This window comes from Cynara cardunculus, assembly GCF_001531365.2.
Source record: "Cynara cardunculus var. scolymus isolate 2C chromosome LG 12, CcrdV1, whole genome shotgun sequence".
Classification (NCBI taxonomy): domain Eukaryota; kingdom Viridiplantae; phylum Streptophyta; class Magnoliopsida; order Asterales; family Asteraceae; genus Cynara; species Cynara cardunculus.
This window is the reverse complement of record NC_037539.1, coordinates 1,175,342-1,239,535: the sequence shown is the minus strand read 5'-3', so window position 1 is coordinate 1,239,535 and position 64,194 is coordinate 1,175,342. Positions and strand designations below refer to the sequence as shown.

Here is a 64,194-nt window from a genome sequence, read left to right as displayed (position 1 = left end):
CGGTTCCAAGGCGGTTCCGGTTCCGCAGGCGGGTACCCGGTTCCGCTGCTCACCCCTACTTTTTACCATTGCATCCGCCCTTATACTCAAATACTTAAATGTTTAAAACTTTACATTTTAGGTACCAAAATAAAAGTTTTGAAAGTACATTACGTAAAATAGAAATTATTTGAGAGCTCAACAATTTATGAAATCCAGATCCATTCTAAACAACTAATTAATGTTATAATTAATGATTTTTAGGAAAATTTAATATTCAATAAGTATTTACTCCTCTTTTCTCTCTTGTAATACATGTGTACACATACTCACAGTTAAATATGTATATAAAGTGATCACATTATTAATATAACGAAAACAAACCTTAAAAAATTCGTACTAAAGTGTTCATAAATTATAGGTTTAAATTTGATTTTATAGTGTTCACAAACTATACAAGATCTCGTAGATTTATTGGCCATTTACCTAAATATTTAGCCGGTAAGCATCGGGTAAGATTGTAATACATCAAAACGTATCTTATACAACAATTTATCTGGTAAGAGTCTCCACCCTCATTTATCAGGTGAGACTCTTCATTTCTTATCATCGCTCTTACCGGGTAAGCTTCTTACCCCTTGTCATGTTCATCCGATAAAGAAATTTGTTTAACAAATACTTACCAGATAAGCGTTTAGTAAACGACTCTTTAGAATTTGTTCATAATTTTTAATTATATAATTAAGACAAACATGAATCCGACATGTAGATAAGCCCAAACACCCACATGGTGGCATGCATGTACATAAATATGCAAAACCATCAATCATACATACATACATACATATTATGGCGTGTGTATTTAAAATTTGCAAATACAAATGGCTTTACGTCACGTTCATCATGGTCTACGCCAATATTTTACAAATATCTTTTGTAAAATTGTTTATTCATGGGTAAATTGTATGAAATAGTAACGCATCTTAACTTGATTCATATTTTTGTAACGTACGTTCAAAACTTTCATTTTGATACCTAAGATGTAAAGTTTTAAACATTTTTAAGTACTTGGGTAACTGGTTGAAACATTAACCGGTTACCATGTTAATGTGTTGAGTGATGTGGTATCCGACTTAGTATTAAATTTGTTATTCAACCCAATTTCATCAGTATTAAAGTACGTTACTTTTATTTATTAGTTAGTTTTTTTGGTTTTTATGTGTAAGGTTTTGTGTTCAAGTCTTTTATCTCAAGTTTTTTAAGAAACATATTAAACTTGAAATTGAAAGATAAACTAAGAAAATGACACAAATCAGATTATTTAAAGGGTGTGTAATCAGTGGTTTATGTAGGTTGCAGCTTACTTTCTTTGAAAACTCGGGAATGCTTGTATCTTAAATGACGTAAATTCTCTCGGTGATTTTTTCAGTGACAACCAGTTTCAATCCCTCTACTGGATTGCTTACAAACTCAAAGATCAGTCTATTTTAAATATAGCATGGTCTGCATCTCCTCTTTTGCTGCTTATTTAGGTTCTATTGTTGTGTTTCTTGTTGTTCCTCTTTTTTGGATATCGTTTTTTCGGTTGTAGCTTGTTTCTTGGGTGATTTGATTTGTTTCCCTCTTTTGTATTTATTCATCGTAGATTTTCTTTGTAGGATTGTCGTAATTTTTGCTTTTTAAAATATATCGCCTTTCCAAAAAAGGGAAATTAATTATAATAGTTATTTTCAGACTTTTAATTCATCTCTTAACCATTTGTCTTCCAATGATTACAAAAACATCACTAGGCTGCAAGTGGCACCTCCTCAATTTGTGAAATTTCGCAAGTGCTGGGACCAAATCTGTAAGTTAGTCCTAACCTTGTGGAGGCGCCACGTGTTTATCTAATTTACTGATTTGGTCCTTCAGAAACCCTTTTTAACATTTTGATCCCTTTGCAAATTGAAAAGTGTCACTTACGGTTCTTTGGAATTTGGGATGAGAAATGACTAAGAGATGAATCCAGAGTCTGAGAATGGCTATTTCTATTAATTTCCCAGAAAAAAAACATTTTAATTCATGATGTCTTTTGCACTAATTCACGAAACAAATTCGAAAATTGCAAAAAACATAGTTCGAAATATGATTACATACCTACAGTGGTAAGTTAAACGTCTACACAATGTACCATTGAAATGATCGGGGATAACAATTTACAGTAAAAGGTATTAAAATATAACGAATTATGTTTAGGTGTTGATCATCAACACAAACTGCTAAACGTAACGGTAAAAAACCCATCATTAATCATACATATTCTCTGTATCGTAGAAGATAACAATCAAACGTAAGCTTTAAAATCCGTATTATTAATTATGGACTTTTATATTGAAGAAAAAACGATTGACAGATTTAGAAAAAAGGAAGGAGGAAAAAGAAGGTGGGATAGAAAAATTAAATTAAAAATATGAATCATCAAATAATACTGATTTAGAACGTTATCTGATAATTTTTCTTAAAAGTACAATTAATAACTCAACAATAAAACCCCAACCATATATAATTTTACTTCATTATTAGGTAAATTGGCATCAAAGAATAAAGATTTGAATGTTTGTTAAACTAATTATGAAAAAAATATCGTTACATTAAATAAAACCAAGACAGAATTTTGTTATATTATAATACTGATTTGTACTATCACACGTTAATTCTCTTAAAAACTACTGTCAAGTCAACATGATAAAGGGTATCAGTGTATACTAAATAAAGACCACTTCTGTAACAATAAAACTAAGAGTTGTGGGAGTAGAATTGTTTTGATCACTATAATTTTATAGAGAATATTACAAGATTTATATATACTACATTTGATCATAAAAATGACAAAATACCAATGAAAATCGCCTCCGATATCTCATCAAATCGTTGTTGATATGTCAAATTGTTGCGTCATAAGCTGCTTTCACTAGAAGACGGAATAAAGGCAAAATCGCACAATGGACAAAATGAGGGAGATTTCATATATATCAAATATAATATCTTATTTTGGCCCCTCAAATGGTATACATGTGAGACTCATCCGTACTTTGTAGTTAAAATCACCCCAAAATAGTCAAAATCGCCCTCTAGGGGGATTTGATTTCGGTGGTCATTTTGTGAAAAATATCTGAAAAGTGATCATTTTGTTAGCGTACAATGTATAAGATCGTCATTTTGGGTAATTTCCCTCACATAAGACTTTATTTGATTATTAGGTAAATTGGTATCATAATGGCAGATTTGAAACTCTGTTAGGATCATACAGAACAAAATTCATCTGTACATTAAATTGGAACTAAGACAAATTTGTTGCATTTTCCCAACAATATAAACAGATAAGTTTTTTCACATCTATGTAATAACTTTTATAATATTTAAGGAAGGTGGTTCCCGCTTGCATGAGTACTCTATTCAATCGACTAGGGGTTCCACGGACAACGACGTATTGGGTCTGAGGACGGGGAAACACCGTCTCTACCTGTCGAGGATGGGCTGGGTAGGGGGACAGTTTTCCCACCACAACTACGACGACTGATCTCGGTTATTTTGCATAATTTGTCAATTATGCCCAACCTCGGTCATGACCTCTCACTACTCTCGTAATTTTCTTTTTAAATTTTAAATAACACACAGAACCTGTTTTCTTAATCTAAAAAACACGAATGAAATAGTCCAAACTAGAATCCATGCTCAATCTATCATACTTAAGTTTGAGTAAACCGTACTTGACCATATAACTGGAAGTTTTAACCTAACTAAACGTGTCTGAATAATATCAACGTCTACGGGACTACTCAATTATTTTCAGATATGGATATGTGATTTGAGGAATACTGATTCGAAACATTCTAAACCATCTGTATACTCAAACACGTCAGTTGTCCGTTCATAATTCATTAATGATAATATCATACACTGGTAATAACTTATTCACTTATTTCATACAAAGAAATCTGTAATATACTGTCGAAATGAATTATGTAATATTAAAAATACTTGATTTAACATGATTCCGCCAACAGATGAATCAGAGATGAGCCCATATCCCAAATGAGAAGAGATTCTTTTCATGGGCGAACAATTGTAAGAGAATCGGGGATGACAAATACTCTCCCATCCCAGTATGTTCCTATCCCAAATATTAAATATATATCTTATTTAAATTATTAAAATAATAATTATATACCCTATGAATTCTTTTTAATCAACATATTGGATTTTTTTATATTTAGTTTTCATTATTTTTAAAACTTACTATATCTGTTTTTTGTTTGTTAATAATGATGTTGTGTATTTTAAGGATGTTTGGTTATAAGTATTATGCAGTAATAAATGAAAATGAAAGAAATTGTATGATTTTATATAATATAAGTGGGGAAATCATCCCAAACGAGCAGTATACTGTATACGGATGTATTTTTACAAAATGCCCAGTTTTCAAACATTTCTCTCAAGATGACTGGTATTTTCGCCAGAGTCTGACGATTTTAAAAAGAAGCTAGCGAATTTCTGTTATTTTTTATAAATATCAGATTTTGTCTCCTCTCTGTGATGCATATGAGACTCATCCTTACCATAAAATGAACTATTTTCGCCAGCTTCTTAAAATCGCCAAGACTCTGGCGAAAATATCGGTCATTTTGTGAGAAATGTTTGAAAGTGGTCATTTTATAAAAAATAAATTCGTATACTGGTCGATTTAAACGATTTCCCACTCATTCTCCTAGAAATCCAAATTTTTCATTACAAATTATACCGAAGGAATGAAAATCTATACCATTTTATGTCATTTACATTTTTATTCTCATTCTCATTCTCGTTCTCTAACCATTGAATAGAGGTGCTCAAAAACCCGACAAACTCGATCAACCTAACCTAACCCAATGCGAAATAACTTAACCTAAAGCAACCCGCTGTCTAATCGAGTTGTCAAATTCTCAAACCGTATGTATTGAGTTACTAGTATTTGAATTCAATCCGACCCGATTAACCCGATATCATTTTATTTCTTGGATTTAATATGATTGTTGAAAACTATTAATATATACATTAGACAATTACCCTATCACGTATATTTTTCATATACACATATTTTCAATCTATTCACATCTCTATATAACTCATTCATATATATGTTCAGTAACTGTGAATATATATATATATATATATATGTGTGTGTGTGTGTGTGTGTGTGTGTGTGTGTGTGTGAATTGAGAAAAATAACTGAACATGATATATGTAAGAATTAAGAAGTATGAATAAGTTGTATCAAATGGTTGATGATGAAAAAGAAATTATGAGTAGAGAAATAACATATTCAAGGTTAGAAAAATATTTTAATGTATTAAAATATCAATCCGACTAACCCAACCAATCCGTATGGTTTGGTTTGGTTGGGTTGCACTAAGATTTGGGTTGAGTTGGGTTAAAAATTTTCAAACCGCAAACATTAGATTGAGTTATTCAAATATTTTCAACCTGATCAACCCAACCCATAAACACCCCCTCGAAAGAGGTTCATAGTTTTAAAAATAATTTATTTAAAAGTTTTTATAAAATAAGAAAAAAAAATTATGGGAGAAAATATAAAATAATGAATGCTTAGTTTCTTGAGTCTTGACTGACAGCATTGACCAGTCAAAACTGACATTTGGTTTGGATCCAGCAAGGAGATCGATAAGTGTGAAAGATACGAGAGATTAAACCAAGGCAGACCAGCCGATGGAGTCAAACCCGTCTCATTTACCTCTCAATTACCTTACCACATAATTTATGGATTTGATCCTTCTGGTTTGGTTGTTTTTACAAAAATGGTCCTTGTCATTTTGTAATTAATTGATCACTCTTTCTAACGGTCATCCAGTTCTTTCGTTAATCTTGCATTTTTGTCCGTTTCCTTTTCTTTTTGTCGTTATTCGAAGGACCAATTTCGTAAAAACCACACAAACCATATGATTAAATCCGTAACTAAGTCTAAAAAAATAAAGAAAATATAATTTTTTTTTTATATTTTGATTTTGTTAAATTAATTAATTATTATATTTTAACATATTTTAGTTATTCTTTTAAGTTTAATTTTGATATATAATATGTTTTTTTTTAAAACAATATGTATTACATGTGCATACACACACACACACATATATATATATATATATATATATATATATACATAGTGAGACTTGGGATTATGTGAGAACAAAGTTTTTTCGTGAGACCTGTAAGACCAATTCTCAACCCTTGGATTAGATCTACAATCTGAAAATTCATAATCACAATATTGTTACCGTGCAGCTTTAGACCATTAGATCATTATCTTATAAAGTTGATCAATGAACATAAATATGTCTTACGGGTCTCACGAAAAACTTTTGGTCTCACATGAACCCAACCCTATATAGCGAGGTTCAACCTTTTAGGGGAAACTTACATCGATCAACCATTTGATTCATTGATTCAATTGTGTGATTAAATGGACATTTATTAACAATATTTTATAAATTAAAAAAACTTCATTTTAAAAAATTATTTAAGTTATATATATATATATATATATATATATAAAAGTTTTATCAACCAAAATTATTTACATTTTCTTTTTACTAACTTTTGTTTTTGATTGAAAACTTAAATTATTTAAATCAATTTACATTTTAAAACAAAAAATAATCAAATATATTAAACTATTAATCAATACATATATAACTATAATTATAAAAATTCAATATAATATTAATATTTAATAAATAGAGGTCAAATTTAGCCTCTAAATATAAAGGCCAAAGTTGATGAAATCCAATTTTTTAGTGTTATAATGATGGGTTCGAATAAAATAATACATCAATTTTAGTGTTTTTAATGTTTTCGATGTCCTACAAATTATATAATTAATAATAAAAAAATCTAAAAAGATAAATTGTATGGAAAAATAATGTACTTTAATTTGATTCTTATTTTGACTAACGTACTCTTAAAACTTTCATTTTAATACCTAGGATATAAAGTTTTAAACATTTATGTAACCGGGTAACCGGTTGAAGGATTAGCCGGTTACCATGCTGATGTGACGAATGATGTGATATCCAACTCAATATTATTTGCTAACATGAATATCTTAATCTAAAATTAGTTTTTATGTATTGTGGTTTATTAGAAGAAAGAGTTAATCTTCAACCGGTTACCCGGATACTAAAATGTTTAAAACTTTACATTTTAGGTACCAAAATGAAAGTTTTGAAAGTACGTTATTTAATATATGAATCAAGTTAAAGTACGTTATTTTTTCATGTAATTTGCTATTTCTAAAATTAAACAAGAGTCTCGTTCTTTCCCTCTTGAAAAGTATTAAATAACGTACTTTTTTGTTCGTTTAGTTAAATAAATTAAATTGAATCAAATGGAGGGCAATTTTGAAACAAGTTGTTTTTATTTTTGAAAGATAATCATCAACGGCTATTCCTTCTTTCCATCTTGAACTGCTATATCGAACTTTGTTTAATATGGTATTTGTTGAAAATTCATAGTGTTGTTTCATCTATTAACTTAAAAAAAAAATCACAGTTCACAGGAGAAACCAAAAAATACATAAGCTAAACAATGATTTTTGTAAAGTTCATAGGTAAAACAATGATTTTTGTTTAAAATTCATGACGATGAGTTGTGTACTGTTTCAAAAAATTTACCAAATTTTAATAGATGAAACCATAAAATGAATAAGATAATTAAATATATTTAAATAAAGTAAATGAAAATGGCCTGATTAACAAATTTGTGTTAATTACACGGTTAGCAAAAGAAGATACTTTTCTCTCTCTCTCTCTCTATATATATATATATATATACACATACACACACACTCTCACACGAGACGTTCTTTTGAGAATCAATAAAATTGTGATAACTTTGAAAACTTGTGCATCATCTGTTATTTTATATGATTTTTTTCTATCTAAAGTTAGAATTTAGAATATTAATTAACATATATTTGCTTTACATGTAATTGGTCCACAATGTGAGTATTTACTACGTGTTTGTTATGGATTTAATCATTTAAGAACTTCAAAATTTGAGGGATCTATGAGAACTCCAACCTTAAGTTTTTGTTTAACATGGTTTTTTCCTGTTTAAATATAAAATTTAATGTATCTATTAACATATGTTTATTTCACAATATGTTTGTTTTACATGTACGTGGTCTATAATGTGAACATTTTTTTACATGTTTGTGAAACAAAAAGTCCACATAAAAAATTTCACATTATGAACTGAATTAATATGAAACAAACACGTTGTAAAACAAATATATTTTAATCAATACATTAAATACTATATTTAGACCAATTTTTTTTACTTATATATAACAAAAATACGCACAAATATCTATAACACAAATACACACAGAAATAAGTAGCTCTGTACAGAGACATGTATAGAGTCTCATATATAAGTAGAGAAGTCAGATGAAGCGTCTCAGTAGACATTTTTCACACCAACACTGCTGCTTGAAATAGATATATTCAGTGGACTTCTCCGACAGCCACTCACCGGCCGCCTTTAAGCTCAATCGACCGGAAAATCGATCGTGTTTATAGCAAATATGTTCATGTCAGTATGAATATCGAATACCGGTCATCATGTCAGTCTCCTACTCTGACTGCTTTTCCGATTTACTCTGCGGCGAGGACTCCGGGATATTATCCGGCGGCGAGCAGCCTGAGTGCTCCTATGATTTTGAATATTGTGCCGATTTCGACGATTCAATCGCTGAGTTTATAGAACAGGAGAGAAAGTTCGTTCCAGGAATCGATTACGTCGAGAGATTTCAATCTCAAGTTCTCGATGCATCTGCTAGAGAAGAATCCGTTGCATGGATTCTCAAGGTAATATACTTATATATGTACATGTCCAAATACTCGATTCCGATCTTCATTTTCTGAAGCTCTTGATTAATCTCGTATTTAAGTGCTTGATTTGATTGATATTCAAGTTATCGGATTAGATATCAACAAAAAACACGAAATGTTTTGCCAGAGCATATGATTGAAAAGTTAGTTACAGCTCGAATCGGTTGTTATTGTCATGTAAAAGTCATGTTGAGCTGGATTTATTCCTTGAAAAACGCATCGAATTGCATCTGGAAAATCGTTGGCGCATTTTAACATCACGCGTCGGTGGCGCTACCGTGATCCGTCGAAACGGCGTTTGACTCTGATTTTTTCTTCAACGTCCGTTGCATCGGTGATGAATCTAAGATCGCCGCCGCCGTATATGGACTGTTCAATTAGTTCCGTATATTCTATTAAATCGATCAGACGGTGGTGAATTATTTTTACATTCGTCTTCTCTTTTGTGTTCTTTACAGGTTCAACGATTCTACGGTTTTCAGCCGTTGACGGCATACCTCTCCGTCAACTACCTGGATCGCTTCATCTATTGCCGTGGTTTTCCGGTGGTAAATTCCTCGACCGTTTTCCGTAGGCTCAAAATATTCAGAAACCGTTTCCTCTTTTTTCTTCTTTCTCAATAGTTATTCCTGCATTTCTATTGGATATAAAAATAATGAATAAATAATTCTGGAAAAGATTGTTATAACAAAAGTCTAAAAAGTAAACATTGACATGTTCCAATCCTAAAGAAAGTGATTTAGTTACCAGGGATTCTTGGATAATATTCTGTTTGAAATCTATTTATTTAACACCAAAAACGTGTTTTAACCATAATTAAGAGAAGAGATTAATATGAAGTGAACTAGTCTATTAATCAGTGGGACCGCATCCCTACCATCAAAATTTGGTCCTCTTTTTGTTTTTTCTTTCTTGTACTTTGAGCAAATTTACGACGTTATAAAGGAAATCTCTAGATTTTACTTTTTTTTAATGGCTAATTGATTTAGTTATTCTTTTATCCTGTAAAAATGGCTAATTGATTAATTATAAAATCATAAATATTTTTAGAAAATAAATTGTATCTTAACAAGCATTGGAAGATAGTCAACATTCATCTCTTTTTTAGATCCCAAATAATTTCCCAATGAACCTAATTAATGTTGTTGACTTTTCAAATTGAGTTAGTCAATCACATTTGGTACTTTTTATTCTTGACAACAGTTCCTCCTAATCAAAATTGCTACCTAGTTTCTCATTATACTACAAGACTTGATTAAAGAACTTTATCGAGTTATTAAAGTGTGAAAAATAAGAATAAAAGTAAATATCAATGCTTAGTTAAATATAATGTAATGAATAATTACTTAAAATCAGGAATATTTGTCCGTATCCTAATAAATTGAGATGATAGGCTATATATCTTTCTAACGTTATCATCCTTTTATCATACTTATTTTATTTATTTAATAGTCCTTATTTTAATACCATGTGGGATTTATAAAAACACAATACCTGTTTTATAATAAATACATAAATAAATTTTAAAACTATATATTCATTTGTCATTTTTAAGTTCATCCTTTTAGTTCATACATTAGTTTCATTTGTCACTTTCTAGTTCATACATTAGTTCCATTTTGGAATTGATTAAACTAACAAGCCAATAACACTTTCTAGGATTTGTCTTTTTATTTCATTAATTTTTTTTATCAAGTCATTACTTGATTTAAAATTAAGTTACTAGACCCCACATGATTTTAAGCATTTAGCTACTTTTACATTTATGATTATTTACCTAGGAACGTTTTTTAAATATAGAAAGAAATAAGTGGATGGGTTTAATAGTACAAACTTCTTTATCATGGAATAATCATAGAGTGATTTAGGGGGATCAACTGCTTCGTTGTCTAGTTGTACACCTGTATAACATTTATATTAAATTCTATTCCCCTGGAAAAGGGTTACATTAGGATGTGCCCCTTTGTCTCTTCTAGTCCCACCAGAAAACACTGATTATATTAACTTAATCACCAACAATATATTATTGTTATGAAAACTACATTATTTTTCTTTCATTTTCTAATTTCATTTATTAATTATTAATTAACAGGCAAATGGGTGGCCCTTACAACTCTTATCCGTGGCTTGCTTGTCTTTAGCAGCTAAAATGGAGGAACCCCTTGTTCCTTCCATTTTAGATCTTCAGGTAACTGTTAAATATTTATCTCGTCCTGTAAAACTGATACTTGACATATCCCTCCTCCCCGGCTGCTACCATGTAGCAGCATGTATAAGGGCCGAAAATTCGATCTTTTTTTTCATCGAAAGTCTCTAATTATTACGCATATATAGGTCGAAGGTGCAAAGTATATTTTCGAACCAAGAACAATCCGAAGAATGGAGTTTCTTGTTCTTAGCGTTTTGGATTGGAGGCTACGATCCGTTACACCGTTTAGCTTCATCGGATTCTTTGCCCACAAAATCGATTCAACCGGGACTTACACCGGATTCCTTATCTCAAGGGCAACCCAAATTATTTTATCAAATATTCAAGGTAATTATTAATAGCATATAATAATTATTAATGCTCCGCATGCATGTAGGTTTTTGATATTAAGAAATCAACCACCTGTCGTACTGTCTTATAAATAATATTAACATATATTATTCATGCATGCGATTCCAAATACCAAAAAAGTTGACCAAAAAGTTTGACTCTTGCAGAGGCTAGTTTACTTGAGTATTGGCCATCATGCATTGCTGCTGCAACCATACTTTGTGCAGCTAGCGATCTTTCTAACTTTTCACTTATCAATGCCGAACATGCCGAATCATGGTGTGATGGGCTTAGCAAAGTATGTCTCACTCTCCCTTTCCTCACCAACCATTTTTTTAACTGATATTATCTGGGTCAGTTTATACGTACCTTGACTGATCCCATAAAATTCTAAGGATAATTAACCGTCAGTCCTGAGGAGACTTAAAAGTAGTGACCTAATAGTATCTTCAATGCAGGTTCTTATAAAAACCCATATTTTGTACTTCTGCTTGCCACATTGTCAAATTAAAAACCTATATAAAACTTTACAATTGTAGTTTTTATAAAAACCCATTTTGTGGTTCCATGTATTTTTTCAATATCATTAATATTTATAAAAGTCAGTAAAGTATATAAGGAAAACTAATTCACATCAATTCCAAGGTAAGAACCAAAGTTTTGTACAAGAACTCAAAGAATATAAGGTTCTTATAAAAACTTTTTGCAATGGTGCTTTTTTTAAGAATCCACACTTTTTGCTTATAACAAATGTAGCTTATTACAAGAACTAATATTGTAGAAAGTTCTTGTAAAAACCTCACCCTCTTTGACTTCTTGTATAAGAAGCTTACGTTGGTGAGAAGTGACAATCAATAAGTTTTTTTATATATTTCAAATTAAATATTTGAGATTATTTTTAGATATATAATAATTATTGTGATGTTGAAAAAATACAAGAGAACCACAAAAAAGTTCTTATAAAAACTATCATTTGTGGATTTTAAAAAAAAATTTGATGTGAAAACAAAAAATTATAAAAAGTAGGTTTCTATAAATTAAAACCTCAAGCTGAGATGGTGAACATTTATTTTAAACCACTCTTTGAACTAATTGGACCAAATTCCAATTAATTGACAGGAAAAGATCACAAGCTGCTACAGACTGGTACAAGGAGTGAGTCCATCAGAAACGTCAACCAGCAAGTCCTTAAAGATACAACCGGTTCAGGTCCGAGTCATGACTCGTGCGAGTATTGGATCAGGTGACTCATCATCCTCATCCTCATCATCACCCTCATCGTATAAAAGGAGGAAATTAAATAACTGCTCGTGGGTAGATGATGACAAAAGAAGCTCTAATTAATAAAAGACACCAAAAAATAAATAAATAAATAAATAAATATGGGGTGAGAGTGAGAGTGGGGAAAAAAGGAAAAAGTGGTTCCAATTGCTCCAGGTTCAATTCCTCACTATATTTTCGAAAGAGGAATGGAGATATATAATTAATTAATTATTAAATTTATTTTAGTAGGTGGGCAATTGCCATAATTCATAAATATGGCCTTTGCTGGTTCCCTAGGGAAAGGGGAAGTTTGGTACATAGTATTTTGGTGTGAAGAAAATTTGTTTACTACAAAAGTGGGAGTCAGTCGTTGGTGTGTGAAAAAGAGAAGTGGGAACTGTGATTCAATTCAAAGGTGGCATTCATTGTTGAACAAATCAAAGATAGATGATGATGATGAGAAAGAGGGGGTGGAGCGTATGTGGGTCCCCTTCAACCCAAATATTAAAACAAAAAGAGCAACTCACTCACGGGAGACTTACGAGATATCAACTTAAAAATATCAGTGAGTTGTTGATATTGATACTGATACTGATTTTGAGTTTATATATGAAAGAAAGAAAGAAAGATCGTTCGATCGGATGTGGGATTTGAAGATCACAGAAGATGAGAAAGACTCCCATTTTCTTTTTTTACTGAGATTAATTTTTAATTTTTCATAAGAAAAAAAAAGAGAGATTTGATTTTTGGAGAGTGGTTTGAGAGACACATGCTTTGGTTTGTAAGTGTGTGTTCTCACACGTGTGCATGTGTGTTTTTTTGGCGGGAAATGTTCGGGCATCTTTCCAAATGTTTTCTTTTTTAGTCCCTATTATTTATTAACTTACATAACCAGGGACTTTTTTCTTCTTTGCGTTATTTTAGGAGTGTTGTGGTTCACGCGTGTGATGGTGACACGTGCATGTAATTTTAATTTTTTTAATTTTAAAGGGGTTAAAAACGTCCTTTTCTTAATGGCCTGAATTTGGCCTAACCATACCAAAGGTCTTTGGGGCCTTTTTTTCCAAGTTTTTTACTTTTCATTTTGTATTATTAAGCGTGTTTGTATTTGTCATTTGGAATATTCAGGAAATTATATATATATATATATATATATATATATATTTCATCATGTTCCCTCCATTAATTTCTGCCTATTCTCTTTCTATGTCACGTGATTGATAACAAAGTCATTTGTAGCCTTCCCATTTGTTTTACACTTCTTTATTTATTGTTGTGGAAGTTTGTGAATGTCATGCATCTATGTGTTTTCTAATATTATATTACTTATTACACACTTACTTTTTAAGGTTTGATATATAATCTGTAGATGATTACAAGGCAAAAATGTTTAAATTTATTGGTCAAAACACTTTCACAATCAATTACATTTCTACATCCCCATATCGGTTGAGCAGAAGAATAACAGTTGCTTTTATAAGAAATTTAATATTTTAAAATTGTGAATCCAGATTTAGATAAAACGAACAATATCTTGTATGATTGGTTGGAGATATTACAAATTGTATCAAAATCTAGAACTGGACTGGTGTATCAGTAATAAGGCTGGGCTCCCCGAAGCGCTGGATTGTAAAATCCCACATTGGTTGGGGAGGGGAACTAAAGTTGTCTTATAGGGTGTGTTTGAAACGTTGGACATGACAGAACAGAATATCATAGAGATTTTTGTCCCATGTTTGACATGACTTTTATACGGAATAGACAGCAACATAGTGTAACAAAATTATGTTTTACAAATAACCTTAAAATAAAATTTAATTTTTTTCTAAAACATCAAATAAGTCTCTTTTTTACATTTTATTTATTGTATTTTGTGTTTCTTAATATTTTATTTTACTGTTCTCAAAATATTATTTTTATACGGTTTTTATATTTTATTAATTTATGTAATTTATTATATATTAATAATAAAAAAATAATGTAGAAAATAGATAAAAATAAAAATTGGAAACTACATAAACTTTTTATTTGGTGTCATTTTAATTGTTTTGACGAAAACTTTCTAATTATATATTTTGTTATGAAAAACAATTATTCTATTATAATTTAAAAAATTACATAAATTAATTAAAATAAACAACATATTAGGGGTAAATTGGTCATTTACTCGTATAATTTTATCTTACCAAACATTGAACAGTTGTTCTATTCTATCATGTCCTATCTTGTCTGGACACCAAACACATCCATAAAAGACTTGATACTTCCATCTATCAGACGTGTTTAGAACAATGAGTCCATGTATAGATAAAATAAACAATATCTGTTACGGTTGGTCGATGATGTTATAGATAATTATCTTGATTAAGATAACATTCCTCATAATCCAACCAGTTTTATAAACTTAGAATGTTGTCTTTAAGTTAGAAGAATAAGTCATCTTACCTGACATCAAAAATGAATTCATTAAGATACAAATGACGGTTCGAAGAAGGCAATGAATGAGTGTGGGACTTAGATATGCTTGTATCGTTATGATTTGGTCCCATAAGAATTGGGGTTTTCTGTTGAACATGACTCATATGTGGACCTCCTCTTTCTTCGACACCTCATAAGATTTCATAAAACATCCTCCCCACCTCACCTCCCCAATCTTACATTATTTGCTATACAAGAAGACATGGATCAAAGGAGATCCAATCGTAGGGTACATACGTTATTGAACTTGTGATCTTTTGAGCTCGAATCGATGATGACGAGCAGTGATTTGAATATCGTAATTTGTTTCTTCTTTTGTCGATTTCATTTGCCTCTCGATGCACTTCATAACATGGTTGAAGTTTTATGTGAATTCTGGTTACACTGGATTTAAAATATTTATACGTAGTAAGGGTGTAAATGATGCTAGCCTCGTGTATTGATGTACTCGACTTGAACTTAATAGTCATTTCTCAAACTTGAACTCGACTCGAAACTTGGTAGTAGTTAAAAACTAAATTCAACTCGAACTCGATTGCAATTTTTAAACTCGAACTCGTTTAAAGCTTGAACCAAGCGCGAAGACGAACTCGAATCAAGTTTGAACCAAGCTCAGTCGTTAAAATTTATGAAATTTTAGGGTGTTTTATAAATAATAAAACTTAAAGATGTTCTTTTAAATTTTATAAAAATAGAGGGATGCACCTTAAACTTTATCATAAAAAAGACAAAGTTACAAATCTCATTCATTTCCATCTATTTCTATATTATCTCTCTTCTAGTGTAAGACAATTTCATCAACATTTTTATAGTTTTTTTTGTTTTTTTTAATTATGATTTTAATAAAAATAATTGATTGATTTCTAAAGTTTTACAAATTATATTATATTTTACAAATTATAAGAAAAAGTTGATTTTATTTTAAAACTAATTACATATATAAAAGTAACAGGAGGTCCTAGGTTCAAATCCAAGTAAGAATAAAAATCTCCTTGTGGCCATGGATGTTCAAATGCGGTGACTCCGTACTATTTGCAAAGCAGGTGGTCGTCCTGGGATTAGTCGGCTTGCATAGCGGGTTGGATATCCAGGAAATCAAAAAAAAATCGAGTATCTCACAAGCTTTTTGGATCAAGTATTGGGTAGCTCGACTCGGCTTGTTAATTTGTCGAGTCGAATTCGAGCTAAGCCAATTCAAATCAAATGTTAACCAAGTCGATCTTGAGTAACTCACGAGTTATCTCGTATTGTTTACACCCATAGTACATAGGTCACCATCTACATAAGTGAACTAAGGGCTTCTTTGTTGGCAGCTTAATTAGTTTAATGAGACTCACACCTAATTTATTAGGTATATATATGACTCCTTGGTACGGCTTAATCATATAGAAAATGGCTTATTCAATAAGTTTTCACGATCGAGTCAAGTTTTTATCCAAACTTCCCCCTCTCTATTAAAAAAAAACGTCCCTTCCACTTATATAAAAAAAAACTTCCAAATAATTTTTTTTTCAATCTATACAGACATATTAATCTTAATCGAAAACCAACCAGATATTATAACATCACAAGCTAATCGTACCAGATATTGTCCACTTTGTCCATAAACCTGGACTCACGTACGCATCTGGTAAATCAGGTATTCAGTCCCTTATAAGATAACATTTGTTCCCCTCTCCAACCAAAATGGGATATGGAGTAAAAACTTGTAACATATGTTTATTTATGCATGTCAATAGTTAATTATTCCTTTATCTAATACAGGAAACTATTGAGACCTTTGGGGAATAAGTTTGACACTTTAAATGCAAGATTTTGATGCCAATTTTAAAGTCCATTAAGCCACAAAAAGTTCCTGTCGATGTTGCACAGCTGGACCACAAAGCATAAATATTCAACTTCAAGTACCAAATTTAATCATCGTAAATTGTTAAAAAAAAAAAAGAAGTAAATTTATTAATGGTTATCGTTTAACTGATTGATAAACGATTGTAACGTGTAACGGAATTTTGACTTAAAAAAACTGGAGGTGGCATGATGGATGTGTTGGGAGGTTTGGATATTGGATCAAACTGAGTTCAAGTTAAAACAGGTAAATCTTAATATGGGATGAATTAGATTTATCTATTAATATATTTCTTTGTTGGAGATAAAGTTTCTACTTTTTCCCACCCCCCCCCCCCAAAACACACACACACACACATATATGTATATATATCTATATATATATATATATATAGAGGAGCGTTTAAATAAAAACCACCCAATTTGTACAAACCGTGAAAACCACATTCAACCAATCATAATTTTTCATTTTGTTTATTTTTTTGTAATTATGAGAGGTTGATTAACCATTTTTATTGTGGAGGGTGTTAATCATGGATATTATCATCTTCATTATTTTAATTTTAGAAAAATAAATGAAACAGTTTCATTAAAATTTCATTAAATATTATATGAAACAATTTCATAACCATAACAAATTCATCAAAAAAAGTATTATATGAAACAATTTCACAAGATTAAACAATTTCATGAAAAAATTTCAGAAAATTAAACAATGAAATCGACGTATAAGGGTGGTTTATATGATTTGTACAAGTGATGGTGGTTTTCATTTGATCGCTCCTCTCTCTCTCTCTCTCTCTCTCTCTATATATATATATATATGATATATTTCAAATACAACCATGTCTATTTGTACAACAAATACAACCCAATTAATTGAGATATTTATGGAAATGATGAGAGTTCATTTATTATGATTTGAATATTTATGGAAGATGAATATGGTTCATTAATTATGATCAATACTTTATATTTGGAAACAATCAAAACTTCTATGAAATCACATATTCATCAAATTAAATGGACGGTTAAGATTGGGTTGTATTGGTTGTACAAATGTAAATGGTTGTATAATAACCAACATATATATATATATATGTGTGTGTGTGTGTGTGTGTGTGTGTGTGTGTGTGATGTGAAGGTTCCAATGAGAACACCTCTATTTTGCGAGAAAACGCAGAAACATTCTTATCACATGTGATGATACACGTGAGGTGACCTAGTAGTGTGCATACGACTTGGTCTGCGACTTAGGTTGTGCTAAAGATTGTATGCATCTCTGATTTGGTATCAAATGTTTTATCATATTTGATCGATTATAGTATCACATCGAGAACACATTTATCACACGTGACAATACACTTGAGGGTACCTAGTGGTGTGTGGGAGACTTGGTCCGCAACCAGCGTCACACCAAAGGTCGTTTGCGTCTCTAATTTACCTATTATATCAATTGCCTAATATACATCGTATTTTAAAGACGTTTGTGATAGTGATAACGTTCACAATGTTTCACGTGTATCAAAATATATTTTCTTTGTTTTATGAAATGTATCATAATGTGCATTTTCGTTATTCTCATTGCTTTACAAAGGATATCAAATTATGCATCTTGTATGTATATCTGAGTATCACAGTGAATAATATTCGTCGGAGGGAAGAAAGAGGAAAGATGAGTAATTATTAATCGCGAGTTTAAAATAAAACGATAAGAATAACCAAAATAAGATAATTAAAATATAAAGTCTTTAGTATAATAATTAATTAAGAAATAGAGTAATTATTTTATAAATTAAACATATAATTGAGTGAGTATAAAGCAGAAATGAAGGGGTTGAAAAAGACATAAGTTTAGGTCATCATCTACCTTGATTTAGGTACCACTCCTTTTACCTTTATACACATTCAACACTTCTTTCATCACTTCTTAATTAATCTATTATTTCTAATTATATAATTCATTGGATACACAACCATAATAGTTATTAGAGGTGTCTAAAAAATCAACCGATCCAATTATAACCGACAAACCATGATTGGATATCCAATAAAAGTATCCAATGGTTGGAACCGAACTCATTCAATCATCCATTGGATTGGATTGAATCGGTTATCCAATGTTAATCGGATCAAATTGGTTGGCAAAATCCAACATCCAATTATTTAACAAGTTCGGTTCTAAATAAATCAACATCCTGGGTGCTTGTCACCGTTAGAAAACTGGGTATTTCCGGTGCAATTTCTAACGGAACAATCCATCGGAAAATTACCTGCAGACAACAAAAAGGTCAACCTCAGTTGATTTCTGCCGGAAAAACGCTACTATTTATATTCCGGCATTATTTTCGGCGGATTGTACAAATTAAAATTTCATGACAGATTTCCGACGAATAAAGCTGCCTGAAAAGCTGACGAGTTTGGTAGTGTGTGATTATATTAAAAATAAAAATAAAAATAAAAATAGTGGAAGTCATTGTGATGGCTACTTTTAGTGTCCAAGTAGTTTAGATGTAATATCTCTACTTAATGCATTATTTAATGAATTAATCCACCTCACTAATCACACCCACAAACACCCTTTTCCCATTTCCAATCCCACTCTAATTAAAGTTGCAAAATATATGTACCCATTTGGATTTTTGTTAATTCATAACAATCTATATATATGTATACACCTATACATACATACAAATAACATTTAGCTGACGTTTGTTTTTTAAGAGATGTTGAAGTTTGAAATCTTATTTCACTTCTGACTAATAAGAGGTGGTGTTGAAGTATAAAATCTGAATCAATAACATTGTTTGTTTTTGTGAACTGACAAATGTCTGGAGTTTGAAATTTTAATCAATAGTTTGTTTGTTTTTTTGTAAAATCAGGTGCAAACATTTTGTAGAATTCTCTTGATTTTCATAAAATTTTCATTGTCGAAATTCATCTTAACGATTGATTAACAGATGGAACACAGTAAGAACCTCTTTGGATACCTTTCAGACTTCCAATACTATCGGGAATGCAGTCGGTTTGTTTGCGGAAAGATCGATATTTTTAATAGAGGATATATCACCGATATAACTTCTTGTTTCACATTAATCTTCTAAGCTAATCTATTCATACAGAAAATATATATATATATATATATATATATATATATATAGAGAGAGAGAGAGAGAGAGAGAAGGTGTTGGGCGTGCATTTCACATGGGTGATGAAAGGACGTTGACATCCCTAATGAAAAAAGAAGCAATAGCCAAAGAGAATCAAAGAAAAGGGGAAGTAAAATGCATTAAGATATTAGTTTACCTCTTATATATTCAGACCATATTAAATGACAAGAGACTCTAAAAATAAAATAAAAAAACAAACAGTCTGAATTACGAAACATTTGAACAAATAAAACATAAGTGATAATTAAAAGTTGAAAAAAAAAACAAGGGCTTAATTCTATGAAAATAATAAGGTATGAAATAACAACCTGTATTCATAAATTTTGTTATTATAATTCTACTTTTAATTTTTTAATTATATTAATATATTTTTAAATTACTTTTTATTATGAAATTTTACTTTGAAACTTTTAGCTTTTATATCAATGATTAACCTTTTGATTTAAATTAAAATGACATGATATAAATTACCAGATATCCATGTAATGTTGTTATATGCATAAATTGCCCACATGACATTTCTTATTATAATACTGTATTTTCAAAATTCTCTTAATACAGTATCGTACTTTTAATTTGTATTAATAATTAAGACATCGTATATTAAATCCAAATAAAATAAACGTATTATGCACTTCTTTTGTATAAAAATATTACATTTTTGTATTTTTTTTGGAAAATATAAATATAAAACTGATTTATTTGTCTATTTAACAACTATTATAGAATATTTATGATATTAAATAAGCTACAAATTTATTTTTTATCTAATTAATTGTTAGTCCATTTTTTTTAAATTACACCATTAAATTATATATTATCAATTTTTGTTAAATTAATTAGAAAAATAACAGATAAAGTCATTCAGACTGTTTGTTTTTTCCAATTTTTCATAGACACCTATGTATTACTTTTCTCTTATCTGATAAGAGGTAAACCAACATTTTATTTGCCTATTATTAATCTTCAAATCCTCAACAACGACGTTTCTTAATCGATCATTTTTCTCAATCGATCCTTACCAAATCAATACTCGCCTCTTTCAATTAATGTATTTTAAAAGCTCTAAATGTCATCTGAAATTTTAAGTGGTAAACGTATCCCTTAATACCCTTTAATCCTAAACCAGCCTCTATCAAATGGTTCATATTTTGATGGTTGAAAGAGATTTGTTAGCAAAAGTTATTTATCTTTTATACTTTTGTAAATAAAAAAAACAATTTATCTTTTATATTTTTGCACTAGTTTGACCAATTCAGATTTCAGACCTTAGACGTAAAAACAAACAATCTTACTGATCCAGATTTCATATTTCGGGACCACCTCTTATAAATCAGAAGTGAAATCGGACTTTAAACTTCAGCCCCTCTTTTAAAAAACAAACGTCACCTAGGCATGATTTTGAAGAATTTACAACAAGTAAATTTCATACTGTTCGCTTAAATTCAGATATGATATGTTCAAACTGAAATATACGTATTTCACTGTTTTAAACCTAATTTTTTAATACGTATTTCTTATTTATATAAATAATAAAAAACCATTTGGATGAGAAAGTATAGAATGGTTTGATTACCTACATTTGGGGCCATGTTGATGAAAGGCTTACTCCATCAAAATTATGAGGTACCAAATTCTTGTTCATGTTTCATCATGACTTCCCATTATTTGGTCCTCATGATAAATTTTTTGAAATCTTCAAATTCCACTTTCATCTCAAATTCCATTATCATGATTTTAATTTTACCAATTTACCCCCTCGTTTATTTTGATCATAACTGATCGGACCCTTAATTTGTAAACTGGGAATGTCGGTTTCGTGGTTAAAGATTTGATGTATGGTTGGGTTCAGAGAGAGGGTGGCTGGGTTCGAACAAGATTTTGACTTGGGGCAAAAACAGTTGTTTTTTTTTTTCATAATAGAATGTTGAGATTTGGGAGCATTTTGTTATGAATTTTCGTAAAGTGACAATATTGAAACTTCAGATGTCTTTATGAAATTTTGATTGTGGAATTGGATTGTGGTTATAATTAGAGTTTTGATTTGATACTGTGGAGACAATGCGTGTGGTTGTATGTCGATACGTCAGGTTCTTATTTTTAATAGATAATGCATTATATATCACTGGTATAATTAAGAAACTCGTAATGGGACTGTTTTATTGATTAAAGAGTCAAATACTGCAGACATACATGTAAAATATAAGACCTTATTGCACGTTTATGGGGTGGTTGTATTCAAGATGCCGAGAATATGAATCTTTAACTATGTAATAGAAGTCATCATATAAACAAAATATTTGTTAAAACGTTTGTATCATGTTTGTGCAAAAAAGGGTTTACCGACAACCCTGTCCTTCTCTACCAAGAGTATCACCTGAAAGACAAACCAGCTACACAAAGGTTTGATAGGTAATTGGCTTAAGAGCTATGATTTAACTCCAAAAGAATTGTAACACATTGTGGTTGCCAGATTTGAATATTCGTCAGTTTGTGCAGCTATATCATTCAAGAACCTGCTATTTCATGCACTGTAAATTATTATTACACAACCACTCTATCTCACCTTATATTATATTATATATATGTATATATATATATATATATATATATGTGTGTGTGTGTGTGAAAAGGGAATTGTTATGCCCTTAAAAAAGAATCTAGTAAAGCAAGCTCATACTTCTTGAACACACAACCTATATATCACTATCATTTACCTAAATAAACCAAATTATCAACTAAAAGGTCTATATATGATTGAAACTATGTGTATATTACTATTATTAACTTTCTTGAAATCATGGGTAATTTTCAAGAAATCCAATACTACTACACTCCAAGTGGCATTAGATATGGAAAATGAAGTGGAGGTCCAACTCAATTTTATCTATCTAACATGTCATCTCTGACATTCTCTCTTTATTTCATAACCCTAAATCCTCTTTAAAGTAGGGGAATCCAAAGTATATATGTGTACCACACACACACACATATATATATACATGTGTGTGTGTACACACACCCTTATAAAAGCCAAAATTACTTTCTATTTTTTCATTCACTATGAAATGTTGGTGGGGGTTTTGGGTATGTAGCCATGGAGCAACTATATATGCCTCTCTTTAATTCATCACCCAATCTTTAATTTCTATCACTTTATATGTTCATGAATAAAGATAAAGACAGACCCCATAAATTTATCTTTTCATCGAACATTTTGAGCTTTTGCCTTGCAATTTATAACGTTTGCTTTGTGGGTATCATGTAAAAGTGTCATATTTTTCTAAAGTAAAGAGTTCGAAAGTTGAAATGATACTGTTTTTTTGAGTAACTCTGCTTTTTTATTTTGTTAAAATCATTATTTGTTGATGATGTATAAAGATATTTGTCTGCTTACGTATTATGTATTTGTAGTTTTTATTGGTTTTTCAGTGACATGTTTCTGTTTACGATCAGTCTTTTCATATACAGACACTTTTACACTTTGTCAAATAGATTACACTGATGTGTTAAGTTGGGAAAACGATTAAAGGAAACAATCAGAGTATATAGAGTTGAAAAGTCCAGGAAAACCGAACATCAGTCTGACTATATAAAACATATGATTTTTGAGTTAAATTAAAGATTGATCTTGGTGAGACTTTTGCCATTCATCTAATGGTAGAAATTAAGACAACACAAACCCTAAAATATTCCATGGGGTACTTGATGTCTTTATCACCCATCTCCAATTTGTTAAAGGAGGGATATATCAACCACTAAAAAGAAAAAGGAGCCAAAAAGAAAATACTATTTGTACTTCTTATTCAACTTTGGACATAAATCTTTTCATTCTTGTTTTATTTGATAATACATACAATACTTGATGCATACACACATACACATACACACATATGTATATATATATATATATATATATATATATGTGGGATATATATATGTGTGTATATAAAATATAGGGTAGAGATGGAATTACATATATATATATATATATATATATATATTATGAGACCATTGTTTATAGTCAACATATATTTGATGATGACATGCATGCAACAATGGTTAATGTTTTTGTGATGTAAGTCATCATGAATTCTGAAAGATAGATAGTAGGAGTTTGTGCACATAATTATGACTCTTTTTAAGATTGAATGCATCTCATTGTAGATTTTACATAAGATAATTCAATATCATGCTTGCATGTCATACATATATACATATACATACATGTATATATGTATGTATATATATACATACACACTATATGTGGGATTAATCAAATGAGAACTATAATAGGGTTAAGAAACTGTGAGAACTACTATTCATGTGTTGTTTCATATAACAAAACAATCATGTAAAAATATAGAGTTGTTTTTACAATGTGATTATTTTTAATGTCTATTTTTAGTATTTCTTTTTCGTTTTAAAGAAACAACAGTTTACATTCACGTGTATTTTTTTCACAATGTGAAACGACACATGATAATTGGTTCTCAACTTAGTTATAGATCTTATTTGATTCACATATGAATTGATTGTATAAAGAAATATAGTCGAAGGTATATGATGACATGCTTTTTTGCACGCATGTCATCATAGATCTACATACATTCAAACCCCATAAATTATCTTGAGTAATTAAACATCAACCAAAAAATAAACCATCTTAACTTATCAAATACATACATACATACATGCATATACATTCAAGATCTATATGTATATATAACAAATGCAACAAACAAACTCACACACCCTTCTCATCTTTGATGATGTTTGAACCACATGACCTCCTAGAAGGCCAAAGACTACGATACCGCTAGGCCAAAGGCCATTTGGCTACATATACGTATATTAATGGTAGTATCATACGAAGAAAAAAACATAAATATAAAAAATAAAAGTAGAAAAAAGAGATGGCTTTATAGGTGGAAATGTAATGGTAGGGTTTCCAACTCATATAGTAGCTTTGGATGCTATCTAATAAGCATGCTATAAAGCTAGAAAATGAAGGGGAGCGTCTCCTTCCATTTTTTTTTCTTGTCTCATCTCTTTTTTCTATCACTTATTTTGCCTTTTCAATTTCTTTCCTTTTTGTATTAAATTCGATATTCACGCACAGATTTTATTCTTTTTAATCATTCGGGTATCGGTTAAAGTCTTGCGTAGCATTCGGTATTGTCTAAGTTACTGATAACTGATGGGTTATAACATGAGCAGAAGATGTCGAAGCGTGATGCCTTGATATATAGTATGGTTAGTATAAAGACAAAGGGGCTGTTTGGCAATTGTTGAATGGTTTGGTGCAGAATGATTAAGTGGTCAAAAATGATTAAAAGGCTCTCATGATATAGTGCAAAATGAAATATAATTGTTTGGTAATTGTGTACAATGAAATTAGGGCTCTTAATGGTTAAGGGAGATACATGATACAAAATCATTCTGAGGGTTTTAGAACCTTTAAGAGGCAGACTTTTTTTTTGTCAAACAAGATTTACCTCTTAACGATTCAGGGGTTGCCTCTTAATGGAACTATTAAGAGGTAAACAAACAACCCCAAAGTCGGAGACGTATTTTGATGTGAATTGTCTCTTTTGTCCTTCTTTCGGATGAAGAAGTTTTAGGGTGGAAAGGAAAATATGTTATTATATTAGGGTTTCATTTGAAACTTACTAGAACGTTGACAAAAATCAGTTTTTTAAATGGTTCAACTGTTTGTATAGAATTTGAGTGATTGTTATGAAATATGACTGGTTGGTCGTAGACAGTAGTGATTGTGTTGGTCCATGTATAGATGGATGCACATGGGAACATGGTATTATATGCATTTTTTAGTTTGTGTATGATCAGCAATAATCCAATGGCTAGATAAGTATATAGATCGTGAATATTACTCCAACATACGGATTTCTTGATCGGAAACCCTTATGGTCTCGATGGATACATATCTTTCGAAATATCGTTCTAACCGAAGGAATTCTAAATACCACACGGTCCACGTATAACAGTTTAACAACACGCAATTCGACCAATCGCCTTTTAAATGAGTTTTGGGATGATATAAATCCTTAATGGTGGTATGAAGGAAGACCATTTCAAAATCAATAAGCCCAAATGCAATATACCCTTTATGGGCTTAACAGTGAATATGGAGTTGGGCTGAGGCTCATATATGAGCCCATATTGGGCCCACATGCACCCACCCACCAAGGTTTGGGTTTGTATTATATTATTCTAGGTATCCGTTAATATACATTGTAAACGTGAGATAACAAGTTGGATAACACGTTAAAACAGGTCGAGTTTGATAGATCTGTTGACATTTTCTATAATATCAACATGTATCAGGGTCAAGACAAGATTTGTGTTCTCAAAACGAACAGGGGAGGACTGATTTATGTCTGAGAAGGTCGGTCATGTGCACTTACTTAACGGAATTTCACAAAGTAAAAGAAATTGGTATGAAAGGTACACTTACTAAACTTTGAACAGTACTCCAAAATATTATTAAATACAAGAAACATCAACCATAAAACTGAAAGCAACCCTCAAAAATCAACCAAAAAAACTTAAAAAATTCCCTCGAAATCAACCACAAAACTTTAAAGAATCCCTTGAAATGGTAGAATTCAACAAAAACCACGTCGAACGATTTCATGGATCTTTGATCCACTCTAAAAATGCACCCGCTCTAACAAATATTCTTAGGTCTATCACTGTTGACGGATTTGATTGATCTGTTAACATTTTCTTAGGAAAATAGATTTGTTGGAAGCCAAACAGCATAGTTTTCCTTTTATATTTTACGATGGAAGCTGCAAATGTGACTCAAACTTGTGACCTTTTGGCTGTGCACAGAATCGAATCAAATCTCATCTATAAGTAGTCAATCGGGTTCGAGGTGTACATACTTCGAGGTTGTATGGTTTGCGAAATCCGAAGAAATCCGTTGGAATAGGAACGACGATTCTTTTAACCAAGTTCTTTGGCCCTGTTTGGTTGACGAATTGAATAGATTAGATTCCACATAATTCCGTTGTTAAGGATTTAATCATCCAATTCCATAAGTCAAGGAATTGAATACCAATTTAAAAATATATATATATATATATATATAATTTGATTTAAAATAAACTTTTGAATTTAATTTAACCAACACTGTCACGAGTCCACCATCCCCCATTGTCATCGGGCCATCACTAGCAATTGACATTACTATTAACACCACCACGAAATAGCAACATACTTTTATAAAATTTCTTATTCATAGTATTGTATTTTCAGTTTTTTTTTTTATTACAACAATGCATTTTCAAATTATTTTTTATTAGGGCATCGTGCTTTGAAAAATTTACCTGTTGTAACATTGGATAATCTTTTGATTTAAATTTACTCATTATATAAGATTTTCATGTCACATCACTGTCCACGTAAGTTGTCCACATTACAATACTGCTAACGTGACATTGTTTTTATTACAACATTGTACTTTCAAAATTATTTTTTATAACATCACCAACTTCTATTACAACATTATACTTTTAGTTTTAATATTTTATTATTGTACATTTAATCAAACATGTTTACCTAAATTTAGTATCCGTTCCTAATCCTAAATTTCAGATTTTGTCATTTTATTGTCAACATATGAAATTTTGCGTATCTGACATCTTTTTTTACAACATTATATTTTGAAAAAAAATTCATATTATTTAAGAAATACATTAAATAAATTATAAAGTTTCTAAAATCTTCATTAATATGCTAATTAAAAATAATATATCATATTTATTTAAAAAATATTTTACTCTAGATCATTTAATTTACATACAATTTAATTAGAAAAAGTTAAAAATTTTGAAACTTTTTTTTAAATTGTCACAAGAAAAAGTGAAAATCATTAAAAATAATTTAAAAGAAATTTTTAATTTTTATTTTGGTCATGTCATCAAAATGATTTGTCATTCATATTACCTCATTTAAGCCAAATAAGCAAAAGAAAAGTAAGTGGTTAACCGGTTCAAAAGGTAACAAGTTACTCGTTGCTATAATAGGTAGATCTTTCAACGTACGATGACCAAATAAAAAATAATTTAAAAGTACATTGTTGTAATAAGTAAAAAATGAAAGTTCAATGTTATGATAAGTAAATTTATTAAAAGTAAGTTGTTATTTTATGCATTTAACCTTTTACGATTTAAGCAAGCGAGCACAAAAATATCATAAAAAGATATTTTGGTCATTTACCCTTATAATCAAAACCTTATTCAATTCCTTCAAATTCTGATCCAACACAATATCTTGTAAATGCCTCAAGAACTAAATAAGGATTTCTTAAATCATATTGCATAATTGGCTTTAAGATATGTGAGCAGCGTTTCACCAGTATGAGTCAACATTATATTTACCATACGAGTAAGACTATAATCTACCAAAACGATATCGTATGCAACAATTTTTACCTGGTAAGCAAGCACTTACTGGGTAAGAGTCATCATCACCTTCACTAACTAGGAGTGTTCAAAAAACCCGGAAAACCAAGAAACTGAGCCGAATCATTTGAACTAAAATCGGAAAAACCGATAACTGAAAAAACCGGGTATTCATGGGTCGGTTTTGGTTTTGAATTTTAGGTATCCACGGGTACCCAAACCGAATAGATATGATGTATTTATAATATTTAATATTAAATATTTATTTACTTATTAACCTGAAGTTAAATGAGAAAATCTTTTACGTTTTGCTGTCAAACATTACGGTAAATGACTAACTTTGACGGTACAAAGTCTTGAAGGAGTCAACGTTAACCGAATAAATTGATGTTTGTAAACAATTAAACTTATTTTAATTTATAACACTTTGATTATTTTTATTTACTTCTTTTTTTGTAAGAGTGTCCGGGCCAAACATGGCCCCACTTAAATGTCGCCAACACTTCCCTCCCAGGGCTCGAACTCGGGTTCATGACTATGTCATGGCCAAACCTTTACCACTAGGCTGGAAGGTCTTTGATTATTTTTATTTACTTGTTGTGTAGTTGTTTTAAATGTTATATTTTGGTACCATTTTTATATCGTAAATGATATTTCATATAAACTCGAGTAACAGTGAGCCGAACCGCGGGTAACCGCCTTATATCGGTTCGGTTCGGTCAACCTCTACGTATCTAGGTATCCGCCTCTTACAGTTCGGTTCACATTTTCTTTACGACGGTGAACACCCATCATTAACCGGGTAAGACTCTTCATCCTTACTACCGCTCTTACGATACCTGGTAAGAGTCTTGGCCCTTACCATGTTCATCCAGTAAGGTAAGCGCTTACTGGATATGCATTTAGTAAACGGCCTCTTAAGCATAATTAAGCCTACATTACTATATCACCAAGAATACCTTAATCTGCTTTATTCGAACTACCATTTTCATCAAATTTCTGTAATTATCAACCTCAAGAACCTGCTTCTGATTATTCATAGCATTTCAAAGCATTCAGATCACTTAGAAGTTGCAGGATCAAGACCAGAAATGCAGAAATCAGTCTCACATAATATTAGACCGAATATTATATCGACAACGGGTATGGTGAAAAAAAACATGATAAGCAATTTATGGAAGTCTAAAACTTTGGTCAATTGACACATATCGAAATGATCATCGTTTCGTACCTTGAAGGCTCGGTGTTCATTGACCAGCTCCGCGAGTTTGCAACCTCCTCCTTTCGAGCTCGAGCTGAACAAAGAACCGAAAAAAGAAAAAACAAATCATTAATATTTCCTTCCAACATCAGGGACGGGGTCGGGGATGGGGAGGGACGGGAATGAGGGACCGGGGATGGGGATAGAGGTCCCTGCCCCATTCCCATACCAAGTCAAACGAAAGGGTTCGTAGGCTCAAAATGGTTAATCAAGTGGATTTTTGTTTCTTCAGAAGTGCATACATTGGGGACAATCCATGGTCTAAAGTGTACCCGGATTACCGGAGGTCAACTGGTCGAAGGGTTCAAACTTGGTGAGAAGTGTGTGTGAGTATTTGTTGTATATAAATATTATATATATATATATATATATATATATATATACTTCAATAAACAAAATTTTGAACATTTGAACCATCAGGAAGGGATTCATTATCTTACCACTTTCCTCACTCGCTCATTGGCAGCAGGAGTTCCTCCGGTAACGGATTCAGCAAGATATGGACTGCTAACACGAACTTCATTCATCACGACTATTGCAGTCTTGTCCCAACGAACGGGTAGCCTGATTTACGGTACCCATGATGAAACCAATAATTAGAGCAGGGTACGATAGGAAAATCTTCCAAAAAGAAATTAACAGTTTCATCTCACGGCATCAAAATAGACAATTTATAATTGAACTCGGTTTGATAGCTAAAGAAATGTAAATGCGGCATACAAGGCCTTTAAAAGGTTTTCTTATCTCCCTTTCACACATATTTCACTAGCCGGAGGTTGTCACAGAAACACCCATTCTACTCTTTAGGGTAGACGATAGGTTTGAGTACATCTTCCCCCCCCCCCCCAAAAAAAAAGACACCACATCCGGGTGGGATATACTTGACTCATTTGGTTTGGTTAGTATAGGAGAATCTGAGGCAACATTGTTGACGTGTTTAGGACATCTTCAACGGGGGCCTTTAAATGCAAGGTTAGAACATGAAACTTATACCAAAAAGAACGTTAGGATAGGTAATGGTCAACCAACAATGACACCTGAAAAGCGGTAAAGCAATTACATGATTGAGGTATACCAGAAAAAAAAAAGATTTCCTCGTATAATAGAATGAGAAAGGACGTCATTCATGTCCAAAAACGGTAGGCGTTTTTACTTTTTATGTTTGCTATTGGATTTCACCTTTGTATGATAGCCTCTGATTTTCAATTTTGGCCTACCAAACTCTATGGGGATAGAAGGTCTAATGTTGTAAGAGCCGGGCACTAGCATTATTTTAGACCTCCGATACATGTTTATTTGTATGGAGCTGATAGAAATTGATGAATTGGAAAACAGGACTCGAAACAGAAAAGGTGGCTAAAAACAGTATGATGTTTTTTTAGAACTAGCCATGGCTGTTTTTCCCAGCACAAGACAACTTGGAAGCTGTTTGGTTGGTTTTTTATCAAGTCCTGTATGGATAAAGTTGTCTGTGCGGATTAATCTGTGTATAGATTGGGAAGGTTTTGTTTGGGAGGGTTTTTTCATAGATGGAAGGAGCATGTGCTTTTAATTGGAAGGGGCAGGTTTGGAAAAAACTTGGCTTTCTGCATAAAGCTCTCCTTAGAATCTTACTGAATAAACCACTTTTGATATCATTAAGTCACTACTAACAGTCAGGTATAGCTGACAGAATAAGCTGTGAGTCCCAATAAGCTCATTAAGCTGCTAAACCTAGAAGCCTGATAAGTGTACTTTGGGGGATTCTTTAGCTCGTTATTTAGTATGAATCAGTGAAATTACAGATACCATAAAAATTATTCAACAGGCTCTTTATAGAAGGAATTCCAGGAGGGTTCCTATGAAAATTTATAAATCTCAAATCCGCCACTTTGATAGAGTAGAAGATAATGTATGGAATGAGTTTGACTATCGATTACCGATTCACAGTAAATAACCCTCTCCGAATTTTGAGTTGTTGAAGCAAGAACTTTATACGAGAGTCGAAAGCATAAGAAATGGGAAATCATGAAGATGATGGACCTCGTCTGAAACGGGAAAAAGAACTACCCACAGAAACATTTTAGGAAGTTCAGATCCTCCATTGTGAGTGTGATCACTTTAGAGCTAATCTAGAGGGAAAACTGTTACCATATGTTTTAGGAAGTTTAAATACTCCATTGTCTTAACCGCTAATCTAGTGGGAGGCTCTCTTTTTTTGTGCAAACTAAAGACTTCTTTTTGGAGCACGTTTTAAACGGAAGAGATGTAAACGTATAGTTTCCTACTCCATGTCCACTCCACTCACACTAAAAGCCTAAATACGTAACGTTTCTAAATGTTTATACCATAAATTAAACGATATCAACTCCAATACCATTATGCCCACCAGCCATTATCACATTTATGAAACAGGTCATAAGATTCTTGATCAATTGCATAAGGTATATTTAAAGCATGCTTGTTAGCAGCTAAATGAGCTAAATAGGACTCACAGATTATTCAATCAGCTATACATGATTGTCTGGCAATAGCTTAATGATATAGAATGTGGCTTATTCAGTAAGCTTCTAGGGGGAGCTTTATGCAGAAAGCCAGGTTTTTTTTTTCCAAATCTGCCCCTCTCAATGAAAAACACTCTCCTTCCATCTATGAAAAAACCTTACCAGTCTATAAGGACAGATTAATCCGCAAAGACAACTTTATCCATACAGGACTTAATGGAAAACCAACCAAACAGCCCCTTAGGCTCATCATAAGTGTTGGCTGTTTTCTCCCCTTAAGATAACAATACGCTACATGGATACATGGCTCGAGTTCCATATACAAGTCAAAATGTAGGATATCATTCGGATCTTAATTAGCAATTAATGAGAACTAAACATAAAAACACCTTTTTCAGTATATATTAAGAGCATTAAAGATCAAAAACTATATCATACATGCTTTTCTAGGCTCTAGATTGTGATTAAAAGCACGAATTGAACAGGGGAAAGAGCGAGATACACATAATCAAGAGAGAAGATAAAGGAAAGGCATACGTTTTTGACAAAGCATCAAAAATGCTCTGAGCCTCAGCAGTAACACCAACTCCAATCCTTTCAACATCTATCTCTGCTTGTCTGCAATAATACAATCAAAATATAGCAATCTCAATTTCCCAAACAGAAACAATTGGCAAACCCCAGGGCTCAAAAGAGTGATCACATTTCACAAATACAAGGCAAGTACTTGAAGTTCAAATAGAACACCCATCTCAATTTTCCAACAGAACTTAATAAAAACAATTTAGCAGGCACAGCAACAAAAAGACCCACGTAGATTTCTTCAAATGTTCATTTAAACAAATTCACAAACATGGGAGATGCACTTCAGGAGAGAAATTAAAGAAGAAAAAAACCCACCATACAAAGAGCAACACTTTGATTTTGAATGTCAAACGAGTTAATTTTATACTTCAAAACTGATATCCATTTAATTTTGTACCAACTTCACGTTTAATCTGCAAGTGAATCCGCACCCGTTTCGAGTTTGAAACATTCTACTTTCCAAAAACAGAATCAAACTGTACGCAATGCAAAAAAGAAGACCAAATTCACTGAAAAATATAATCAAACACATGGCGGGCATTCCACAATCAAGTCGATTCACTAACCTCACAGCGGCTTCCTCTTTCGATTGGAGCGAATTAAGATCAAGATAACATTTCTTGAGATCAAGTGGATCATCAGATTGACCCAAAAAGGAAAACTCTTTGATGTAATTAGCTTTGAGGAACCTAATGCTGCGGCGTGATTGTGGGTTTGATTTCAAACCTTCTTGGAGGACGACAATGTTAGAAGGGCGATCGTAGGTTATGACTTGACCTTCAAATTCGTCTCCAAGAGTAGTTTTTATAGATAGCAAACATCCAACTGCGAATTCATCTCCTCCACTGCTTCCATCCATCGCCATCTCGCCGCCCTGAAAAGTGGAAAACTGCAAACTGAGGTTTTCTTTTTTCGTTTGCTTAAGATTTAACAAGAAGATTCATTATTTCCCAATGGTCCCTAAACTATTTTTATGTTTCACTTTTGTCCCACTTTTAAATTTATGTTACAGAGGAGATCCTTTGGTCAATATTTGTTTTGAAAATAAAGGGATATAATAAGCTTAATGAAACTCACAAAATATACTGATAGAATCTCTATAAAGAAAGAAAGTCGCACAAAAAGAGAATACTACTTGGAATTCGGTGGGAATCCACGCTTAATCGGTCAGCTATGCATGAAAATTAGCCACGGTTACATAAATTATTTTCTCAAACATTTTATTAGTTTCAAGTGTAAAAAGATGGTCTAACAAAAACATATTAGTCTCACATGATCCCAAGTCCTCTATATGTATATATATAGAGAAGAAATCAAATGCAAATCAAGTCACTTGTACAAACCATGGGTTGGGTTGATCAAGTTGAAGGCATTTGAACAACTCAACCAAATATTTGTCGTTTGAAAATTCTCAAAGCAACCAACCCAAACCATACAGGTTTGTTAGGTTGATACTTTTGTACATCAAAATATAATTCTAACCTTGAATATGTTGTTTTCTTTATTCATAATTTCTTTTTCATCATCAGCATTTGATAATGATATAGTTTATTCATACTACCCTTAAATCTTAGATATATCACATTCAACTATTTTTCTCAATTTTCATATATATGTTCATATTTATCAAACATATATATGAAATAGTTACATAGATATGGAGAATAAAATGAAAATATATGTATATGAAAAGGGTACGTAATGGTGTAATTGTCTAATAAATAACAGAGACTTAATAATCATATTACATCCAATGAATAACAGAGATTTAATAATCATATTACATCCAATGAATAAAAAGAATATCAGATTCATCGTGTCTATATATATATATATATATATTCGTGTATATATATATCCTAGTTGTGTACCCGCGCAATGCAGCGGGAGCCATGAGTTTTAACGATTTTGAAGTTCCACTGGTTTTATAAGATAAGATTTAACGATGATATATGTTACACTTGGTCTTTACATATTAATACAATTTGAATAAATAAGAGTTATGCTTCCAATTACAGACTATCGATGAAAAAAATTGCATGACAGTTTAAAATCCAATATATTTAAAATCCAACATATTTAAACGATTCCACAAATGTATTCGATTTACACCAAGAGCAAAAAACCAAGAAACTTGAGTTTTAAGATAAACACTCAAAACCAATAAAGAAAACTACAATTTTGACAGATCATAAGCTATGAAAAGACAAAAAAAGATGGTTTTTATAATGAAATTTCAACTGTTTACCATTTTTCTTGTCAAGAAACTCATATTAAGGTTGAATTAATACATGTATATATATTCCAAAAAAAACCCAAGAACATATTAATACAAAACATATTATACAGTGCAATTTGGATAACCTAACTCCAAAATATATAATATATATATATATATATATATAAATAAAAAACTATAAAAGTATAAATCGTAAATATTAAAAATATTTTTTCACAATATATATAAAATATATAATAATATAATTAAGTCAAAAACTATTCAATATTGGACTCATTTCGAAGATATTAACGAGACGATTATGATGGTGTAACTTGTTAAAATGAAAATGTATTTTTTAAACATGTTTTAATTGATATACGATTATGTATGTTAATTTGATAAAAGTTTAAAATGAAACATTTAAAAGTAAAAGATGTAAAGTAAATTAATTAATTAATTATAGGGGTATAAAGTGTAAATTTAAAATTATAATTTAAAAAAAAATGAGGGTGAGTGTATGTGAGGAGAGAGGGGGTGAAAAAGTGAAAAAAGTGAGTATAAAGGGTATTTTGGTCATTTAAAATTTTAAGACTTTAAGACTTTTGCTAAATTTGCTTAATAAGATAGTATAGATATATATATATATATATATATATATTATATAGGCAGGTTCAAATGATAACACTAACTATTTAAGAAAACATAAAAAGTCATTGTACAAAATCGTACATGATTCACAGCGACTTTTCCCACAACTTAGCCGCAGCAAAAGTCGTCCGCTTCCATTTTTTTTATGTTAATATATCAACAACTTTTTTCTTATTTTCTTACCTAGTTAGCGTGTTCGTTTGAACTTTTACATCCCCCCCTCTCTCTCTCTCTCTATATATATATACATATATATATATATATATGTAAGAGAGGTATATTTTACAAACCAAGTCATTTATACGTGAAAATCATTGATTTTATTGTTATTTTAGTGAATATTTTTCATTAAATTGTTTAATATGATGAAACTGTTTCAAATAATTTATTTCAAATGATTATAGTGGTCCAGATATAGTTATTTTTTCATTGCATTTTGTTTTATTTCAACCAAATTACAAATCAATTATTTGAACTTCGGCTACCATGGCGACAAGTTTTGTGTTTAAATAGATGTATAAAATCAGTAATAAATGAGAATAAAAATAAGGGACGATGTTTATCTTTATATAGTATAATGGAGCCATTATCCTCAAACCAAATTTTTATTCCATGTTAAACTATAAGGATGATAATTATTCTCATTTAACATGTACCGTCATATCGGGGTGTTTTATCATTTCATGAAGAAACCCTTTACGATTTCATTAGTCTGATTAGGGCTGTAAACGAACCGAACGTTCAACGAACTGTTCGTGAACCGTTCGGCAGGAAGTTTGTTTATGTTCGTTTATTTAATAAATGAACGAACATTAACAAATTTTTTTGTTCGTTTAGTTAAACGAACGAACATGAACAAGAGTCTCGTTCGTTCATTTATGTTCATGAACGTTCGTTCATTTACCGTTCGTTTATATATTGAATTTAACATATAATCTTTTATTTATTTACTTTGAATTCCAATAATATTTATTTATGTTCGTTTAACCCGTTCGTCTATGTTCGTTTAGTCCGTTCGTTTATGTTCGTTCGTTTACGTTCGTTTAGCATGTTAACGAACGAACACAAACACACCTTATTTCTAAACGAACGAACACGAACACAGAGATTTTCGTTCGTTTACCGTTCGTGTTCGTTCGCTTATTCGGTTAAGTTAAAACAAACGAACACGAACAAGCCTCCTTTCGTGTTCGTTCGGTTCGTTTACAACCCTAAGTCTGATCATCTCTCTTTTGTTAACAAGGTTTTGGGGTTATTTGTTTAACTCTTAATAGTTCTATTAAGAGCAGTATCTGAATCGTTAAGAACTGAATTTTGTTTGGCAAAAAAATCTGTCTCTTAATAGTTCCATTCAGCGCCCTAATTTCGTTGTAAATAATTACCAAACAATTATATTTCATTTTKCATTATATCATGAGAGTCTCTTAATCATTATGCACCAAACCATTTAACAATTTTCAAACAGTACCTTACATATTTAGGAATACCAAAACAAAACCATCCATGTGTATACAAATTATTAAGATATAAGAGTCCCGATAGGAATTGCAAAACACTTTTAAGCCCATGAATGAGTTGAATTTTTAATCCAACGGCTAAAACACATGGATCATCAATTAATGGCCTTCATCTTCACTTTTATCTTTTATTTCCAGTTATTTTCACGAGCTTTTACATACTTTCTATTACTTTCACGTGTATGAATTTGTTAAAGTTTCAGTCATGATGATAAAAATAAGTAAATAGAAGTACAAGGTAGACAAAGGTTTGGTTCTCACGTTCTCACCAAAGACATTCATTCTCATATCTATATAGGGGAAAGTTCAATAGCGAACATAACTTCCACTGTGAACAGAGGACAACGCACCATGTGTACGAGAAATTCACATGATATTCATCATCAATGATGTATCATCCATTAAAAAATTCACCTTTATTATTCATGATGAATAAAGACAAATGGGGACAACTAAGTGTCGTGCTCTCATTTATCCCTTAGGTCACAATGAAAGTTAAGTTCACAACTGAATTTTCCTCTCTCCCAGTGTATGTGTGTAAACATATCATATGGAACTTTCTTTTAAGAACTTTTTAAATCGTGAAATCTTTGAAAACCAGTGCATCATGTGCTATCTCATACGAGTTTTTTCATCTATGGCTAGAATTTAATGTAAGGATTTAATTATATATTTGTTTCACACGTACTTGGTTTACTGTGTGAACCTTTTTAGCGTGTTTGTGAAACAAAAAATACACGTAAAAAAGTTTTACATTGTGAAAAAGAATACATATGAAACAGACACATTGTGAAACAAAAATATATGTTAATTAATACATAAACTATTATACTTAAATGAAAATAAAATCATGTGAAACAAACCTTAAAATAGAAGTTCTCAAATGATTAAGCTCATGTAGAGAGAGGGAGTCAGATTCGGGGGAAAATCGTAAGAAAATGAAAAACAGATGAACACCTTAGTGACCATTCACCTGTACGATATGCAGATGTGCATAAAGTACTTTGTAAGTTATGCACACTTGCAGAGAAACCTGGAAACATCAGAATTATCTGTATGCACGTGTGCATACTATACTACACAGTTATGAGGATGTTCCTCAGTTTTTCATATAGATATGATTAGGTCATAAAACTGTAATCTCTTGTTAGTTGAAAACTTATGATCAATGGTCAGGATGTTATAAGGCCAACTCAAAGTTCTTCCCTACCTGAATCACTAAACCTCAGAAGATAAATGGAACAAATAAGCAGGTGTAAAGACTTGGAAGAAAATTATAGACTCAAAACTTATATAAAAGATAAAGCCAAAACTTGACTAGAAACTTAATTGGCATCAAAGACTCATCCAAATGCCAGAAAATGCTGACCAAATCCTAAACCCGAAACCGGGAAAAAAAAACTAAAAACTGTACATGTTCATGTTGCTGTACCTCAAAAACCCGTGTCGAAAGTAACGTGAAACCGGGCCGGATTACTACTAGGTTTAGGATCAGAAGCGTTAGCTAGCCCGGCAAGCAATCTAACGACATCTACAGTATCGTCAAGATAATACCTGGCTTTGCTCGGTTTGCGTCCGACTGTACAAGCAAATATCTCGGCACTTGAAACCGTGTTCATGATGCTTTCAAACATGTCTTCATCTGATCGATCGTCACCAATGCACGTCACGAAGTCGAGAGGTTCTCCATTTTCAGTCATTGTAGAAAGAACCTTTTCTGCTACTAATCCTTTGCTTACACCCTGCCAAATGGTTTGCACAATTGAGACATTTTACCATCGGTCTAGTGTGTTTGGTATCCAGACATGACAGAACAGAATAAGACAAACATCTATTCAACATTTGGGAAGACAGAATCAGACAGAACATAACAAAATAAAATGACCAATTTACCCCTAATGCGTTGTTTATATATTGTGATTAACTTACGTAGTTTATTAAATTATAATAAAATAAATACTTTTTCTAATAAAAATATATCATTAGGAAGTTTTAGTCAAAATAATTAAAATGACCCCAAAATAAAAAGTTTATGTGGTTTCCAATTTCTATTATACACTTTTTTCATATTATTTTTATTATTAATATTTAATAAATTACATAAATTAATCAAAATATAGAAACCGTATAAAACAATGTTTTGAGGACAGTAAAATGAAAGTTTAATGAGCATAAAATACGATAAATAAAATTTAAAGAATAAATAAAACGTAAAAAGGAGGTATATGTGATGTTATTAGAAGAAAATTATGTTTTATTTTTAGGTTATATTGGTAAAATATAGGTCTGTTCCACCTTGTTCCATTGGGTGAGGGTGGAACACACCTGTTCCACTTTGTTTCACATAAAAATCCGGTCAAACGTGGTACAATGATCCCTGTTTTGTTATATTATGTCCACTGTACCAACCGCACCCTAAATGATGGCCTTTATATGACCCCGAATATGTCTAAGGGTTTGCTTGTTTAATGAGCTTAATGGGAGTCATAACCTATTCGGTTAGTTATACATGATTGTTTGATAGTGGCTTAATGATATAGAAATTGACTTATTCAATAAGCTTCTAGGGGAACTTTATGTGGAAAGCCAAGTTTTTTCCAAACATGTCCTCCCAATTAAAAAACACTCATTCCATCTATGCAAAATCCTCCACACAAAAACCTCCCAATCCATACAGTCATATTTATTCACACAATCAGCTTTATCCATACATGGCTCAACAAAAACCAACCAAACAACCCCTAATTGTCCTAATAAACTGCTTTATTTATAAGACCAAACAATTGTGTGTCATATGTAAAATTGTTGCAATAAGTTGATAAACACGTTTTTGGACGTCCTAACAAGTTTTTTAGGACACTTTTGATATAAAGAGTCCTATTAGCTTCTTTTGGAGGGCACTTTTGAGATTTGTCCTATAAAACACATTTTTAGGACATTTGTTTTCCACAACGCACTTTTTTCAAATATTGTCATATAAAAACACCGATAAAAACCTTTATTTTAGAAGTACCCTAAATACTTGTTAGGATGACCAAAAAACGACCGATCAACTTATGACATTTTTACATAGGACGCACAATTGCTTGGTCTCTAAAGCGGTTTATTTGGACATTAAACATATTTGGTATTATATAACAACAATGATGATACCTGAGGTTTGACTTCAACTATGTGTCGGCCTCGTTTAACGACTGCTGGTTCATTGGCAAGCACATTTTCTAAATGAACCAACAACTCCTTAGCTTGACAAGAACCAAAGTCGGGGTCGGCGTCTTGATGATGCCACACGAGACCACTTTCTTTGATCTCGATCGTAGAACCATCAGTCGCCTCTCTATAAAGTTCCATCACAGGTTTTGCAATTTCCTTCCACTCGAGCTCCATAGGTACAAGATCGGGCTGCCAATCCGAAGTTCTACTCCACCTGCAACATAAGATCAAATAGCATTACAAACACACATACACAAAAAAAAATGCTCGGGAAAGTTCAAATGAGAACCATAAATATTTTGAGAACCTATATATCAACTATATCATGAATTATTCATGGTGAATAACCTGAAGTGTTCATGAATATCATGATATTCATCATGAATAGTTGGTTCCACTTTCCCAAGGGATGCTCGGAAGTTCAAAAGAGTACCATAAATGGTTTGAGAACCTAAGTACCAACTATATCATGAATTATTCATGATGAAAAACCTGAAATGTTCATGAATATCATGATATTCATCATGAATAGTTGGTTCCAATTCCCAAAAGATTTATGGTTCTCATTTGAACCTGGCTTTAGGGATGGATGCTCGGGAAAGTTCAAAAGAAAACCATAAATATTTTGAGAACCTTAAGTACCAACTTTCATGAATATCATAATTAATAACCTGAAATATTCATGGATATCATGATATTCATCATGAATAGTTGGTTCAAGTTTCCTAAAAGGTTTATGGTTCTCATTTGAACCTAGCCTTAGGGACGCCAGGGAAAGTTCAAATGAGAACCATAAATATTTTGAGATATTTCACGAATTATTCATGATGAATAAGCCTAAAATATTCATGGAATCATGATTTTCATTATTGATGATACTCCGGGAAGAGTTGGTTCCAGTTCTCCAAAAGATTCACGAAAGCGATGTTGGTTCAAACACGACGTTTTTAATACCTTATGAAATACCCATGTTCAGCAGCTACACCTAGCCGTGCACACGGGGCAAGCCACTCGCTCAATGAACCTTTCCCTCTTCCGCTAACAATAAACACCGTATTTTTCGGGTCGTCACACAAAGTATTCAAAATCGTGATGAGTTCCGGGCTGGGAGTTTTGACGATAGACGAATGAGGAACAAGGGTCCCATCATAATCCAGAAATATCGCCCGTCTGTTTGACCGTCTATATGCCGAGACGATACAGTCAGGAGACAGTTTTCTGAAACCCGGAGACAAAGAAACAACTCTAAATCCCAAACCGAAACCGATACCCCAACAACGCTTGTTATAATGATCTTTCGATGCTCGTTCTAGATCTTGCATAAAGCTACGAGCCCAATAAGCCACGTTATGAGAACTTACATACCGATAGTGTTTTGCATGCCTCAATTGCTTCTCGGATTCCTTCATAATAATAGCGGAATTTATAGCTACAGCAACTGATTCAATATCCCACGGGTTAACCCGTATAGCACCACTTAAAGAAGGCGAACAGCCAACAAATTCCGACACAACCAACATGCTAGTACGAAGAGCCGTTTCATCATCCGAATGAGGTGAGTTTTGCCTGCAAACAATATATTTATAGGGTACCAAATTCATTCCATCCCGAACTGCATTCACTATGCAACAATCGGCCATAGAATAATACGCCGATTTCTCATAACGAGCAACCGGTCGGTCGATCAAAACGACTGGCTGGTAATCAGGTGAACCATAAGCCTCATTGATCCTGTTCAAAATTAGATAGGTTTCCATTTTCGCTTCTTGGACATCTTTTCCGGCACTCCTCGCCGGGTTCACGATTTGGATCAAAACCAATTTATCGCGCAGAGCGGGATGCATCTGCAAGAGATATTCGAACGCCAATAGTTTAAGACTGATCCCTTTAAATATATCCATGTCATCAACCCCAACGATCAATTTCTTCCCCTTGAAACGTTCGGCGATCTCTTTCACTTTCCGCAACGTAATCGGAAGATTCAACACGGATTCAAGCCGTCCCATATGAATACCTACCGGAAGAATTTTAATATACACTGTGCGACCGAAATAATCGAGTCCAATGTGTCCTCGTTTAGATTCATAATCAAGACCCATCATTCGACTGCAGCACGACAAGAAGTGACGAGCATAATCGAACGTATGGAATCCGATTAGGTCACAGTTGAGGAGTCCTTTCAGAATCTCATCTCTCACCGGCAAAGTTCGATATATTTCCGATGAAGGAAACGGGCTATGGAGAAAGAAACCGAGTTTGACTCGATTACAACGATTCCTCAAGAACGTAGGTAGGATCATAAGATGATAATCATGAACCCAGATATAATCGTCCTCCGGGTTAGCTACTTCCATAACTTTATCGGCGAATATTTTATTTGCAGATACATACGCCTTCCAAAGAACACGATCAAACCGATCGGCATGATCTGGACACATTGGAAGCATATAATGAAAGAGTGGCCACAGTTGGTGTTTACAAAAACCACCATAAAACTTTCTATGAAGCTCATAAGGAAGAAAAGTCGGAACACAATTATATTCATCTAGAAGTTTCTGAGCAACTTCTTCTTGTTCACGAGCATCGACTTCAACCTTGAGTGAACCTATATAAACGACCTCACTTTCGGGAGAAAACCCGTCTTTTAATTGCCATAAAAGGGAATCCTCGTCAAAACTGAAGGTCAATTTTAGAGTATCGGGATCACGCTGAATATGCAAAGGTAACATATTGGCCACGATGATTTTTCTCTCTCGACAACTAGATGAGGTGCTCTCTGAATCACAGTCGTTACCATAGCTGTCTACACCAGCGATGATTCCGGGTATGGTCATCACTCGTGGAAGAGCTCGGGGAGTTTGAGGGATATCCAATAGCTTGTCAGGATCCAAATCCAAAATGTTTGCATAAGATTTTGAAGCCATGATTTGTGAAGTATATTGTTTTCAGATGATCTTACAGCGTCGATTATGGAAGACAAGAATGCCCAGGAAGTGAAACATGGTTCAGGGATCCTGCAAAACAAATAAGAACAGATAACAATGATATTAGATAGAGGTGTGAGCATTGCATTAGAAGGTTAGAACAAACAATAGGGTCAGGTTCAGGGAAAAACCGCAAATAAATGAAAAATTGAGCAACACTTTGGTAACAAACCTTCCTCTAGATAAGTATATTGTATTAGATGTAGCGTGGTCATAATTCAGGAAGTTGCATATATGATGGCCATATAATTGTGTTTATGTCATTGGGAACTAGGGACTAATTATTATTAAAATGTCATTGGAAGAGACAACATGGAACGATTATGATTTTAATGAGCTTAATGGGACTCGCAACTTATTATGTCAGCTATAAAATGACTGTTTGGTAGTGGCTTAATGATATAGAAAGTAGCTTATTCAATAAACTTCTAGAGGGGAGCTTTATACAGAAAGCCAAGATTTCCCAAACCTGCTTCTTCCAATTAAAAAGAATGCTTCTTCCATCTATAAGAAAATCCTCCCAAACAAAAACCTTCCCAATCTATACAGATAGATTAATCCACAGTTCCACACCACAACTCTATTCCATTCAGGACTTAATGGAAAACCAACCAAACAACCCTTATGATGCCTAACAATGATGATGTGTGTGACTGTATGAAATAACAATGTAGACCGACGCAAGACTAAATCTTAGATTTTATTACCATAAATATTTGGTTATATGCAAAAGGCAAGAATATTATGAAACTCCACCAGCACATGCGTAATGAATGATTACAATTCACAATAACAAATTGGAGAAGAGCATAAATTTGCCAACATGAGGTAATTCCATCTTTAGATAGCTACAGATAGAGCCTATAGTTTCTACAAGTTAATTGTTCCACTAATTTCTACCAGTATATGGATTACAAAAGCAAGCATTCCAAAAAAAATACTTAGGGGTGTGGGTTGGGTTCCAGTGAGAATGGAAGTTATCCTGAGAAGGGTGAGAAGGGATCCCCACCCCTAGATCAATCATAATTGCTGATCAACACTAATGAGATGCACCAGATCAATTTGAGAAGCCAATTCATGGGGTGGGGTGAGATTAAAAGTGATCAAGGTTCCAGATCCCTTCTTACGTGTCTCTCCTCAACTCCTATTCTCACACGATCCTTCGTCTAGGCGGTGTTTGGTTAGAGGTATTAAACAGTTATCAATGGAAATGAAAATGAAAGAAACTGTTAGGTCTTATATAATATAATAGGCTCATTCCCCAGGAGCCCAAATTTTCATTCCTTATTAGACCGAAGAGAATGAAAATTCATCCCCATTTTCATTCCCAAGTCATTTTCTTCCTCAACCTGAACCAGAGTACCAAACAACCACTTATATGCATCAAGAAGTGGTTGGGAAAGTCTCTCTTTCTATACGGGGGAATTCCTTTATTTTCAGTTACGATGCATCTATTGGATACCCCGGATGCAACCAAGGTTCATTGGAACATTTACGCCAAGCCAAGTAGGTCAAGCTGAGTCGAGTCAAAGAAGACTATAGAAAAAGATTTGTTAACTGAACGTCATGGGAGGAAACTATGTTACAGAAAACATCAAGTCATGGAGAGAAGTATATAAAAATGACGCCAAGACCCCTTTGACTTTGTAAGGGATGAGAAGAAGACTAAGGAAGCCTTTTGCAAATCGTTTGAATTCATTACTCAAACCCTGTTGAGAAAATAATTCCAATAAGAAAATGAACACCAAAAAAAATTTAATCTTTATAAAATTTATTTATATTATAGCAAAAAAGGTTAAACCTTTTTTAATACAGACCCACCAAAAACCTCAATACGTGCCAATTCACACAGATTGAATCTATCATTCGCGATAGATTCAATGAAAGAAAGGGGTAGAAGCAGAGTGTTCACTTAGTGAACGGGAAATTTAAATACAATGACCAAAGGGCCTTCGGCCTAGCGGTATCGTAGCCCTTGGCTTCCTAGGAGGTCAAGGGTTCAAACCTCACCAAAGGTGAAGAGGGTGTGTGAGTTTATTTGTTGCATTTTGCCGTATATAAATATTATATACTTCAAAAAAAATACAATGCGAAAAATTATAAAACCAACCTGTTTAAAATGTTGTCGATTCGGATGATGAACTGCACGGAAAACTTGTCCTTAAAGGTTTTATATGACCACTCTTAAGAAGTTGTGAGTCTGCTAGTCGCAAAGCCCCAGGATTTGATGCAGTAGGAAATTCGTTTGCGAACAGCAATCACAACGAATATAGAGTAGGTTTATGTAGCAAAACGGTAGAGAGAAATAGTATGTCGGGAGCAGAATTTCGTCAGAAAAGAAACAGTTTTCGTATGTGTATAATGATACGGCTTCTCCCAGTATTTATACTTGGTGAAACCCTAGATGTGGCCCACGAAAATCTCCAAAAAACGGAGATAGTGGTGAGAAAAATTCTCAACCGAAACCACTATCTCTAAAATAATAAGACTTGGTCAAAAATTTAAATTCCGGATAAATATCAGTTTAAATTCCGGATTTATCTGTAATAAATATCTTCTCCTCTCGAATTAGTACCAAAAAGATACTCGGAGGTCGGGGCGAGGCTCCTTTCGCTCCGATGCGGCGTGCGAAGTGCAAAGTGAGCCTCCTCACGCCACCGGAAACTATCGTATTCAAAAGATGAAGCTTTTGAGGCTTTTAAACTCTACAAAGCTGAAGTCGAAAATCAACTTGAAAAACGGATAAAAATACTTCGATCAGACAGAGGTGGTGAATATTTTAATAGAGAATTTGATACATTCTGTGAAGAGAATGGTATCAAACATGAACGGACCTCACCGTTTACTCCTCAACAAAATGGTTTGGCGGAACGAAAGAACCGAACCCTTGTTGAAATGGTCAATTGTATGTTGAATCAATGAGGGTTGCCTAACAATCTCTAGGGAGAAGCCCTGTTGACGGCTTGTCATATTCACAACCGAATCACTAGTCGTGTGATTCCAACCAGTCCATATGAGCTCTGGAAAGGTAGAAAACCAAATCTGAACTATCTAAAGGTTTGGGGATGTGTTGCATACTATAGAACTCCTGATCCAAAAAGATCTAAATTGGGAGCCCGTGCTATTAAGAGCATATTCGTTGGATATGCAGTAAATAGCAAGGCTTATAGATTATTGGACAAAGAGTTAGGAGTTATAGTAGAATCCAGAGATGTGGAGTTCTTTGAAKATARATTTTCAGAAGATGCTGAAAAATCAGAACCAATATTGGCCTCTAATCCCTCTTGTTCATCTCGTGCTAGTTCCAAAACCTCTATAGAGGCGGACGAACCACGAAGAAGCACAAGAGTGAGAAAAAAGAAAAATATGGGAAATGACTTTTTCTCGTACTTGGTAGAGGGGACTCAAAATAAAGTGACAAGAGACTGAAGAGAGTTCATTTTCTATATCAGTACTGAAGAGGATCCCAAAACTTTTAAAGAGGTCATAACTTCAAGGGATGCTCCAATGTGGAAAGAAGCCATAAATGATGAGATGGACTCCATTTTGGGTCTGTATTTAAAAAGGTTTAACCTTTTTCGCTATAATATAAATAAATTTTATAAAGATTAAATTTTTTTTGGTGTTCATTTTCTTATTGGAATTATTTTCTCAACAAACCTTCCTTTGAGTCGCAAACAAATAACCTTATCTATTGCTTCAAGGCTCCTAAGAAGTAAACCGAAAGAACAAGGTCGGGTGCCGTAAAAAAGCAACACATGTTAGAACCAAGACAAAAGAGCATCAATTGAGATCAAGAAGATTGGCGTTTTAGGTATGAATGACTATTGTTTAGTGAAGGAATTTAGATGTATTTAATTGCTTTATGGATGCTACGTATGGATTAAATCAGGAACATGTTGATGAAAAGTTACGTTACAGAAAAACTCTTTCTTATTCTATATTTGGATGGTAATCATGCCTGTTGTGTGCTAATTTTTTTTGGGTAGTCTGAAGTAATCATTCTCGTTTCACAAACTATAAGCAGTTAATCTAAGAAGCAAACGCTAGAAGGGACAGAAAGGGGAAAAAACAGTGACTGAGGGGGTGTTTGGGATTGCTTATCAGAAGTGCTTTTTAACTTATTTCAGTCTGGCACCGGAGATAAGCTGTTTTAGAGTGTTTGGGTAAAAAAAAAAAAAACAACTTATACCGGTGCCAAACCGGTAATAAGCAGTTTTTGATAAGTTAATTCATCGTGACTTATGAAATTAACTTGCAGCAAAAAGGTGTATTGCATTACAAAGATGATCATCTTTTATCTAATCATCACCATTTCCCTGAATGGTACCAGACAAATTACTTCCTCCTGTCCAAAAAAAACACAACGATTTGACATTCATGTCGATTGCCTTGGTATCTAATTTCAATATTCATATAATTTTTACACTTTTCAAGCACATGATGCTATATTTATTTATCACAACTGCAAATAGAATTTAAACTCGGTCTTAAATTCACAAAAAAAAGTTAGCACCGTGATTATCATCTAAAATTAGAATAAGAAACAGTTTCTCTGTAGCAAAACCTTTCATAAGTATGTTCATGACTTGATCCATAAAGCAATTGAAGACATCTAAATTCCTTCACTAAACAATAGTAATTCATACCTAAAACGCCGATCTTCTTATAAAAGCTAAAAAATCCTGCAATTTTCTGCACAATAAAATAGACTAAGAGAAAATACAGTTCATCACAAAACTAAACATCCTTTCCATAAAAACAAAGAGCATCAATCAAATTAAGAACAACACATAGATCACATAGATATTGAGATATAAAATCATCAATTCATGGCGAGCCTCACCGTGAAATGGTTAAGTACCCCGTTGATTTTGACAATGGAAGTCCGGCACGGTGGTGAACGGTGTAACGCCGGCGTTGAATGGCGGTGAGATAGAGGAATGAGAAAGAGAAATGAGAGAGAGACTGTAATAGCGTGGGGGTTAATATTGACAGAAGGAGAGAGAAGGGATAAAGTTGACATTGCACTTCACCATAGTTAACATTAAGAGTTCAACCATGGTTGAAGGATCTAGTTTAATATATGTCATATTACTAAATTACCCTTTGCTTTACCAACATATTTCCTTTATGCCATTATTGTGGTGATGAAATATTTGAGTAAATTACGTTTTTAGTCCTTATGATTTGTTGAAACTTACCATTTTGATCCCTGTACTTTTGAAACTGTGGTTTTTAGTCCTATAGTCCACGTTTCATTGTTTTTTCGTTGCTGTGATAAATAAATATTACCATGCTCAATCTCGAATAACTTTTTAACAGTAGGGCTTGAACTCGAGCTCGATACTTGTTTAGGGGCTCGAACTTGAGATCAGTTATCTCATTATTGGCTCGATCTCTATAATTTTTATATTCGATTTATGAAAATATGAACATGTTTGTCTCAAAGAAGTGTATGCACGAATGACTCAGTTCGGCTCGCTCAAGTTTTTGCACGAGCCGAATCGAACATTTGTGTTATGAAATGCGACTCGTTAAGTTAAACGAATTTTAGTATTTGTTCGACATCGACTCGAACTCGACAATTATTATGCTCGAACACGAGTGGCTCGTGAAAAGCTTGATTTGTTAAATATATATATATATAAAGTCTATAATTTGAAACAAATGGAATAAGATTTATTTTGATATTTATGTAATAAATAAATTTATCTTGTCCCCTTTTTAATGAAATTTTATTTTTTGGATAAGGTGGTCATTAAATATATAATCATTAAATGATTATTAATTAAATAATTAAGATGGGTTTAGGTTGATTAGTGAATAAAAAAGCCTAGTGATTATACATTGGCTTTGACCAAGCCTAAAACCAATAAGATAAGACACCCACTATTATTTATGAAAATAACTAGAATATCACTCGTATAATGCAACGAGATACATCTTGATTTTAATAGTTTGTTTTATTTTTATTTTTGTCTCGGTCGAAGTTATAATACGGTTTTATGTGGTTTTGAAAAAACAATAATGTTTTGATTTTCGAATAAAATATAAATATAAAAATATCATAAAAATTGATTTTTTTTATATTAGTACCTAACTAACTATTTAAAATTTCTTATTTTTTGTGTATTTCTTTAACTTGTTTTTTTATTTTTGGTTCTATAATATAATTTTTTATAAAGATAATGATTAAGTATTTTGTTACAACTCAATTATTATCCTAATTATATCTTATATTTTTTATATTTAAAATGAGATGTTTGTTCTCTATTTAACTATATTTATCTGCAATTAGCTACACGAATTCAAACATAAAACTTTAATAAGTTGTATTTACGCACAATTTACTTGTAATGTTGATTTTTAAGTAATATGCATCAATAAACAATACTCCATGCATAAAAAATATTTTCAAGAATGTTTCTCAAATGTTTGATAATGAAGATAAAATTTGGTTGACCATGTATTTTTTACACTTTTCTATACTACTTTTTTTATAGTTTATTAGTTTTTAGTGAATTATTAAGTATTATTAATAAAGTTAACCATGAATTCAACACAGATTCCGATCAAAAAGGTTTTTACACTGTTTTGCTGCATTTAATATCAACGTATTTTTTTTCTTGCAATAGTCGTTGGGAAGCATATAGTGATTATTAGAGGTTTCATGATGACGATAATTTATCGATGTTCCAGAAATAAAAAGATTAAAACCAAACTTGTTTTGTGTTATCATTATCGACTATTAGCCATCAAGCTTGCATCAAAAACACTGTTAACCTCAACCAGTATTAGAGTTTATCAAGCATGTCAAACATAAATTTCAGATTTTATTTTTCAACATTAATTTCTTAACCACAAAGGGTGTGACGTAGTGGTCGAGGTTTTGGGAGATGTGGTGGAATATCTCATTTGTCCAGAGTTCGATTCCAGACGTACACAACAATTGTAGTCATTGAGTTTATCATGGTTGATTTAGAGTTTATCAAGCATGTCAAACATAAATTTCAGATTTTATTTTTCAACATTAATTTCTTAACCACAAAGGGTGTGACGTAGTGGTCAAGGTTTTGAGAGATGTGGTGGAATATCTCATTTGTCCAGAGTTCGATTCCAGACGTACACAACAAATTGTGGTCATTGAGTTTATCAGGGCTGATTTATTACAATCACAGTTTTGCTGTCGAGATTAGTCCAGATATAGCCTGCAACAACCTTTCAAAAACAAATCCAATAATTAATTTACAACAAATTTATGACTAATGATAATAAATACATGCATTTGATTTTATAATACATTGACCTAAGATTTCAAAAGGGATAATTAGCTTAATAAATGCCAATAAATGGTTTTAATTTTATTACCCTACCAAATCTAATCTTGAGCATTAAAAGATGAGACTCTTTAACAACCAAATCCACCTCCCAACCCCATGTTTATAAAATAAAAAAGTAAATTACATAATTACCCCTAAATCAACTTTAAAAAAATTATTAATCTGAATATCCAACCCATTATGTGAGTCGACTAATCTCAGAACGACCACCCACTTCACAGATAGCCCGGAGTCACCGTATTCAAACATTCATGGCCACAAAGGGATTTTTATTTCGCATTGGATTTAAACCTGAAACCTTCAATCATTTTCGACTTTTGGAGGTCAAACTCAAACCAATCGGGTACCACATTTGTGGGTAAAAAAAATACAACAATTCATTATTATGAAAAGCATTCTTATTTCAAACAAGGTTTCATTAAATTTTGTTTCTCAAATACGAACAATTATTGTAATCTATATTATATTATAAAGCATTTGATAAAAAAAAACTTTTGAAAATTATTTTTTATGTATAAATTATTGTTTATTGAATCGTATTACTTAAAATTCAAAATTACAAGTAAATTGTGCGTAAGTACAACTTATTAAAACTTCATTTTGAATTTGTATAACCAACTACAATATAGAATAAATATCTCATTTTAAATATAAAAAATCTAAAATATAACTATAATAATCATTGACATTTAAGGGAATACTTAATTATTATCTTTATAAAAAAATTATATTATTGAACCGGAAACTATAAATTATAATAGAAAATTAAAGAGATTAAACAAAAAAAAAAAATTTAAATAGTTAATTTAATTCTAATATCAATATCTTTTTTTCAAGTTTTTATAGATCTTCAAATTTATATTTTATTCAAACATAAAAACATTATCATTTTCTCAAAACCATATAAAACTGTATTATAACATTGATAAAGACAGAATAAAAAAATATTAAAATCGAGATGTATTTCATTACATTGCATTAGTACTCTTCTAGTATATTTTAATATTTTCTTTTGTATTTTAACATATGTAATAAATAATTTATAAAAAAATAAGTAAAAAAATATTTTATTATTTAAAGAAAATGGAAAATAAAATGACAGCCAGATAATGGATGGATGCTGTTTCTCCCCCACAATGCGTGTGAACACTAACCCATTTTTTCCTTGGGTCGATAATTTAATGCTCCCGATAAATAAAACTATAAATTAACTTTAGAGTAAATTAAAATATTACATAATTAACCCTCAAGTATTTTTCTTGAACCTTTCTTTTCCCCCATCTATCAATTGTTTACAATTTACTACCCTGTATTTGTACTTGTCATGTCATATAAAATAAAGTCTTGTAGCTATTTATTTAACATAATTATAACCATAAGAAGTTTTAAAATAATTGTATAAATGTCAATTATCAACTACAAAGTTTCTCTTTTCTTCTTACCAAAGGGTCTTTGGCCAAACGGTATCATAATCTTTGACCTTGTAAGAGGTCAGGGGTTCAAGCCTCAACAAAAATGAGAAGGGTGTGTGAGTTTATTTGTTGCATTTTTTTGTATTTATGGTCATGACGACGTATCAAAATTTAAGATCATGTAAAAAAATCATAGACATATGATCTCATCACAAGAGAAGACACAAAACATTCATACAAATAAAACAGTTGAAATACGTGTTCAAATCTGAAAAATTAAATTAATGGCATGGTCTTACATGACATACCCTAAACTTACTTTATAATAACACGAGTTTCTGCTTTTTATACTGAATAGCAGTGTATATCAACGACACTCAGTTTTAAATAATATAGGCAATGATGTAGAGTCATGCACTGGATCTTGTTATGAACTATGTTTATGTATGTTGAATCATGCCAATAATTAATATGCAAACATTTAATTCAGTTCTCTGAACATTCCAAGCCATCAACAACAAGGGTTATCATCATAAATAATAACCCGGGGAAATTTTTTAATTTTTTACTGATCTCCAAATTTTTTCTTACAAAAATAGCCAAGAAACAGCAGGTCAAAGCTGCACTTTTCCTCACGCTTTTGACATTTTATGACGCACCCAAATGAAAAATGAGCCAACTGCAAAAGTATTTTGAGACACCGCAACTCCACAAGGACATGCATCGATGCACACCAAAAAAAGAGGCAAAGCTGCAGCGTGCGGCACCGGAAGAAACAATGTCTTGCAGCGTTGACTTCATGAGATGACCATTAAAGATAATAACCCTCAACAAAATACATGGAGATGTTAATAAACTTTTACATAAATACTAAGGACCGTTTACCCAAATGCTTACCCGGTAAGCGCTAACCAATAGGAGTCAACACTATAATTTATTTAGATGCGTAAGATTTTAGTACATCAAAGCACATCGAATGCAACAATTTACTAGGTAAGCGCTTACCTGGGTAAGAGTCAGTCATCTTCACTTACCGGGTAAGACTCTCCATCCTTCTCGTCGCTCTTACCCAGTAAGATTATTGTCTCTTCTCATGTTCATCCGATGAGAAAATTTATGCGAGATAAGTGTTTAGTAAACGGCCCATAAGTCACCGAAATTACGTCATAATCTTAGGAAAAAATACGTCATACCAGTTGGCAAATTGGATAACCGGTTAAAAATAAATAAACATTTATAATAAATTCATGTATACTATTTTATTATCAAATTACAGCCAACCTGTGAAGTTAATTTAAACCTTATAAATAATTAATATATTAAAGATTAATTTTTTTAATCAATAAATTCCAAAAAAAATTGTAAATATTTGAGTACATACTTTGACTGATTTTTAAATAATTCTTTGACATTTATTTTCTAGTTTATAAAAATAAAAACTTCACAGCAAAATGGCATACATGTAATTATTTTTAAAATCGGTGGCATATTGTTATTAAGGAATTTTCGAAATGGGATACCATTGGGTCATACCATTTGCCACATCCAGCCACCTCATTTCGTACGGACATTATTTACTTCCCAATATCCACGTGTCCCACCAATAACTAAGCCAACGAGGACCTCACGAGATGTGGGTCCAATATTTGACGAATAATATCATGACACGTCACTAGAAGGTCGTTTAAAAAAGTCAACTTCTTTAAGATTGTCAGTTTTATGAAACACAAAGATTAGCCCTTGGTCTTTGGGTAAATGTCAAAACGCACCCCTTTACTTTAAGCTCGGTTCTTAGTTCTTATGGCACGAGTTACTTTTTTGTGACTGTGGTTTTTGGACCCAACTTATTTGCACTGAGTAATCTCCCAGGCGATCACGAATGACTTAGAGTCATTGTAGGTGAACATCCATAATCACAAGGACTTTGGCAGTGTCTGGCTTCGAATACGGGGTCAATGAGATTTCGACTATATCCCTTGACTTTTTAAAATCTAACGGGACATTTACCAAATTCTTACCAGATAAACACTTACTAGAAAAAGTGACCACTCTACTTACCTTATAAGGTAACATTTTTTTACTATTAAAATTAATTGTTGGTAAACATCTTTTACTTGATAAGTCTTATCGGGTAAAAGTTTTATCTATCACTTGCCAGGTAAAGATTTTCGATCCTTTTATCATGCTCACCCGATAAGGTAAGTGACTCTCGGTAAGTGTTTACCACTAAGAGTTTGGTAAGCGGTTCCCAAGTAAAATAAAATTGTGATTTGTAATATTGTAGTATCGTTTGTACTTCCTTTCAGAACACATAAAACACTAAAATCATTCTCACAATACTGGGTTATGTTTTATTTGTATTTAAAACAGGATTGAACCTACAAACAAAGCCTCTGATGTGTAGGTTACCACTTAACCTACTCATTGCGGTAGAGTAATTTTTAGTAACAAAAATTGGATATAAGTCATCGTTCTAAATGCCTAAAATTCAACACTTTCACTTACATTACCAGGTATAAATTTTAGTTATCCAAAACGACTTCGTATGCAACAATTTACCATGTAACCGCTAATAGGATAAGAGTTGTCATTTCACTTATCAGTAAGACTTTCGGTTATTCCCATCGCTCTTACGAAATAAGCTTGTTGGTTTTTCTCATGTTCATCGGATATGATAATCTGACTTGGTAGCGTCTCGTAAACTGCCTTTTAACAGGACAGTCTCAGTCTTTTTGGAGGCCATGTTACACCCGTTCTAGTACTATAGATCGTTCAAAATGAGTAATAAAACAACATAAAATTTAATATCATATTAAAAATCTTATAAATCAAAACAAAAAAGAATGTTGAAAATAACAAAGTGAGAAAAACATCAAAAATCGTTTTTGATTTTGAAAGAAATTAGATAAATCTTTATTGAGGTGAGCTGTATAAACCAGGGCCCTGAGCGTGAGTAAACAATTTGGAGCCTTGTTCAAAAACCAAGATTTAACATGCTAATAGACAGCTTTTCCCCTGAATATATTTCTCGGTTCTATTTGTTGGTTTTTATAGGGACTTGTAGTATATATTATAGTTTATTTGGTAAACAAATACAATTGTATCAAACTTTAGGGGGGGTAAATGAAACTAGATGAAAACAGTGATGTAAATGGTGGGGGTGGGCGTCAACACAGAACACGTGATGGACATGTGAGTAACAACTGGAAGTGGGACCCACAAGGGAATATGTCACCCTAAATATCCATTGGGAGTGGAGGGTTAAACTAGTAAATTACACTAAAAAAAGTGGGTCCGACTTTATCCAAAGAGCCGCATTTATCGGTGGTATGTTCTAGAAAGAGGGAGACAGAGATGTTGCGTGTGTGAAAATGAAGATGATATGGGTTCCGGATTGGGCTTCATCCCTATCCATTTATCTCTTGTGGACCCCTCTCTCTCTCTCACACACACACACACACACACAAAACGTATATATAACCCAAACCTAAGATATATACATACATACATACATGATACATACATCATAAAATGTTTGAAGGAATATTTTGGATAATTATATAAAATAATAAATAATTAAAAATATATAATAAGGTTACGTTTCGTACATGAGATAGATGAGACAAAACTTATTTTTCCATTTTTTTTATTAACATGGTTACCTAAATATCCAACTTGTTATACGAGCCGACTAATCCCAGGACGACCATCTGTTTTGCGGGTAGCCCGAAGTCACCACATTTAAACATCTGTAGCCACATAGGGATTTTTATTTCTCTTTGGTTTAAACCTAGGACCTCCTGACATTTTTGACCTTTAGAACCCATTTTTGGCACGATATGAGATAGGACAAAAACTCAATGTCTCATGTTTGGCGTGATAGAAAAAGTTTGATTGTGCTGATGCGTGTGTATGCCATCTTTATATATTTGTTTTGATGATTATAAATAAAAGAAATATTTGTTGGATTAATAATTCTACTTGATATGCACTTTTATTTTTGAAAGACCATCATGTTAATATCAAAGAAACAAAAGAAATGAACAATAGTCCAAACAAAGGTTCTGCAGGTAGCAGAACCAGTTTGGAAGAAAAAAAAACTGACCGAAACCAAAGAAGACGATGTAAAAATACAGCGTTTGTATATATGTTAGGGTAAATTGTATGAAAAAGTAATGTATTTTAACTTGATTCTCGTTTTTGGTAACATATTTTTAAAACTTATATTTTGGTACCTAAGATATAAAGTTTTAAAAATTTAAGTAGTCGGATAACCGGTTGAAAATTAATTTTAGATTAAAAAAAATAATAATTTTAGATTGAAAATAATCCATGTCATTAACCACGTCAGCAAATAATACTAAGTTGGATACCACATCAACATGATAACCGGTTAATGCTTCAACCAGTTATTCCGGTGCTTAAACGTTTAAAACTTTACATAAGTACTTAAATGAAAGTTTTAAAGTATGTTACCTAAAATAAAAATCAAGTTAAAATACGTTATTTTTTTCATACAATTTGTCATTTATGTTATTCAAAATTCCAATAATTACTTGTGATGAGTGTTGATAAATTATAGATTATTTATATAAAATGATATTAAAAATGAAAACATATAAAGAGTTCCATTCAATTATTAGTAAATTTTCTTTTTGACCATTTTTGTGGTGGTATTTGAATTGGGTCGTAGGTCAAATAAAGAATTATTCTGGGGAATATTGTAAAATTAAAGTAGCCTTACAAATAATATTAAATTGGGATCGAAATTGAACGAATAATTACTATTTATGTGGACAAAGAAACAAATTACGTGACGAATTGTGAAAATATGTTATAATTACATACGTAAAACACTAAAATATGTCGTATTCGACAAGTATATAGACACGTGTTGTTAACGACTAGCCGTATCAACATTTATCACACAATACACACATACATGTATGTATGTGTGTATATATATACATGTGTGTGTGTATATATGGGATTGGACTTTGATGAAAATGAGAGTAAATGTGATAAGCATAAGAAGAGATCTCAACCATTTGATGCATACTAGGATGAGATGTATCACATTAATCCATGTATTAAGTGTGATTCATGGATGAGTTTGAGATTAAAGGTGATCAAGGGTCGATGTCTCTTCTTACGCTTCTCACTTTAACTATTTTTCTCATATGATCATCCGCATATATATATATATGTGTATATGTGTATATATATAAAGAGAGAGAGAGAGAGAGAGATTTGGGATCATGTGAGACTAACTTATTTTCGTGAGACTCGTAATATCACTTTTTTACACTTAAAACTTTACAGTAAAACATTGTAAAAGTAACCTTCACATTTTTTTTACTGTGAAGGTTTGATTTTTTTTACCTTCACAATGTTTTCGTATGAAGTTTCAAATGTATAAATATGAACTTATGGGTCTCACGAAAACAAATGGTCTCAAGTGAACTCAACCCTATATATACACACACACACACACACACACATATATATATATATATATATGTGTGTGTGTGTGTGTGTGTGTGGATGGATGGGTTCAAACAAAAACACCTTCATTTTACGAGAACGTAAGAACGCATTTTTATTATAAACAATCACATATAATACAAATGTAATACTGAATTAGAGAGACAAACGACTTCTGGCACGATTTAGGTTGCGAGCCAAGTCGTCCTTAAGCCACTAAGCCCCTTCGCATGTATTATCACATGTGACAAGGGTATTTTTGATGTGATACTATAATCAATCACATGTGACAAGGGTATTCTTGATGTGATACTATAATCAATCACATGTGATATTAAATCATAGATGTATACGACATTTGGTGCGACCTAAGTCGCAGGCTACGTCATCCGCAAACCACCAGGTCGTCTCACGTGTATTATCACATGTGATAAAGAGTATTCTCGTAAAATTGAGGTGTTCTCGTTTGAACCTCCACACACACATATATGTGTGTGTGTGTGTGTGTACATTTCATACAAAAGTGTTATATATGCAATTCATTCATGTAATCTATAAAACAAAGTTCAAACATTTTTAAAACACTATCCTGTACTTTTTCCGATTATAATGTAATAGGTTATTAAATGAATCTCACACTCTAATATTTGTTTCACCGATGAACATTGTTACTGGTTCACTAATGAAACCTGCATGACCTATTTTGTTTCACCAATTAAACAATGTAAACATTATATGATGCAGTTGTTTCACAACATCTACTATAAATTTTCATCACGCTTTATACAATATCCTTCGTTTCACTGTTGAAACTTAAATTAATATTTGTGGTTTTCACCCATTAGCCTGTACTACCTCGATACAAGAAAAAAACTCATACGACCCACTTACAGTTCCCATTTTAGCGTATTAAAAAAATACCAGTATCAGTATTTTAGTTAACAAAATATATACCATTCTATCATAGACGAAGTGGTTCACCGAATATGGATTTGAAATTTGAAACAGACCAAAATTGTTCGTAGATGTATCAGGATTTTGTTGTGCGTGAATATTCTGATATTTGATCGGTGGACAAACTGGACCAGATATTGTAGTTGAGGATTTGTGTAGAGTTTGATATTTTCATATTGTGGATTTTTTGTTGTCTCTTCTTATTGATCTTATCCACATAATCACTTATGCAACCTGTCCTTGAATTGCAAAAAATTGCAATTATGACACCGTACAAATCTGTACCATTGACCAAAACAATACACAAATCTGTAAGAGTTTGCATAGTATGTAAAATTCGCAAATAAAGGGATCTCTCTCTCTCTCTCTATCTCTCTCTCTCTCTATGTATATGTGTGTGCATGTGCGTGTGCGTGTGCGTGTTTGTGGGCAAAGATGGAATTATGAAGGCAGAGCGGGGTCCCATCCACTTGCTCAATGGATTTTTATAACTATAAACCTTTTCGGACTATGAAAGATGTACCCGTTAAACTTTAAAAAAATACAACAAACAAATAACCAAAAACACAACGGGGCATCAACCAAAGAACGAAAAAAGTATTTCGAAATCAATTAAAAACTTCAAAAATCTTTCAAAACAGTGGGATTAGGTTAAGAGCACATAAATAACTTTGCGGACCCTTGATCCTAAAGAAGATCCCAAAACAGTGAAATTAGGTTAAAAAATATCTTAAATGTACACCCGTTCGTTAAAAATATCAGGTCCACCGCTGATGGATGGTATGATCTTTCATTTTTATTTTGAACTATTTCATATACCTAATTAATTTTATGTATATTGTAAACAAATAATTAATTTATTTTCAAGTAAATAAATTAAATTTAGGAAAATTGCTCAAAATAGTCATTTTAGCCATATATATTTATCTTTTAGTAATTTATCTTCTAAAATTTAAAAAATGCCACGATCTCTGCAAATATCGACTCCTCAACTAGTGAGAGGGATCAAAGTGTACTTTTTTTGAACATGGTCCATAATAGTGATAGCCAAAAACCGGTCCCGATCGAAAACGGTAGAACTGGTCAAGGACTCAAGGTACTTCATAACCGGTTATGGGCCGCCGGTTCCGGTCCCAGCCGGTCTCAACATTAAATAATAAGATTTTTAATGATATATATTTTTAATACATTATAAAATTTACAATTGGGTCACTCAAATACATTTTTAAAATACGTTTTAATATAATTAAAATTACATTGTCTTATAAAATACATTATAAAATTATTTAAAAATACATTTAGTTATAAAATTATTTGAATTTTCAAACCGGTCCCATAACCGATCCCGATCGATTCCAGTCTCATGAAACTTTCAAAAATCTCAACCGATCCTTACCGATCCCGATCCTCCGACAATCCCGAGTTAGACCGGGCCAATTTGGCCATAACTAATAATAACTCCATATGCATTCATCCTATTTCTTGGCAGCCGACACTTTTGACTTATATTATTTTATTTTAAAAATAAATAATTTTTTAAGGTAAGTATTAAAGATACGTGATGTAGTCTTATCTTCAAGAAAGATTTGGGTATATCTATCAAAATCTCATAATATCCACGTGGCGTGTACTCATTGTATCAAACAACTATCTTAAAATATTTATGCATTTTTAAATATTTAAATAAATATTTAAAAATTGTAAAATTCATGATGAATTCACCTTTAAATTTTGTTTTACATTATTTTTTTCTATTTAAATACAATATTTAATNAATTATAAAAAAAAAATTACATAAATTACATAAAAAGTGAGAAATTTTAAATAGTTGATTTGATATTAACATTGATATTTTTTTTTTCAAATTTATATTTTATTCAAAAACAAAATCATTATTGTTTTCTTAAAAACACATAAAATCGTATTATAACATCGACAGAGACAAATAATAAAATTATACATTATAATCGAGATATATCTCGCTGTATTGCGCAAGTACTTTTCTAATATGTATATATATAACAATCTATTACAGAATTCAGACATATTTAACATTCTATAAGGTCGATTCATCATAATGCATGTCGTGCTTCATTCAAGTCTTGTTTTGTAATCTACCGATTTTGTCGGGTTCACAATCTTTCAAACTTTCAGTATTTATATTTTTATTCGCTAGTTTTTCAGCTTAAAATATTTTTGTCATTTTGTATAAAGTAAAAAAAAATAATATATAAATTTGGATGGATTGTGGGATAAACAACTCATAATATGATCCCACAACTATGGCATGAAACACCTCAATTGGAATTGGTGCATGGATACTCTTTCACTTTTTTATTCAAATAAAACACACATTCCAATTTATTTATATTTTTCACCACTAATTTTATTCAATTAATTTATTTCTCTCACCAATCCCCATGCCCAAAACTTAAATTCCATTTTTTTAGAATTCCACTAAACTTTCTGAAAAGTTAAGATTATAACTGTAACAGAGACAATCTCGTTCATAAAAATGTTGACTGATCTCGTTAACATTGAACTTGGATTTCAACTGAGGAAGACTCGCACCCGCGTCTTTGTTTGAAGCACTGATAGTTCGGACAGGTCCGCAGGACTGGAATTCCTTGGAACTCAAAAAAAGAATCTATTAGAAGGGGAAATGAAAGATATTTTATTCTACCACAGAAAATTATTTGATTCTTGGCTTTCGAAGAATATGCTTTTGGGATTTTTACTGAAAGTAAAGGAAGCAATCGATGCATCATATGAGGGGAAAAAAAAAGTCATGGTCAAAACTTAAATTCCAATTTTTTAGAATCCTTTTAATAATAAAAACAATACCTTTTTTTGCTTACTTGTATATAGTAAAGTTTTGTATTGCAAAAGTATGAGATTTGTGTGAAGTTTCTATTTATTATGTTATTTTTTCTAGGAATATATATATATATACTATATTATAAAGCATTTGGCTAAAACTCTTAAATACTCTTAAAATCGTTCATCCCTAAACAATTTCATCTCATATATGAATTCGTGTAACTAATTGCAGATAAAAACAATCAAATACAGGATAAACATCTCATTTTAAATATAAAAAATCTAAAATATAATTACGATAATCATTGAGTTCTAACAGAATATTTAATTATTATATTTATAAAATGTTAGATTATTAAACCAAAAATAAATTATTTCATTATTAAACCTAAATTAAATTATAATAAAAAACAAATTAAAGAAATTACATAAAAAATGAGAGCTTTTAAATAGTTAATTTGATATTAACATTGATATATATTTTTAAAATTTTTATGATATCTTCAAATTTATATTTTATTTAAAATAAAATCACTATTGTTTTCTTAAAAACACATAAAATCGTATTATGACATCGACAGAGACAAAAAATAAAATAGAACATTAAAATCGAGATGTGTCTCGTTGCATTGCGCGAGTACTCTTCTAGTAATAAAAAGTTTAAATAAATTACATAAAAAACAAGAGCTTTTAAATAGTTGATTTGATATTAACATTGATATTTTTTTTCAAATTTTGTTGATAACTTCAAATTTATATTTTATTCAAAAATAAAATCATTATTGCTTTCTTAAAAACACATAAAATTGTATTATAACATCGACAAAAACAAATAATAAAATAGAACATTAAAATCGAGATGTGTCTCGCTGCATTGCGCGAGTACTCTTATAGTATAAAATAACAACTACAGATTAGATGTATGGATAACCGTAAGAAAATGAAAAAACTCAGCAACAACATGGTAACCATTTATTTAGACTGTATACACATGTACATACAAGTAATTTCTAAGCAATTTATTCAGTTATGTACATATGTAAAAGAATCAAGAAACAACTTTAATTACTTGTGTATATATACGTACATACTATCTAGCTGAATGATTATTAGAGTGCTTTTCTTTAAACCTCAGTATTAGTGATGGCCAAATCAGCCTGGGACCGGTTATGAGACTGAAAACCGGGACCGGTTGGGGTTTTTGGTAGTTTCATGGGACCGGCACCGGCACCGGTTATGGGCCTGGCCCGACCCGAAAATTTAAATAATTTTATAAATAAATGTATTTTCAAATAATTTTATAATGTATTTCTATTATGACAATATAATTTTAATTATATTAAAACGTATTTTTAAAGTGCATTTGAGTGACTAAATTGTAAATTTTATAATGCATTGAAAATATATATCATTAAAAAAATTAAAAAAATCTTATGTTTTAATGCCGGTCCTGAGACCGGTGGTCCATAACTGGTTATAAAGTACCTTAACCGGTCCTATCATTTTCGATCGGGATTAGTTATGGCCAGAAAGCTTGGGACCAATTAGGCCCGGTCCAAGACCGGTTTTTGACCATCACTCCTCACTATAACATTTGTGGGTCAAAAATGATTATTTTGGACGATTTCCATTTCAAATTCCATGCCCAATCTACAAACCAACAGAAGGGAGCCTGTATGATGGCCCAAAATGAAGCCCTTTTTCGCATGCCAAAAAACACCCATTCATTCTCAATTCTCATCTACGATTGATTGCAACTCTCTCTCTCTCTCTCGTCGATTTAGGGTTTTAGATTCATTTGACCCGATCGCACATCCTTCAGAAAACTTCATCGAGGTAACCATGATTCACCTGATCTTTGATTATTGATTCTTTGCACGACGTTTTGGATATTTTTTCAGGTTCTTTTACCTGTGATTTTGTTTTGTGAAGCTGAATTAGCTGATCTAGTTTTAGACATGATTTGATGAGATGCTGTTGTTTTGTGTTCTTACGATAGGCGAACAACGATGTCTCGTGTGTATGTTGGGAATCTGGATCCACGTGTTTCTGAGCGAGAGCTTGAAGATGAATTTCGCGTCTATGGTGTTTTAAGAAAGTAAGTTTTGCGTCGTTTTTATCCGTGAATTCGACCTCGGATTTGATTCTGATACTTTACGTGTGTGTGTGTTTTTAATTATTCACAAGGCAGTGGAATAGCTCTGAAGATGTTACAGTCTCTAATTGTGAGTGAAATTATTGCAGTGTGTGGGTTGCTAGAAGGCCACCTGGCTATGCATTCGTTGAGTTTGACGATCGCAGGGATGCACTAGATGCTATTCGTGCATTGGATGGTATGTTCATAGTCTATGCTGAAGTGAACTACTGTTTTTTTGTTTGTTTATGGAAGCTTATAGCTGGTTTTCTTATTATTACTCGTAAGGGTGCTTTTACTACACTTGGACAGGATGGAAGAGAACAGAACACCTTCCACGTTTGGCTGGACTTTTTTTGGCCTCCGTTTTTACATTTTATTCTTTCTTTAAATTTTATTTTATGCTCGACTTTCACCTTACTGTGCTCAAAATATATGAACAGCTGATTTGTTCCTTTTGATCTGTTCCATTCCCTATACCGTCCATCCCGGTTGACCCTGC

General features: G+C 31.9%; 4 protein-coding genes across 9 annotated transcripts in view; 2 read left to right on the top strand and 2 right to left on the bottom strand.

The window, feature by feature from the left end:
- Positions 1–8,472: 8,472 nt before the first annotated feature.
- On the top strand, positions 8,473–13,703 carry LOC112523139 (cyclin-D1-1). Its single transcript, XM_025132610.1, has 6 exons — positions 8,473–8,882; positions 9,365–9,454; positions 10,999–11,094; positions 11,241–11,442; positions 11,613–11,743; positions 12,565–13,703. The coding sequence occupies exons 1-6, from the start codon at positions 8,637–8,639 to the stop codon at positions 12,787–12,789; spliced, it is 990 nt and encodes a 329-aa protein (XP_024988378.1). The 5' UTR covers positions 8,473–8,636; the 3' UTR covers positions 12,790–13,703.
- A 15,938-nt stretch (positions 13,704–29,641) lies between these two features.
- LOC112523097 lies at positions 29,642–33,859 on the bottom strand. Its single transcript, XM_025132539.1, has 4 exons — positions 33,529–33,859; positions 32,915–32,995; positions 30,335–30,458; positions 29,642–29,928 (listed from the first exon to the last, which is right to left on the bottom strand). The coding sequence occupies exons 1-4, from the start codon at positions 33,825–33,827 to the stop codon at positions 29,881–29,883; spliced, it is 552 nt and encodes a 183-aa protein (XP_024988307.1). The 5' UTR covers positions 33,828–33,859; the 3' UTR covers positions 29,642–29,880.
- Positions 33,860–38,606: 4,747 nt separating this feature from the next.
- LOC112522532 (probable alpha,alpha-trehalose-phosphate synthase [UDP-forming] 10) lies at positions 38,607–48,507 on the bottom strand. Of its 5 annotated transcripts, none has more exons than XM_025131724.1 (5): positions 48,195–48,507; positions 41,927–43,575; positions 41,516–41,779; positions 40,502–40,775; positions 38,607–39,090 (listed from the first exon to the last, which is right to left on the bottom strand). In XM_025131724.1, the coding sequence occupies exons 2-5, from the start codon at positions 43,483–43,485 to the stop codon at positions 38,782–38,784; spliced, it is 2,406 nt and encodes an 801-aa protein (XP_024987492.1). In that variant the 5' UTR covers positions 43,486–43,575; positions 48,195–48,507; the 3' UTR covers positions 38,607–38,781. The 5 variants fall into 5 exon arrangements, with proteins under 5 accessions (XP_024987492.1, XP_024987491.1, XP_024987490.1 ...); XM_025131723.1 differs by having other exon boundaries at positions 41,516–43,575; positions 48,195–48,257; positions 48,392–48,507; XM_025131722.1 differs by having other exon boundaries at positions 41,516–43,575; positions 48,195–48,240; positions 48,392–48,507.
- A 14,793-nt stretch (positions 48,508–63,300) lies between these two features.
- The window catches only part of LOC112523606 (serine/arginine-rich splicing factor RSZ21), a 4,768-nt gene continuing 3,874 nt past the window's right edge, over positions 63,301–64,194 (top strand). For both annotated transcript variants that reach the window (XR_003070288.1, XM_025133276.1), the window contains exons 1-3: positions 63,301–63,394; positions 63,558–63,656; positions 63,803–63,891. Coding sequence is in view for 1 of the 2 variants with exons in the window: in XM_025133276.1 (XP_024989044.1) it covers positions 63,568–63,656; positions 63,803–63,891 (178 nt within the window). In the remaining variant the exon portion in view is untranslated. The remainder of the gene's footprint in view (positions 63,395–63,557; positions 63,657–63,802; positions 63,892–64,194) is intronic.

Bases quoted from the DNA above. Each gene is read 5' to 3' on its own strand.
- LOC112523097 (XM_025132539.1), bottom strand. From the start codon at position 33,827: ATGGCGATGGATGGAAGCAGTGGAGGAGATGAATTCGCAGTTGGATGT. The intron at 30,459-32,914 runs GTATGCCTTTCC...ACCGTAAATCAG, and splicing joins TTTGATGCTTTGTCAAAAAC to GCTACCCGTTCGTTGGGACA. The intron at 29,929-30,334 runs GTAAGATAATGA...TTCTTTGTTCAG, and splicing joins ATGAGCGAGTGAGGAAAGTG to CTCGAGCTCGAAAGGAGGAG.
- LOC112522532 (XM_025131723.1), bottom strand. From the start codon at position 43,485: ATGGCTTCAAAATCTTATGCAAACATTTTGGATTTGGATCCTGACAAG. The intron at 40,776-41,515 runs GTATTAAAAACG...CTTATGTTGCAG, and splicing joins GAACATGGGTATTTCATAAG to GTGGAGTAGAACTTCGGATT. The intron at 39,091-40,501 runs GTATCATCATTG...ACCATTTGGCAG, and splicing joins TAGTTGAAGTCAAACCTCAG to GGTGTAAGCAAAGGATTAGT.
- LOC112523139 (XM_025132610.1), top strand. From the start codon at position 8,637: ATGTCAGTCTCCTACTCTGACTGCTTTTCCGATTTACTCTGCGGCGAG. The intron at 8,883-9,364 runs GTAATATACTTA...TGTTCTTTACAG, and splicing joins CCGTTGCATGGATTCTCAAG to GTTCAACGATTCTACGGTTT. The intron at 11,095-11,240 runs GTAACTGTTAAA...ACGCATATATAG, and splicing joins CTTCCATTTTAGATCTTCAG to GTCGAAGGTGCAAAGTATAT.